This window comes from Lissotriton vulgaris, unplaced genomic scaffold (assembly GCF_964263255.1).
Source record: "Lissotriton vulgaris unplaced genomic scaffold, aLisVul1.2 SCAFFOLD_3542, whole genome shotgun sequence".
Lineage (NCBI taxonomy): Eukaryota > Metazoa > Chordata > Amphibia > Caudata > Salamandridae > Lissotriton > Lissotriton vulgaris.
Window position 1 is genome coordinate 58,632 of NW_028246449.1, and position 72,089 is coordinate 130,720.

The 72,089-nt window shown below is 42.6% G+C and overlaps 1 pseudogene; it reads right to left on the reverse strand.

Annotated features, from left to right (window-relative positions):
• Positions 1 to 17,042: 17,042 nt before the first annotated feature.
• LOC147665957 (uncharacterized) lies at positions 17,043 to 42,119 on the reverse strand (annotated as a pseudogene).
• Between the last annotated feature and the right edge of the window lie 29,970 nt (positions 42,120 to 72,089).

Here is a 72,089-nt window from a genome sequence, read left to right on the forward strand (position 1 = left end):
ACACTGCACAATGATAAGTCTAGTTGTGGCCAATTGCGAGAGACACTACGCATAATGTATAGTAGGATACAAGCAACAGTGAAGGGAAAAAACTATCATGAGCGACACAATGATGATTGACTGCCTGACAACAGGATAGCTGATGAAGCATCACAGCTCATTTACACACCCTGCCACCCAAACCCAGACCTGCACATGTTGAATTTGCTTACTCCTTGTGCCACATGGGAAAAGTCCTTGCTGAACTGAATTGTGATGCCATCCTGGGACCTGAACCAAGTGTAACATCACCTCACACTGGCATCACAGCTGTTGACACCCCAAGCCTCATTGTGTGACTGAGCATCAATAGTATTTACAAACCACATTCTACTTATTTGGCAATTATGCACACACGCACTGCCCAGTGTGAGTATGCATAAGCCCAAAATATTGCACATGTACTTTGTGCACCTGTAGCCAACACATGACTATTTGAAAGACTACCATGGACAAAGGCCACTGAGGCTGACTCGTGCAGAAGACACATGTTTAGACTCAAGATCAGTGCCTAAATAGGAAGAACGGCAGACACAGTGCACATGTGGTGCCACATGTAAGGTTTCAACAGGTGCCACAGACCCCCCCCCAACATGATGATGTGCAAAGGAAGATGCATACAGAGACATTGCACCATAGGAGTACATGTGAAAAACAAACATCATCCAAAGCGCAGGTCAAATGTGGAGTAGGGCAAGGCATGTAAAGAAGCAGCTGCAGAAACTGGGACATTCTGATGCCAATGCATGGAGTGCCTGTCTGACCACAACACTCAAACTATGGGAGTGTAACCATGCCTTGGAGCACTGCAGGGAGCATGTGACACACATCACAACAAACAGACATGAACCTACCCACTACTTGCTGCTGTCCCTCCTGCAACTGCCTATGGAGGTCTGGGAACACCACTTCCAGGACCCGGAGCATGTTGGGGGTGAGGTGGCGGGTGCCGCCATGCCGCCGTGGAGCTTCCAGCTTTAGCTGTACTCTGGCGATGCGGCGGGTCCAGCACCGGATGTCCTGCCACCTCTTCCTGATGTTCCGGAGCCTCCTGCGAGGCCCCCCCTCACTCCTGACAGCCCTGGCGATGTCCAGCCAGATTTCACCATTCTCATAGGCAGATACCTGTCACAAATGTAAAGTAAAAGAGCATCAGTACACCTGGTCCATGTTCCAAACACACACATATGTTCACAAAAAACTTGATGATAACAGGGCATCGTAAGCTAAACACATTAGCATTTTTGGCCATGAGTATGTGGCCTGTGAACAAACACCACCTCATGGCATGCCATTGAAAGACTACAGATTACATGACGGGTGCTAAACACTCTTCGAGCATGGCACTCACTGAGCAATGTATGCTACATCTGGGTGCACTGCAGCACGTGACACGCTGTCACACACCCCACTGCAACAAAGAACCCTCTAGAAACAACACTGTACACCCTTGCACTCACTCCCAACAACATTGCATCTGGACACTATACATACACAGTGGCTATAATGTCACACACACAACAGGTGCACACTCCAAGGTATTGCACACATCACTCACCTGATCCTCTGGTCTCCCATACAGCTTGCTGTAGTTAGGCAGGAGGGCATCCAGCAGGGCCTTGTTCTCACCATCAGTGAATGCAGGTGCCCTTTCCATGCTTAGCCAATCAGGGTCCAGAGGATTCAGAGACAGCAGCTGTGGTTACCACACCAATGTTGTGCAGGCAAGTGCCCTCCCACAGCCACATGCTGCCTTATATCTGTGCTGCAGAGGGGCTGTGAGTCCAAGGAGTAGTGTTTGATAGGCCACCATAGTTAGCATCCTACGTTCCATCCAACCACATCACACACAAGGACATTACACACATATGCATGGTTTGAAAACTGAGCCTGAGCTGAACAACAACTTTTGCAACATTGTATACTTTTGCCCAACTGATTTTTCTAGAACACCTGTAGGAGGCTCAAAAAAATCTGTATCCATGACAACCTGGTTGCATTTTGATCAGTCCACTGTTCCCCTAGATGTACCCTATGTATTTAATCAAATACCCACACAAGTACGGTGACATTGCCGTTGCTAATCCAACACATTCAATGGTGTAATGAGGCGTACACGCGCACGTACTATTGGGGTTCGCTTTGCTCGCGTATGGCTGAAATGCAATAGGGAAACGAGGCGTACACATGAACGTACCATTGGGGTACGCTTTGCTCGCATATGGCTGAAATGCAATAGGGAAACGAGGCGTACACACGAACGTGCCATTGGGGTACGCTTTGCTCGCGTATGGCTGAAATGCAATAGGGAAACGAGGCGTACACACGCACGTACCATTGAGGTACGCTTTGCTCGCGTATGGCTGAAATCAATAGGGAAACGAGGCGTACACATGCACGTACCATTGGGGTACGCTTTGCTCACGTATGGCTGAAATCAATAAGGAAACGAGGCGTACACACGCACGTACTATTGGGGTACGCTTTGCTCGCGTATGGCTGAAATGCAATAGGGAAACGAGGCGTTCACACGCACGTACCATTGGGGTACACTTTGCTCGCGTATGGCTGAAATCAATAGGTAAACGAGGCGTACACACGCACGTACCATTGGGGTACGCTTTGCTCGCGTATGGCTGAAATGCAATAGGGAAACGAGGCGTAGGTACAGTGCGTCAGACATGCTCCAGTGAACGATTGTGTAGGCTGCGTTCCTGACCTCCTTCATGTCACCAGTGGGAGAGTGACTCCAGGAAATCACATAGCAGGGATGTAGTATACCCTCATGTTGACGATGTGGATGCATACATCAGCATGGCATCCTCACATCAGCATGCCCCAGGTGTGGCAGACATAGAAGAAGCACAGGGCCTGTGACCTAGTGCCTCAGTTGATGTGTGAAGAGCTGGCAAGACTTGTCATTACAAATGAAAAGTAACAACCTAGGCAACTTAATGATTAGAATACCTTAATGGTAAGAAATTATGGAAAATCGACTACAGCTAACTAAAAAACGTAATTTTATTAAACAATTCATATAGTTAAAAAATACATTTATATAGCATCAAATCACAATTAAAAATTCACAGTATATATTTAACATCAACATTATTATATGCAAATTGACAAACAATAAAAAAGATAGGTGGCATAAAAATTCAGTCTCTACGCGCGTTTCGGCGGCCAGCGCCTTCTTCCTGGAGCAGCCACACAATATCTATAAAGTGAAGATGCATATAGAACATAATATTATATCGTTTCAACGTTACATTTTTATACATTCCAAAGACAAGTTCTATCATTAAAAAAGGTTTTAGCAGCTGTAGTTTGATAAAAACATTCTAGTTTACATTTACATTCTCGTTGTCATTTCCTTGCGGTATTCTGTTCATCACTATACGGAGAAGGGGTTCAGGTGATATAGAGGCAATTATGATAGTAGTTCTTTTTTTGAGACTTAGAAAGCAATTATTCACAGAGTTGTTATATTTCATTTATATAGGCGTTCAGAAACTCTGTATGGTAAAACAAACTTGATGATGATCAACAGATTTGCTGTCTGGTATGGATATAGAAGATAATGCCTTGTTTACTCTTGCATATGTATGTATAGGCAGTATTATTTTATGGATCTATTTTTCAGTATCATTTTCCTTTTTTAGAAGGGGGTTTACTGTAAAGGATATTTTTATAGTGTTGGTCGTAGGATACTTACTAGTAGGAAATTTCTAAGAAGCTGTTCAAGATAAATTTTCTGTCTTAAGTTTGATAAAACTAAAGAGGGGAGAATGAAACAATATCATATAAGCAATTAGTTTACGAAAATTATTAATTCCAGTTATTTGTGACAAGCAGGCGTTGTGCGCTTTTTATTACCTGATTGATTTGGTATTAAAACATTTAGCGCCCGCCAGCCGGAACCCTTTGTACAAGTTGATGCTGGATAGTTTTTCTTCCCTGGAGTTTTCTAGTTCTCTGATATTTTAGGAGTATAAAAAGAGAAATGACTGGATATTTATTTCACATTTTTTTTGGAGGGGATTGCAAGTAGTTGGTCAATTACGATTATTCAAAGTATATCGACAAATGGCAGTTATCTTACCTAATAAAATATATATCGATCTTTTCATAGTGTCTTGAAATCAAGTATCTGTTTTGAAAGTTGATCTATTTACGAAGTGTTGATTTCAACAGCCACTTTGTTAGCCTAGAGAAAATATACGTGCAAAATTAAAACTAAGTTGTATATTCCCTGATTCTTGATGTTCGAGTCTTTCAATCTTTTGTTAGTCATCTTACCTAAACAATTAGACACTTGTTCTTTTCAGGTCTCCAAGATGTAGTATGGTTCTTGATCCTTATATGTATGGAATTAGGGTTAAAAGATCTCCCTGCCTGTGAATTTAAGAATAAGGGGACATTGTAACCAAAAGGGGGATATTGATTCTTATTCTGTCTTATTGAGAATAATCTAGTTGCTGACTCTAGTCTAGAGTCTCACCTGAGGGTGGTCGGCAGGGCTCCCTATGTCCGGTGGCGGGTCGATACGTCTCTCACGGCGGCAAGCGCGGGAAAAGTGATGAGCAATTGCCTATGTCGCAGCGCTAGTTTATATATTAACGTTAATAGCTATAAATCGTTGGCACCTGTTGAGTATTTTTGTTTTCGTCATTTCATGTGCGGAGTAGCGAAGTTCCGACTTCGGACGCCACGGATTGGTGGTGTGACGTCTGCGGAGTTTCGTGGGGGCTTCCCTGATTGGCTGCGCTTGTGATAGGCTCTGGGGATTGATGGTTTTAGCATATGTGGAGTTTCACATTGGCTAAGGCATTGGGAGTAGCGAAGTTCCGACTTAGGACGCCACGGAATGGTGGTGTGACGTCTGCGGAGTTTTGTAGGGGCTTCCCTGATTGGCTGCACATGTGGTAGGCTCTGAGGATTGGTGGTTTTAGTATATATGGAGTTTGACATTAGCTAAGGCATTGGGAGGTCAAAGACGGAGTTCTAGTTTAAACGCCAGTGATTGGCGGTGTGACGTATGCGGAGTTTTGTGAGCGCTTCTCTAATTAAATGTGTCAATGGCCGGTTCTAGGGGTTAGAGGTTTTAGGCATATACGGGGTTAAGCATCGACTTCAATGATTGGAGGTCTAAGCCTCAAACAGTTTAGTGTGGATCCCACGGTTAAGGTTCTAGTTTTCGTAAATATTGCATTTGCAAGAGAGGAAAGACTTTCCACTAGTGGTTTCGAAGAAAACCAGGGAAAGGACGATTGTTGATACTTATTAAAATATGGATGTAAACAATAATTAAGATTTGAAAGAAAAAGTTCCTTTTAAATATTGGTCTTTTATTTCTACACATAGTTTATTAGTGTGTAAGTTTATAGACGGGGGCCTAGGACAGTTAGATCATATAGAAGGATCTACAGACGGTGTCGAATACATTATAATAGGTCTGAAAATTATTTTATATTGTTTGTAAGGTTTTCAGGTCATTAGAGTGTATTTTGTAGTCTATATTATTCTTGATCCTGGACATCATATGTATTTCAACGGTCTAAATTTCCAGTACACTGTATATATCTGAATAATGTGGGCATATGTGTATGTTTATAATAGTGGGGGTTCTTAGCAAATTGCGTGTTCCCACGGAATTTCGCTATTTAGGCCTTGGCGGAATGTGTTAAAAACAAAAATCCAGAAGACTTCTCTTTTCTTCCGAATAGCCATGCCTCCTTTGGAGTCAGGGACGTGGATTTTCTCTAAGATTCTCCATTTAAAATCGTCAACACTGTGTCCTTTATCTAGAAAGTGTTTTACCATTGGGCATGTAGTTTTCTTGGTTCTTATGGCTGAGCGATGCTCGTTTAGGCGTGTGTGAATCATTCTTGAGGTCTCACCTATGTATCCTTGAGGGCACGGGCATTGTATAAAATATATCACCTTGTTTGTTTTGCAATTCCACATTTCCCTCGCTTTAGTTTTGTGGCCATTATGTTCAAATTCTTCGCCTGACAGAATGTTTTCGCATGAGTTACATGATGAACAGGGGAAGGTACCTTTTAGAGGGTTATTAGTCAAGATTGATCTTTGACTTAGGACTTCTTCGTTGGTGCTCTTTTGAAAGCGAGAATGAACAATAAATTCTTTTATATTTTTGTTTCTTTTATGTGCAAATAAAGGCTTCATCAATTTTTGGTCATTTGTACAGCTGCTATTCAATACATGCCAGTTGGAATTTATGACTTGTTTTACCTTTTCGTTTAAAGTTGAATGTCGTGGTATACAGACTAGTTGATCATTGGGTTTGGTGGTTTTTGTTTTTAAGAGGCAATCTCGATCATAGTATCGAGCTCGTTTGTAAGAATCTCTTACTAAACGATGGGGGTAGCCTCTGTCAATGAATTTAGTTCTCATTATTGCAGCCTGCTTGTCAAAATCATTTAAGTTTGTGCAGTTGCGTCTGACACGTAGGAACTGTGAGAAAGGGATGCTATTTTTTTGGGTACGTGGGTGGAAACTCCGGTAGTGGAGTAAGGTGTTCCTTGCAGTAGGTTTTATGTGGAGATCCACTTCTAGATTTCCTGCATTATTAACAATCTCGATATCCAAAAATTCTACTTTCTCATTACTAATATGAGAGGTAAAGTGTAAGTTGGGATTTGCTCCATTTATCCATTGGATGAATTCATTTAGAGTTTCCCTCCCATCGGTCCAGATAAAAAAGATATCATCAATATATCTGGACCAATGGGAGACAGACTCATAAAAAGGGGCAGCTTCATTATGGACAAATTCTTTTTCAAATGCTGCCATGAAGATGTTGGCTATAGACGGTGCTACTGAAGCCCCCATACTGACACCTTTAATCTGGCGATATAGGTGGGTGCCAAATTCAAAGACATTTTCCCTCAGTACAATTTCCAGACAGGCAAGTAGGAATTCTTTGGGACATGGAATCTGGTGTAGATCAATGAACCAACTAGTGGTTTTCATTGCGTCGGGCAGAGGAATATTACTGTATAAAGACTCGACGTCCATTGTGACCAGTAGTTCGTTGTTGGAATTGAAGGGAATTCCTTCGATCTTTTGTATCATGTGGCCTGTGTCACGAATATAGGATTCTATTTTAGGGACGAATGGGCGTAAGTAATTATCTACGTATTTAGAAAGTGGTTCAGTTGCTGTCCCTATTGTAGAGACTATGGGTCTATAAGGGGGGTTACTGGCATGTTTATGGATCTTGGGTAGACCATAAATACAGGCAGTTTTTCCTTGGTGATGGTTCAGAAAGTCAGATTCTTTGGCATTAATAAGGCCATCTTCTTGGGCAGATTTTGTTAGGGGCCTAATTCTCTTAGATAAATTTATCAAAGAGTGGGATCTCAAAGGGACTTAAAATGTCGGGTCATTTAACATTTTGAGCATATTTATTTCGTAGTCTGATGTATCCACGATCACTATACCTCCACCTTTATCACACCCTTTAAAGGTGAGGTCTTTGTTTTTAGAGAGGGATATTAGGGCCTGATGTTCTTCCTTTTCTAAGTTGTAAATAGGTTTAGGAATGAATCTTAGGGCTTGATCTAACTTTTTGAGCACTACTAGTTCGAAAGTTGCTACTTCAGGTCCTAATTGTTCGAGACCTGGGCAGAAAGTTGATGGAAGACAGAGGGGTTTTATAGCGGGAAGTTCCTCATCTATGGTGATGTTTGGAGCAAAAAATGTTTTTAGGCGAATTTTACGGAAAAAAGAGATAATGTCACAGTGAAGCTCAAATAAATTGACTGTGGAGTGAGGGACATAGGATAATCCTTTAGATAGCAGGTTCGTGCTGTATTTATCTAGCTCTAGTTTGGTTAAATTGAAAATTGGAATTATATGCCCTGCTTCCAATATTGTCTGCTTCTGGTTTCCCGCACAAATTGTGGTTCTTCCTGCTGGTGATGGTGCTGAGGTTGATAGTTCCCTCTCGGTTGACCCTGGAAGTGGACTCTGGGGCGTCCACGTCCTCCCCCGCGATTCCCTAAAAAAGGCTGTCTACGATTTCCTCTGTTAGGTGTCTGATTATAGAGTAAATCAGAATCATAGTAACTTTCGTTATTTTCATTTTCAGAATCGGAGGTTTCTGAAAAGGTGTTTACACGTTGATTCTGTTGTTGGTGTTCCCTATTTTCAGTAGTATAGTGATTCTGTTGGTAGAAATCTGGTCTTAGATACGGATATGTATTTTCAATGGTGGCAAATCTTTTATCTTTCAATAACTTGTCATTTTTTCTTTTTTCTAGATAGCTGGTAAATGATTCTATATCTTTGTTGCATTCCTCAATTTTCTTTATGGCTTAATCTATGTTGCCCATTTTTTTGATCTTATTTTCCAATTCTTCTACTTCAGACCTTACTTCTGCGGCTAATTCTTTTGCGGTCTCAACGATGAGCATCATAAGGTCCCTTGATCATCTACTGGCAATTCTGCTCCATTTGTCCAGAAAAGCTTTGTAGTGAACAAAGAGGCCAGGGATGTTTCTCACTCGGAGACCCATGGGGATAATGCCCAGCCTTAAATAAGCTAACATGAATTCCCCATGTGCTTCAATTCTTTTTAATTTCTTTTTTAATTCTAATAATTTTTTAGTATCATCGTTATGTAAGTTCGAATTTGAGGTAGAGGCACCAAAAGTAGATGATGTTCCTACAAGTGTTTCGAATTCTTCGTCTGTGAAGCCAAAGGTTTTTTGGAGTGCCATTTTAGCACTGGGTTATAATATAGAATATATGTATAGTTATTGATGACAACAAATTTGCAAGGAAATGACAAGAGAGGGGTTGATATAACAAGCTCTATCTGAGGAACAGCCCTGCACAGACAAGCTGTGGGAAGATATATGTGTATTTAGCAAGGACCCCCTGAATAAATGAATTTAGCAATTCCTAGGTCAGGGAAAATAGTACAAATGAAAAGTAACAACCTAGGCAACTTAAAGATTAGAATACCTTAATGGTAAGAAATTATGGAAAATCGACTACAGCTAACTAAAAAACGTAATTTTATTAAACAATTCATATAGTTAAAAAATACATTTATATAGCATCAAATCACAATTAAAAATTCACAGTATATATTTAACATCAACATTATTATATGCAAATTGACAAACAATAAAAAAGATAGGTGGCATAAAAATTCAGTCTCTACGCGCGTTTCGGCGGCCAGCGCCTTCTTCCTGGAGCAGCCACACAATATCTATAAAGTGAAGATGCATATAGAACATAATATTATATCGTTTCAACGTTACATTTTTATACATTCCAAAGACAAGTTCTATCATTAAAAAAGGTTTTAGCAGCTGTAGTTTGATAAAAACATTCTAGTTTACATTTACATTCTCGTTGTCATTTCCTTGCGGTAATCTGTTCATCACTATACGGAGAAGGGGTTCAGGTGATATAGAGGCAATTATGATAGTAGTTCTCCTTTAGCACATGTGCATCACATGCATACAACACTTAGCACCGGCGTAACGTCTACAACATTTTGTGATGCACATCAACACTGGACTGGCACACCATTCAGTACAGGGAACTGGCACATGATGACAGCAACATGCCCACTGTGACAGAGGTGTAATAGACGCACAGCATGACCCTGAGTCACCACGTCATGTGTGTGCCATATGTGACATTGTGCCTGCTGTTTGCATATGAAATGTTAAGGACAGTATCATATTACTCACCTTAGAATATCCCCACGTGTCATCCTGGACATGGCAATTCCCGCTCAGTAGTACACTTGTTTGTCGGTAGGCATGTCCTGCTGCTCACCGTGTGTTGTTGGCGTTGTGTGTGCCGTGATGACGTTGTATGGGTACTCATACGTCACCTCTGCATGCTCACGTCAGGTCCTCTGTATTGACAACACCTGCGCTGGTCCCGTATAAGTGTAACCTAACTCTTTTTTGCAACAAGATCATAGTACGATCACTTCTGACCATTTAACTTGGATTGTCTGACTCAGGACGGTGCCAATAGGGATGTCCGTTTCTAAGCCTGTGAGGATTGCAACCCTCTCATGTTGGTGACTGGCCCTCACCGTCGGTGTCTCCACAGTTTTCATGTCAAGCAAGACAAGTAGAGCTGCTCCGACTGCCGGGACCAGACATATGAATCCAGGTGTGATTGGTCACACAAGCCACTCAGACTCCAGCAGTTGTCCCTGCACCACAATAGCTCATGGTCTGGACGTAGGACGAGTGCCTCGGTGTGGGTGTTGAGACATCATAGCCCCTGGATTTGAGATCAGTCCTCCAGGGCCAAGTCGTCAGGTAACCCAAATATGTGAAAGACATGTCATCACACTTCCAAATCACCACAATGCACGTGCAATGCTGCATGGGATTCAGGTGACACCGCCCACGCGGCTCTGTCAGATTTACAGCCGTCGTAGCCTGCACCACGACCTGTGGTCCTCATGTCCATGATGTCCCTCGCACCACCAAAGGCCTACGCGGCGGATTCTGGCCCAGCGGACCCGTCTGGGGGCACTAGCGCTTCTGGTGATTTGCCCCTGACGCCATCACTCGCTTTGTCCCTGACGCAGGCGGCGCATTCGTGCCGAACCCACTGGGACAGAAAGGATCTGAATGTTGATCCTGGTCCTCGCTGGTTCACCTCACAACCTCACTGGCAACTGTCCCCCAGGTGCCAGCCTTGTCACCGTTCTCGGGTGGCGGTGTCCCCGATACCACACACTGTACGGCACCGGTGTGGGAACTGTGCTGCAGTATACCGCCATCAATGCTGCAGGGGGGGGTGAAACTCCTACGAGCCGGGCACAGCTCATGACAACCCTGATTATCAGGGAATGGGTGTCAATGAGTATTGGGAGGTTCATGAAGACCCACTGACACATGAGTGTCGGTCCCAAGATGACAGGACAGGTGGACTGGGGCATGCAAGTGGTCTGGACACCTAGCCAGACACTGGTGATGTCTCTACTCCAAACGTGTTAATGGATGAGCCGCCAACGTACAGTGTAATGTTTATGTGGGCAGCCAGAGCCTTGCCCATTCATTTCCCCGTTGCCGCCGTGAGGACCAACCTCCTCACTGAGGTCCTTAAAGTGCAATCACGCTCCGCTGAGCCTCTGCAGGCCTATCCTGAGGAATGTACTGTATCTATGTTGGTCTACATGTACAGGCACGCTGCATGTTTGGCTGTAGATAGGCACGTTGTCAGACGACCACACCCCTCCCCGGACTGACCATGTTCCCTGTCCTCCAACCCCACCCCAGAGAGCATAGGCATCCAGCCCGCCTAATCACAGACCACATTCCCCGTAGCTCCGCTTTAGAGGGTATCCAAGAGGTCTGAGCAGTATGGACAGATGTCATCATCCTCCCTGAGTCTAGGACTGACGTCTTCCAACATCACATGCCTCTTTTTCTGCTTCCCACACTGTCTGTGGGACATGGTTGTGTAACTGCTGGCAGAGTGTGCGTTGTAGGTACGGGCAATACTTGGCCAAGCACTTGTAGGATGGCAGTCAGTGACACCGTATTTCATCCAGTGAGGGCTAAATATCCCCGACTCACATCGATGGCATCCAGGGAGGCAAATTTGTCTGAAGATTGGTATGTATTCAAAGTAAGGGATATGCTACTTACTACTGTTCTATTATGATATTTTGTTACAAAAGGTAAGTAACCAGTTCATACATTTCAGTACATCTGCTGTAGGAGCATCCATATTGTGTCCTTGCCGTGATTACAGGGTTTCTAATGTACGCACACCATGCCACTTGTGTTAATGAACCGCTCATATGTGTGATTGCATCACAGACCATTTGTGACTAATCAAACATTAATGCAGTATGATGATGTTCATGTAATAGAGAGGGAAATATCACACCGCAACATGACTATGTCAGAACTGTGCAAATGATGCCACATGTGGTGTGTGTGTATTGCTGTAAGCTGTCTGGATGTGCAGACAACCTCCTACTGACATTCACATGACATGTGTCACTGACATGATACATTGTCATGCTCACTAAGACCTTTCCATCAGATATTTTGTATGCATGTCATATCCATTCCACAGACCACAGGTCTTTCACTGTTCACGGAGGAGTGGCTGGGAGTTGGAACATGTTACATCAGTGTGTCTCCCACGCCACACTCACACTTGTCTACATTTGTTGAAGCAGTGTTGCTTGTGCCATGTACATTGTTATTGTCTTAGTCAGACAGTTGAACACATTTTCAAATATTTGTGTATTGCAGGGCACCCCCTCAGGAACGGCCGTTACCTGACTTGGAAGCCATGAGGGATCGCAATTGCATCCGTCGTTATCGCTTCAGCAGACAGATGATCAAGGACCTGACGGACAGACTGGAGGCTCACATGCAACCACGACACAGGTATCCAACTGCGCTGACACCCAAGGTAAAGGTGATGGCAGCCCTCCATTTCTTTGCCACAGGTATGTTCCAATTGACCATAGCTGATCTGGGAGGGATGTCTCAGACCATGTTCAGCCGTGTATTGACAGATGTTTTGGCTGCGATGTTGCTCCACCTTGATGAATACATCACATTCCCGACTCCAGAAAAGTTGACAGATGTCAAGGGGGAATTCTATGCCCTGGGACGCATGCCACATGTAATTGGTGCAATTGATGGTACACATGCTACTCTGGTGCCACCACAGGCGCAGGAGCAAGCGTATCGCAACAGGAAACACTACCACTCAATAAATGCCCTGGTGGTGTGTCTTGCCAACATGATTATCTCACATGTCTCTGCACGTTTTCCAGGATCGTACCACGATGCTTTCATCATGAGGCGTAGCAGGGTACCACAGATGATGCTGCAGCTGCACAACCACCGGGCATGTCTTGTTGGTGAGTATACTCTGTCAGCTATGTATGTCAGTATGTCACAACTTCTTCATCTGAATCATATTACACACTCATTTCCATGATGTCGATTTGCAGGAGACGCTGGATATCCAAACATGCCGTGGCTCATGACTCCACTACGCAATCCCAGGACAGCTGCAGACCAGCGGTACAACAATGCTCATGGGAAGACCAGGCGGGTGATTGAGCGGACATTTGGACTCCTGAAGAGCCGGTTCAGGTGCCTGGACAAGACAGGCGGAGCCCTCCAATACAGCCCACGCAAGGTGTGTGACATCTTCACTGTGTGCTTCATGCTTCACAACATGGCAGTGGAGAAGGCCGTGCCGCTCTACCTTGACCCTGATGAGCTGGAACATCCACCCGTTGAGGATGAAGGCCTTGGCCAGGATACCAGTGATGAGGAAGAAGAAGATTATATCCGGAGTCACCTCATCCGCAACTTCTTCTCATAATGGTGAGTCATAGCTGCTTTTATGTAATACATGTACTACAGAGTTGCATGGGTAGCATGATGTGTATGCAGCAGACTGTATGCAATGTCACTTGGATCTCTCTTGTGCTGTGTCACACAGGTGCAGATGTAATGCAACACACATACGTGCTATGTGTGTACTTGGAATGTACAGGTGTACTACAACATCTGGATATTCAACAGGACATTGTCAAAATAACATTGTACAGACCTTGACCCCTTGTGTGCCACTCTCATCTACAGCTCACCCTGCCTGTTGTCCGTTTGGATCATCGTGGTCACCCTGCTATTGCTCAATATGATTGCAACGCCAGCCTAATCAATGGAGCATGCATGGACATGTGGAGAAGTCAATTTGGGTAAGGACTCATACGAGGCTGTTTAGCGTTGGTATGTGTTGAAACGTGTGGTACATGTTTATGTGCATGTAGTGCGACCATGAATACATGCTACAACATTATGTTACTTATTACATGTATGCCCACTCCCATGACAGGATAGTCACCCCATCTGACAGTCATCTGTTGTAGTTGTGTACTCTGGTGGATGCATCAATGTGTTTAGACATTGACACTGCAACATTGCATATACCATGGTTTGACATTGTGTCAGAGGTCTCAAACACGGACTTTGTGGGGGATTGCAGCATCACTGTGCATTTGAATGTGACTGGATCCTCACCTCCACCTTGTGGGACAGTCCAGTTAGGTTGCCATTCTACCATGTCGTGCAGGTGTGGCCCACTGTATGTTCCACATGTTCAGATCACTGTCCTGTGAATCTGTGGACATGGATGCATTGCCCCTTGTTGCAGTATATCATGTCACTGTCATGTCGTTACCTCCGTGCAGGTTGCAAATACAGCTCCGCCAGCCTTCACAGTGAGTAGCACTTCTGTTTTGAATCACATGATGCCATGTATGTTTTGCTTGAGACATGACAATGTTGGGATGATGCATACGTTATTTATTGTGTTGCACCAGTGGAGTGCGGTAATTCACATGATTCTTTTGTCCCGTGCAGCATTTATGTGCAATGGTAGGGTATCATTTTGTGGTTTAGTTCAACTTCACTTGCAGTTGATATTTCTTCTACCTGCATCTCATGTGTAGCATAGTAATGCTATGTTGATAGATCAAAAGACTGGCTACAGAGTGCCTTCATTGCATGTAGGTAATTGGCTTCCTCTTCATATGTGATTCTTACAGATGTTGTGGGTGAAGTAAATTTTGCCTACATGGCCCTTATGGGTACACATGATCAAAAAGAGATATTACAGTTTGCGTAAGTAGCATTGCCAACTGTCTTCAATTGTTTGTAAGGTCCACCTCATCTGAGCCAGTGAATGAGTTCTTTACAACATAGATCTCATTGCATGGTAGCTCACTTGTGAGCGTTTCACAATACTCTAATGGATAACAGACTGTCCTAGGTTTTATGTGTCCGTGTCATAGCATCAGATCTGATGTGATAGCATGATGACTAATCTAATGTTGTCTCCAGTCATTTGACTTCACAGGTGTGACTGGTACAGTGTATCAAATGAGGTTTTTGTATTAGCAGTGACATGAGAATTTACTCCTAATGGTTATTTGCCTCTGTTTCAGGTCTCCCTCCCAGCAGTTCCCATCCTCTCCTTCCGTCGCCTGATCACCCTTTTGTGTCTGTCATTTGTACTCAGACCAAGGGGCTATTTGGAGGTGGAACCCTTTGAGCATCACACCACTCTGATGAAGAAAGGTACGGCCAGTCCTTGACAGGCTTGTACCTAATATTACTGCTGCATTACAGGTGACATCATTAATAGTGTCATTTTGAGTCCTTGCCAATGCACATGTATGTTTGACAGTGCTCCATGGGCTCACAATGTAAGAAATCATGTTGTGCATGACGTGTGATTTTTTTTGAAGATTCTGCCGCTTTCGTGTCAACGGACATGTCCTTATAATGTGCATGTTTACTATTTGGCATGTAGTAAGCTTATGCTTGTTATGTGTTGACGTGTACAGCGGGCACATGCATGGTGTTTGGGAAGGCTGGAATACTATATTTTGTGTAAGGTCGATGGCTTTGTAGCAGCTGTTTAGCTTTCGACACACTAGCTGTAGTCTACACCTGCTGACGCTGTGTGTCCTGTGCCCCACTTGTCTGTAAGGGCCCTGATACAGTGACAGTGATCTTTGGTCATTACTGTGCCATTTTATTTGCAGTGACCCTGAGTGAGCCAGACACTCCTGCCTTCACATTCACATTTAACTTTGTGGCTTCCAAATGCCCTTGCGGTATGTGCCTGTTTTGCAAGTTGTCACACCCCTCCTGCCGTCATGTCTTCACTCATTGCTGCTGCTGCATGCACAGGCACGAAGCAGCGCACACGATCCAGGTACACAGACACCTACAGGATGACCCTCCTTCTATCCATTTGTAGAGCATGCTCCTGCCACCCTACACACAGACAACACCAGACAATCACACTCCTGGTATCACAATGCTTCTAACTCAGCCACTGCAGCTTATGTGTCTGTGTGTGCAGCACATACTGGAACAACTATGCAGATTCACATGACCTTGGATCTACGTACCACCAGGTCATGTGCCGTGTACAGCACACACACCTTCCATAGGCACAATATTGTACAGTGTTACCTTGTCAACACCACAGCTGGAAAAATCATCTTGCTAACAGTCACGTGGCAGTACATAACCTGGTCACACCACTTCGACATAGCCGTCAAAGTCAGTCAAGTTGGCACAGGGGACACACACCATGACAACGTCTCTTGGGTGTGGAGTGATTTACCCAGTCTGGTGTAGGTATGTGCCAGACGTGGGTAGTTGTTCTGTATGCGTTGCTCCCATAACAGGAGTCTAGTACTTGTAGCGACATATGGGTAGGTCACCTAGTCAGGTGTGCTTGTGTAGAGGGCTACAGCCCATTGCCCACAGTCTGTCCTGCCACCCTTGTCCTGTGCGCCATTCATGACATCCACAGTACTGCATCATGTTGATGATAGTTCACATACCTGCAGACACAGTTGTAGGTACTCCCTACGTAGACAACTAGTTGTATCACAATTATCTGTACACCTCAATGTGACTCTCCTGGCCCTGGCTGTGATAGCAGTTTTGGCATCCAAACCCCCCTCAAGAATTTACTATCCCACACAGGTGTGTCTTTCCATCGATGTCTCTAGTTGTTAGTCATTTCTGACCGATGTGTGTCCTCACACAGATTCTGATCCTAGTGTGTGGGTGGCTGCTGTTTGTTGGATACTCTTGCATTGTATACATTTGCACACACATACCAATTTATGCTGTGGTTCTAAGATAAATCAACAAATGCGTATGAGGTTCAGTATATTTATTTGGTGATCTTGTGCATGAAAAGTGAATAGGTGCTGTACAGAAAGGTGTGGAATCCAAAGTTCACTGCTGGAGATGAGATGCCTTACAGTTTCAGTCAACAGAGTCCAGGCCACAGTGCTTGGCATCATTGGGCAGACTGTGACCAGCAAGTCCATGTGGGAGAGTCTCATAGGGGATACTGTTGCACCCAGGGGCAATTTGCCAGGTCCAGTGTCCTGGGAGATGTGCATGGCCCACTGCCTCTCAACGTCTTAGCCGTGGACGACCCACCTTCCTTGGGGGACCCTCACGTGCAGGCACGGACGATGCATGGGAGGCTACGTCAGAGAGTTCTTCCTCCACCTCCTCCCCCCTCCCTGCGGCTGGTGTCGCACTTTGCCGTGATGTTGCTGGCCTTGTGACACAGGGAGGGCGCTGCATGTTGGCAGCTATCTAACGTAGCGATTGGCTCATTTCCCGAAGCACCTTCAAGAGCTGACACAGACTTTCCTCCACCCGTCCATAATGTTCTTGTTGCCTGGCTATTTGCTCTGCCTGCTGTTCTTTCACCTGGTTGAGGACCTCCGCAAGCTGGCCTACCTCCCTGGTGTCCCGCCGGTATGCCTACAGGATGTTAGTGAGTTCAGGCATACCGGGCCCTGCAGCTGACTGGCCAGATTCCCGCCTCCGCCTTGCACCACTCCCACCACCCTGACCCACACGAGCACTGCCTGCGCTTGTGGGCACAACCGGTCGACGGGCCCCCCGAGTGCTGGCAGAGTGGAGGTTGTCTGCCACCTCAGGGGCGCCCGACAAAGGTTGTCTCTCATTTTCAGACAGGCTCTCTGATGGATCATGTGCAGGGCTCTGACCTGTCTGCTGTGATGTGTTGGGAATGGTTCAGGTGGTTGGCAGAGATGTAGCTGGTACAGTTGCTCCAGGTGTTTGGGATCCAGAGGTGCCAGGTTGGTTGGGGTCATCCACAGTGCGTTGAGTGGCGTGGCTGTCGGTGGGGTCTGTGTCCGGCTGAGCCTGTGACTGGGATCCTTCTCCTCCCGGGGGTGGGGGGGGCTCCACACGTTGCCCTGTGTGTGGGAGAGAGAGACACTGTTAAGGCACTATCAAGTGACATCTTGTTTATTTATCCATTATCTGCATCACAGTTCCACAAGCTTTACATTGTTGTCATTGTTCAGTTGTGCATGTAGTGGTAGTAAATTGACATGTACTCATGGGTATTTTCATTCTTCCATTCTCTTGACAATGACTGACACAGCCATTGCTGTGTCTTGTCTTGCCGGCACAACACATGTTAAGCATTGCTCACGTTCACGCAACATCCAGGATACGGTGTAAATCCTAATGTCTGCGTCAAGCATGCACAGAGTTTAGATGCAGCATGTTGATGTAAGGGACAGGGAATCATTAATTTGCATAACATCAACTACTTTGGATGTCTTTTGCTGTTCCGTGATGGCCACACAATGCCAACACCCCTGGACCTGTACACACACTTATCGATCAGGGCTTTTGAACGTATCACTTCTCAAAGACGCATCACCTTGTCAATACCCATGTCCATGTTGTTACTTACGTGCATCCACAACAGTCATGAGATGGGGCACGTGCATTGTTTGAGAGGCACAATGGACTGGGGCTTCTGCAATGTGCATGTATTACTTGTATGCGTATTCATATGAGTGAGTGTTTAGTTGTGGTACATGACAATTGTGACATTGTTGCACTCCTATGCCTGTCCCCAGGGGATGAGTTTCTGTAAGGGGGGTGTATGACAGGCCATGTTAGTAGTTTGGTTGTCATTTGCAAGCGTCCATCGTTCATTATTTGGCTGCCCCCTGATGTGGCATGCTGGCATAATTGTGATTTTGTGTTCATGCACAGGATGTGTGACCTTGTCCTGCTGTTTGCAGTGATCACAGGAGGGACTTGTGGTGCCTACACCTGTGCCCATTGTGTAGTACAGAGCGTTCCCAAATGTGTGTCCTGACACAGTACATTCTCCACTGCAAATGGTGGGTGTGTTGCAGGCAATTAGTAGATGACTGCTATCCCTGGACATTCTGCTCTAAGGTGTTTTAAAGGCCTGTGCAGTGCTTGGGTGCAACTGTCTGTGTGCCCAGGGGGCTGAGGTGAGGTGACTGAGGCAGGTAGCCAGAGGGATGGAGGGAGACAGAGGGAGGGAGTGCAACAGGGGGAGGGGGCGACAGGGGGAGGGGGCAACAGAGGGAGAGGGCAACAGAGGGAGTGGGCAACAGTGGTAGTGGGAGGGAGAGGGAGACAGGGATGGAGCCAGGTTGTTAGTGCTTGCTCGCTCGCTACACTGCCTTACTGTGCCACAAAATGCTGGTTCTCTGGAAGGTGTGTCCACCACATGAAATTGTTTGGCAACTGTAGTATACTATCTTGTGTGATATTTCCCTATCCCTGTGCATTGGGCATGGTGCTTGGGTGTGTCCCTGGGACATATGGGATGAGAGTAGCCTCCTACCCTCCACCTTCGACCCTTTGTGCCTCCCCCTTGCATCAAACCCCATTTTGTTTTGTCATGCTGGGACTCATGGCCACCCACCCCATGCTGCTGGGCACTGTTGTAAGTCCACCCCTGTAACATCTTTTTATTATACACTCACCAGGCTCAACGGCTCCTCCTATTCCGTGTACTCCCACCGGTGACAGCAGGTCCATGACTTTCTGCTCCCAGGGATGGTATACAGGAGGTCTGCGGGGACCACCACCTCCAGTGTAGTGTGCATTGGCGTAGTCCTGGTCCATCTTCTTCTTGACCATCCTCCGCAGATCATACCACCTGTTCTGGCATTCCCCCCTGGTGCGCCTGATGGGTGCAACAGCATTGACCCGGTCTACGATCCTCTCCCACAGGCGAGTTTTTTCTGCCATGCTGGTCTGTCTGACCAATGTGCTAAACAGCTGTGGCTCGACTCTGATGATTTCATCTGTAAGGATCTTCATCTCCGGGTTAGTGAACTTTGGATTCTTGTGTGTGGTCATGGTGTGGGGTGTATGTGGTTGTGGGGGTGATGGTGTGTATGGATGAGGGTGTGTGGTTCTGATTGTAGATGTGATAGGGTGTATGTGTGAAGGTATGTTGCTGCAATTGTTGGTGTGCTCTCTGTTTCTTCGCAATAATGGGTATGTTGCTAAGGATGCTGGGTTGTATGTGTGAACCCTTTTATTGGTGAAAAAGTGGGTGTGGCTTATTTTGAATTGGTTGTGTGTGTCATATATGGGGTGGGTGTCATTGTTGACCTCTGTTTGCCTGTTTAGCTGTGACCAGTACATTATTACTCAATGGTGTGTACACAGGAGACATGTTTGGTGTTGTTGTGCTGGTTTGGGTGTTGGCGTTGTGTGTGTGCGGTACTTCTGGGTGCGATCGAGTTGTACGGGCCGTTGGCGGGTGGGGGGCTCGCGTACGCTTGTTGGGGGGGGTGTGCGTGCGGGACTTGTGCGTGCGATCGAGTTGTACGGGGTTGTACAGGCCGTTGGCGGGTGGGGGGCTCGTGTACGATTGTTGTGGGGGTGTGCGTGCGGTACTTGTGCATGCAATCGAGTTGTACGGGGTTGTACGGGCCGTTCGCTAGTGGGGGGCTCGCGTACGCTTGTTGTGGGGGTGTGCGTGCGGTACTTGTGCGTGCGATCGAGTTGTACGGGCCGTTGGTGGGTGGGGGGCTCGCGTACGCTTGTTGTGGGGGGGTGTGTGCGGTACTTGTGCGTGCGATCGAGTTATACGGGCCGTTGGCGGGTGGGGGGCTCGCGTACGATTGTTGTGGGGGTGTGCGTGCGGTACTTGTGCGTGCGATCGAGTTGTACGGGCCGTTGGCGGGTGGGGGGCTCGCGTTTGCTTGTTGTGGGGGTGTGCATGCGGTACTTGTGCGTGCGATCGAGTTGTACGGCCCGTTGGCGGGTGGGGGGCTCGCGTACGCTTGTTGGGGGGGGTGTGCGTGCGGTACTTGTACGTGCGATCGAGTTGTACGGGGTTGTACGGGCCGTTGGCGGGTGGGGGGCTCGCGTACGATTGTTGTGGGGGTGTGCGTGCGGTACTTGTGCGTGCGATCGAGTTGTACGGGGTTGTACGGGCCGTTGGCGGGTGGGGGGCTCGCGTACGCTTGTTGTGGGGGTGTGCGTGCGGTACTTGTGCGTGCGATCGAGTTGTACGGGCCGTTGGCGGGTGGGGGCTCGCGTACACTTGTTGTGGGGGTGTGCATGCGGTACTTGTGCATGCGATCGAGTTATACGGGCCGTTGGCGGGTGGGGGGCTCGCGTACGATTGTTGTGGGGGTGTGCGTGCGGTACTTGTGCATGCGATCGAGTTGTACGGGCCGTTGGCGGGTGGGGGGCTCGCGTACGCTTGTTGTGGGGGTGTGCGTGCGGTACTTGTGCGTGCGATCGAGTTGTACGGCCCGTTGGCGGGTTGGGGGCTTGCGTACGCTTGTTGGGGGGGGTGTGCGTGCGGTACTTGTGCGTGCGATCGAGTTGTACGGGGTTGTATGGGCCATTGGCGGGTGGGGGGCTCGCGTACGCTTGTTGTGTGGGTGTGCGTGCGGTACTTGTGCGTGCGATCGAGTTGTACGGGCCGTTGGCGGGTGGGGGGCTCGCGTACGATTGTTGTGGGGGTGTGCGTGCGGTACTTTTGCGTGCAATTGAGTTGTACGGGCCGTTGGCGGGTGGGGGGCTCGCGTACGCTTGTTGTGGGGGTGTGCGTGCGATACTTGTGCGTGCGATCGAGTTGTACGGCCCGTTGGCGGGTGGGGGGCTCGCGTACGCCTGGTGGGGGGGTGTGCATGCGGTACTTGTTCAATGCGATCGAGTTGTATGGGGTTGTACGGGCCGTTGGCGGGTGGGGGGCTCGCGTACGCTTGTTGTGGGGGTGGGTGTGCGGTACTTGTGCGTACGATCGAGTTGTACGGGCCGTTGGCGGGTGGGGGGCTCGCGTACGCTTGTTGTGGGGGTGTGCGTGCGGTACTTGTGCTTGCGATCGAGTTGTGCGGGCCGTTGGCGGGTGAGAGGCTCGCATACGCTTGTTGGGGGGGTGTGCGTATGGTACTTGTGCGTGCGATCGAGTTGTACGGCCCGTTGGCGGGTGGGGGGCTCGCGTACGCTTGTTGTGGGGGTGTGCGTGCGGTACTTGTGCGATCGAGTTGTACGGCCCGTTGGCGGGTGGGGGGCTCGCGTACGCTTGTTGTGGGGGTGTGCGTGCGGTACTTGTGCGTGCGATCGAGTTGTACGGCCCGTTGGCGGGTGGGGGGCTCGCGTACGCTTGTTGTGGGGGTGTGCGTGCGGTCCTTGTGCGTGCGATCGAGTTGTACGGGGTTGTACGGGCCGTTGGCGGGTAGGGGGCTCGTGTACGCTTGTTGTGGGGGTGTGCGTGCGGTACTTGTGCGTGCGATCGAGTTGTACGGGCCGTTGGCAGGTGGGGGGCTCGCGTACGCTTGTTGTGGGGGTGTGCGTGCGGTACTTGTGCGTGCGATCGAGTTGTACGGGCCGTTGGCGGGTGGGGGGCTCGCGTACGCTTGTTGTGGGGGTGTGCGTGCGGTACTTGTGCGTGCGATCGAGTTGTACGGCCCGTTGGCGGGTGGGGGGCTCGCGTACGCTTGTTGGGGGGGGTGTGCGTGCGGTACTTGTGCATGCGATCGAGTTGTACGGGGTTGTACAGGCCGTTGGCGGGTGGGGGGCTCGCGTAGGCTTGGGTGAGGGGTACAAGTGTGGTATGTATTGATTGCTTGCTGTGAGGCATGGGATCCCGTACTAATCCATCTTCATGCGCGACTACTTTGGCCCGTACAAATCGCGTTTTGGGTTCCCGAACTGGATCGTACTTGTGTAGTTGTGCGGCAGGTTTACAAATCGTACGGTTTGATTTCCGACGCTAAGTCGTACGGGACTTCGACTGTTGTTCGTACGGATGGCTGATATTCGTACGGGAATAGGCGCTAATGGATCGTACTACGCAGGTCGGGCGGTATTTTTCTATTTGTACGGATTCGGCTACGAATACTAATGGTACGGTGGATTTTTTTACCGGATCGGAATCGGCCCCCAAGTATGTTCAAAGTTCAAAGTTCAAAAAAGTACTTTATTCGGTTAAAAGGCAATAACCATAAAAGCAACAGCATGAATTTTACAATTTACACAGGGAAATTTAAAAAGTGACAAATCTATTATATTTCATCAACACCAATTGTTTTCCGTAATTTAAAACATGTTTAAAAAAGTATGTTTTAATGTTTCTCTTTTTATTTTGAAAGCCGTGAATCTAAGGAAAAGTGTCATGTATTAGATTTCTTGGATGTATTTTAATGGCTGTATGGCACTAAATTAAGTGTGTATTATGTGGATTATGTGAAATGATTTTAATGTTGTTTTAATTCATGTATTTTATGTACTTTTATGGCTGTTTTTTTAACTTGCTGTATAAAGAATTTGAATCGAATCGTTACTTAATTCAATAACAGTGAAAGCTGATTTTTTTCCAGCCTAGAAACAGAATTTGATAATGAATGGAAAACAGTATATCTTCAGTTCATTACTTCTCATTACTTCTTTTCTTTGAATGAGCCATTTACCTGACCGGTCCTGTGATGAAATGTGATTTTATTGTTTTGTTGTTTAGGGATGATTACAGAGTATCTTTATTTCTCTGTTTGAAGATACACCCTCAACCCTACCAGATGTGGGTGATCTTCTACCAGGGAAAGCCCTAATCTATTAGGCGGGAGCACTCTGCAAATATAATGGTCATGTCAGACCCCACACCGTATTCCACCAAAAAATTAGGTTGGTCACATATCAGCACAACTGGCCTCAACTACATGCATGATCTTTACCCTTCTAAAAATAGAGTACTGAGATAACGTTACATAAAAAGAGATGGTGATAAAATCCACATTCAGAAGAAGGGCTAGAACAGTAAGAGCTTCACCATGTCCTTCATGGACTGCTTATGTGGCAATACCGCATCTAGAATTTTTTATACCGTAGTTGCTTTAACTTGCAAGTGGGGTGTTAACTCTCTATTATATAACCCTCATGAAATTGTGAATTACCACGGAACTTGGAGTCTTCACAAAGATCTTCACATGTAATTCCAACATTTAGTGCAGTTTTTTCCAAAACCTATTCCGCCACTTTTTTTATCTGGTGAAATGTAACAAGACCTAGGTTCTGTAATACCACTTATCGCAGAATACTGGTTCAAGGTGGAAAATCAGTGTGAAAACTGACTTCACACTCAATGGGTAGCTGTTAAAGTCTTCGTAAATTTATTAAATCAACAAGCGTACAATCCATCATGTTAGTTATTTATTTATTTTGTTAGTTTAGTTATGCTGTTTTATATAGCGTGGACATGTTAGAGCACTTAAGGACAGGTCTTCCCCCTCTAAAGATGCACATTCTATCTTGCTTGCTTGTGTGGTGTTTAGCATTCAGTATTTTAAGAATACCACAATTTCTCCTTGATAAATTTAATAAAACAGGGGACAAACCTATGTTAGGGTACCCGACTTGTACAATATAAGCAATGGCTATGAGATTAGCACACTCATTTTCCCACCAAAATCAGTAATTATGAGATATTTGCAATGACGGCATGACAACAAAGCAGTTGGGAGCTCGAGGGAGCTCTGAACCAGTATTGCAGATTCTGAGTTTCTTCCTTCTTTACCCAAATTAAGCCAGAGATCATCTATCCAACCCTGGGGGTCCCTCATGGAGAGAGACCTGGCTATGGGTCTCGAGGGACAGAGTTGAGGGGGATACACTGCGGAATTAAATTCAGGCTGCAGGAATTTCTGCTGATTTTCCATGGATCTACCTACCTTCCAAATGGAATCACAGTCTATGAGTAGATCACGTAATGTGCACTTAGCCAGTCAGTATTACTGTGCCAAATGGATTCACTGTTTTAGCGTCAATCGTGGTCACTTAAAGTGTTACCACTGTCCTCTTATTAACACATATTACAGTAGTGTTTGTTTCTATGTTAATGTTTGCGGTACACAGTCAAAATATCGAGTTGATAATGTCGACTAGCCAAAATATCGAGTTAGTAAAATCGAAGGTAAGTAATATCGATAACAGAAATATTGATATATAAAATATCGATTTATGTGTGTATAAATAATATCGAGGACATTAAAATCGACATAGAAAATATCGAAGTCAAAAATATCGATTAGAAAAAATATCGACATTTTATATAGTGTTATTTTTAATGTATGTAAAGTATTTATAGTGTAAAATGTTAGGTATATCAATTTTTAGTAGTAATTATTAGTGAAATAAAGTATGTAAAATTTTTAGGAGCGGGATGTAGGGTTTATAGGGGATAAGGGTGGGTAGTGTTTTAAAATGTATATTATAAAAAATAATAATAGTAGTAATAATAAATATAATTGCAAAAATAATTAAAATATAGAGAAGAAGGTGTAAATATTAATTAATGTATTATAAAATTGTTATTTAATGTTTAGTAGTGGGTTATAGGGTTTATAGGGGTTAAGGGTGGGTAGTGTTTTAAAAAGTATATACAATTTTTTTTTACAAAAATTCGAATTTTTTATGAATTTTAAAAGAAAATTTCGAATTTGAATAAAATTAGAAAATTTTAGCAAATTTTTTATTTGTAAATTAAAAATTCAAATTTATGTTTGGTAGTGTGTTATAGGGTTTATAGTGGATAAGGGTGGTTATTGTATTAAAAAGTATGTTGGAAAAAATATTATTTTTAAAATATAAATTTCAAATTAGAAATTAAATTTGTAATTTTGAAAATATTTCGATTTTTTTTAATTTAAAAAATTTACATTTTTAACATATTTTTGATGTTTTGTAGTGGGTTATAGGGTTTATAGGGGTTATGGGTGGGTAGTGTAATAATAATTATTTATAAAAAAAAATTTTTAAAGTGAAATTGAATTAAAATTTTAAATTATTTTAAACATTCATAATACATTTTACCATTTTATTTAAAATTTACATTTTAATGAAAATGTACATTACATGTTTGGTAGTGGTTTATAGGGTTTGTATACATAAATTTGTTTTTAATTTGAAAAAATGAAATAGAAACTAATAAAAATGTGTTTCAAATTTATAATTTTAAAAATAATATTTTAAAACATTTTTTAAACTATAAATTGTTAAATATTGTTTGGTACTGTGTTCTAGTGTTTATAGGGGATAAGGGTGTGTAGTGTTTTGACAAGTTTATATGAAATATTAAACTTGTATGTATTTTTTAAGAAAATAAGTAAAACAATTTGTAAAAAGTATATTTTTCTAAATATTAGTGATACATTTACTTTTATATTTAATGTTTAATATTTGATTTTATGGTTCTGTGTACAGCACTTATTCTAATTAATAGTAGTTTGGAGTTAGAATAGTTAATTAAATAGGTTCAGTGTCCAGCACCTACCCTAATTAAATGATGATTGGAGTTGGAATAGTAAATTAAATAGGTTCAGTGTCCAGCACCTACCCTAATTAACACCTTGGCTGCTGTGCATTTTCCCCTCCTGTGCTGACATCCCTTGAATACTACTCTTCAGGACGAGCTCAGCTCGTCATCAGCACAGCTCAACTGTGCCTCATGACGAGCTGAGCTCGTCATGATCATGGAAGGGGTTAAATGTAGATTGGAGTAGGAATAGTACTTTAAATAGGTTCAGTGTCCAGCACCTACCTTAATTAAATGTTGATTGGAGTTGGACTAGTTAATTAAATAGGTTCAGTGTCCAGCACCTACCCTAATTAAATGTTGATTGGAGTTGGAATAGTACATTGAATAGGTTCAGTGTCCAGCACCTACCTTAATTAAATGTTGATAGGAATTGGAATAGTAAATTAAATAGGTTCAGTGTCCAGCACCTACCCTAATTAAATGTAGATTGGAGTTGGAATAGTAAATTAAATAGGTTCAGTGTCCAACACCTACCATAATTAAATGTTGATTGGAGTTGGAATAGTTAATTAAATAGGTTCAGTGTCCAGCACCTACCCTAATTAAATGATGATTGGATTTGGAATAGTACATTTAATTGGTTCAGTGTCCAGCACCTACCCTAATTAAATGTAGATTGGAGTTGGAATAGTAAATTAAATAGGTTCAGTGTCCGACACCTACCCTAATTAAATGTAGATTGGAGTTTGAATAGTAAATTAAATAGGTTCAGTGTCCAGCACCTACCCTAATTAAATGTTGATTGGAGTTGGAATAGTACATTAAATAGGTTCATTGTCCAGCACCTACCATAATTAAATGATGATTGGACTTTGAATAGTTAATTAAATATGTTCAGTGTCCAGCACCTACCCTAATTAAATGATGATTGGAGTTGGAATAGTAAATTTAATTGGTTCAGTGTCCAGCACCTACTCTAATTAAATGTAGATTGGAGTTGTAATAGTAAATTAAATAGGTTCAGTGTCCAACACCTACCCTAATTAAATGTAGATTGGAGTTGGAATGGTAACTTAAATAGGTTCAGTGTCCAGCACCTACCCTAATTAAATGTTGATTGGAGTTAGAATAGTAAATTAAAGAGGTTCAGTGTCCAGCACCTACCCTAATTAAATGTAGATTGGAGTTGGAATAGTAAATTAAACAGGTTCAGTGTCCAACACCTACCATAATTAAATGTTGATTGGAGTTGGAATCGTTAATTAAATAGGTTCAGTGTCCAGCACCTACCCTAATTAAATGATGATTGGAGTTGGAATAGTAAATTTAATTGGTTCAGTGTCCAGCACCTACCCTAATTAAATGTAGATTGGAGTTGGAATAGTAAATTAAATATGTTCAGTGTCCAACACCTACCCTAATTAAATGTAGATTGGAGTTGGAATAGTAAATTAAATAGGTTCAGTGTCCAGCACCTACCCTAATTAAATGTTGATTGGAGTTGGAATGGTACATTAAATAGGTTCAGTGTCCAGCACCTACCCTAATTAAATGTAGATTGGAGTTGGAATAGTTAATTAAATAGGTTCAGTGTCCAACACCTACCATAATTAAATGTTGATTGGAGTTGGAATAGTTAATTAAATAGGTTCAGTGTCCAGCACCTACCCTAATTAAATGATGATTGGAGTTGGAATAGTAAATTTAATTGGTTCAGTGTCCAGCACCTACCCTAATTAAATGTAGATTGGAGTTGGAATAGTACATTAAATAGGTTCAGTGTCCAACACCTACCCTAATTAAATGTAGATTGGAGTTGGAATAGTAAACTAAATAGGTTCAGTGTCCAGCACCTACCCTAATTAAATGTTGATTGGAGTTGGAATAGTACATTAAATAGGTTCAGTGTCCAGCACCTACCTTAATTAAATGTTGATTGAAGTTGGAATAGTTAATTAAATAGGTTCAGTGCCCAGCACCTACCATAATTAAATGTAGATTGGAGTTGGAATAGTAAATTAAATAGGTTCAGTGTCCAGTACCTACCATAATTAAATGTTGATTGGAGTTTGAATAGTTAATTAAATATGTTCAGTGTCCAGAACCTACCCTAATTAAATGATGATTGGAGTTGGAATAGTAAATTAAATAGGTTCAGTGTCCAAACGCCTACCCTAATTAAATGTAGATTGGAGTTGGAATAGTAAATTAAATAGGTTCAGTGTCCAGTACCTACCCTAATTAAATGTTGATTGGAGTTGGAATAGTAAATTAAATAGGTTCAGTGTCCAACATCTACCCTAATTAAATGTAGATTGGAGTTGGAATAGTAAATTAAATAGGTTCAGTGTCCAACACCTACCCTAATTAAATGTAGATTGGAGTGGATTAGTAAATTAAATAGGTTCAGTGTCCAACACCTACCCTAATTAAATGTAGATTGGAGTTGGAAAAGTAAATTAAATAGGTTCAGTGTCCAGCACCTACCCTAATTAAATGTGGATTGGAGTTGGAATAGTAAATTAAATAGGTTCAGTGTCCAGCACCTACCCTAATTAAATGTAGATTGGAGTTGGAATAGTACATTAAATAGGTTCAGTGTCCAACACCTACCATAATTAAATGTTGATTTGAGTTGGAATAGTTAATTAAATAGGTTCAGTGTCCAGCACCTACCCTAATTAAATGATGATTGGAGTTGGAATAGTACATTAAATAGGTTTAGTGTCCAACACCTACCCTAATTAAATGTTGATTGGAGTTGGAATAGTAAATTAAATAGGTTCAGTGTCCAGCACCTACTCTAATTAAATGTAGATTGGAGTTGGAATAGTAAATTAAATAGGTTCAGTGTCCAGAACCTACTCAAAATAATAGTAGTTTGGAGTTAGAATAGTAAATTAAATAGGTTCACTGTGTAGCACTTACCCTAAACAAATGTTCATTGGAGTAGGAATAGTAAATTACATAGGTTCAGTATCCAGCATCTACCCTAATTAAATGTTGTATATCTCTATATATTGTAAATTATAATAAAAAGATATTTGTAATAGTTTTATTAATGAATTTTCAATAGCTACAAGATAAAAATAACACAGTTGTTTTTCAAACAAATCTTTATTTTTTTAACATCCTAAATTAAGTACATTATATATGTATTACAAATCAATGTATAGTGTAATGAATAAAAATTATAAGTACAATGTAATTAGAAAAATCACATTTTGAGTAGTTGTTTAGGAAAGTACATTTTAGGCACATAGAAAAAAATGTAGTTCAAGATTATGCAATGAGTAATACTATACATATATTAAAAAAATTGTGACATATTTTTAAATAATTATACATTGGTAATGAAATAAATCTTTTTCATTTGTAAATATAATCCAGTGCTGTAGAAATGATGTTATAAAAGAATTCACATTTTTATAAAGATATTTTGATATTAATAATATTCAAGTTTTAAATACTTTATTCGACAACATTGTCATAAAAGCATATATCCCTAAGCTAAACAGAATAAATACTATACTAGAATTTTAAAAATAGGATAAAATACATATTAAATATCATACATTTTATACTTTGTTGACGAATAACTCAATTTGTAAAATTTGTACATTATAAGATCAAGTCACAGCACAAGGTCTTAGCAAGTTAAATTTGTCATTATAGATGATTAATTACAGTTTTAAAGTGCGCGTTCGTATTATCCAGGCCCACCCCATATATTTGGCTACGGCAATTGCAAGATTGGGGGCACAATTTGATTTTAAAATCCTTAACGCCTCTAGATATTTCCTTGTCCCCATATTCCTGCAAGCCGGTTTTAACCATCTGCTTCTTGGGGCAGCATATAATGGGCAAACAAACAGAAAATGTGGGATATCCTCTACATGTGTTTTACAGTAAAAGCAAGTATTTACATTACCAGAGGACCATTTAACCGTGAAGGCATTGAGGGGTAAAGAGCCAATTCTAAACTGAAAATACAATTTCCTGTCTAGGGGTTTAGCAATCAAATCCCAGTACTGTTCAAATTTTGGAGTAGTTTTAAAATCCAGAAACTGGGATGTCAACACGGATGGTTGGTTGGAAATCAATGCAGTATTATTTATCATGCCCCAATACATTTTTTTCAATGAAGTCTTGGATGGAAAGGCATGAGGGTCTACTGCAGTCCACAAATGCTCAAGGTGCAGTTTTTGCAGCAATTTCCTTACTTCTTTGAGCCAGGGTATTTTATGAAACCTGTCGGAGTTAACAACATCCATTAGGGCAGCTGCGTAGTGACTCAATTCAGGGGTAGTTTTTACACGCCTCCAATATAGGAGGGGACGCAGTCTGACCGTGTCCTCGATCTTTTTCCTCCCGAGATCATATTGAAGTGGGGTCAGGGGAGTACTCTGGGGGACACCAATTATTCATCGAAGAAATTTATTTTCTGCAACTACTAATGAGCTCAAGTTGGTGAAACCCCATAATTCTGATCCATAAAGACAGGCGCCCAACACTTTCATGCTGTAAATCTCCATTATTGGCTGGATAGGTCTTGTAAATGAAGATTTGTGTTTTTGGGCTATTGCCCCTGCCAGCTGATTAAACTTTAGCACCACAGAGTCCATGTGGGATTTCCAGTTCATGTTGGCATTTAAGGAGATGCCTAGATAGGTAAAAGCATTCACTTCCTCTAGTGAAGACCCATTATAATTCATTTTCCCCTTGAATTTCTTGGCAGGATTCAGGTTCATAAACTTTGTTTTTGTTGTGTTTATTTCCAAGCCCCGAATCCGACAGAAGTCACCAAAAGCGTTTATTGTCTTTTGTAATCCGCTAGGGGTCCGCGAGACCAGCAAGGTGTCATCTGCAAACATTAGTACTGGAACTCGCTCCCCATTTAGTATTGGGGCATCTGTTGGGAATTGCTTCAAAAAGTCAACTATGCCGTTGATATAGAGGGAGAATAGGGTGGGGGCCAAAACGCAACCCTGCCTTACCCCTCTATCCACGGCGAAGGATTCCGTGACATCTCCCTGAGCACCCCATCTAATCCGGGCATAGTTGTTCTCGTGCATCCTCACAAGTAAAGTCAGCAATTCAGGGCTTATTCCTAAATCCCGCAAGACAACCCATAGCTTTTGTCGGGGTACTAAATCAAACGCAGACTTCAGGTCAACGAAAACAGCAAATAGAGGACCATTTGACAGGGTTACATTTTTCCAGTACATAGTTAAAAAATGGAATACCTGGTTGACAGAGCTAGTTAATGGGCGGAAACCAGCTTGGTACGGGGAGAGGATATCCTTATCGTCTATCCAGGCTTGTATTTTATTTTGTACCATCCTGCCCATCAGTTTTTGTGCAGAGTCGATAAGGCTAATGGGCCTGTAGTTATTTGGTAAAGCCTTGTCCCCTTTTTTAAAAACAGGTATTATTTCCGCTCCTTTCCATGTTGCTGGGATCGTTACTCCTTGTGCGATGGCATTACCAAGCCATACGAAATATTTGCACCAGTTGGCCCTGTCCGATAAAAACACATCCGCCGGTATTCCATCAATTCCTGGTGCCCTGCCTCTGGTTACTCCATCCATTGCCACATTTACGTCTTTCAATGAGAATAGTTCATGGGTATAAAATACCCTTGCTGGAGGGAATTCAGTTTGGGGAGGCAAATTATCTGCATATTGTGGTTTGAAAAAGTCCACCCAAGCCTCCTTTGCTACATGATTTTTCGGGCAGTCTGCTATTCCCCCGGAGCCCCACTTTAAAATGGCCCAGAACTCTTTCTGATGTTTATCAGCACATGCTTTCTTCAGGTCTAGCCATATATTCTCGTCCCACAATTTTTTTGCCCTAATTTGTGTTTTTCTGTATTCATCCCTGGCCTTTAGAACTCCTATTTGAGACCTCAGTGCTACACTGAGATTTTTTCGCGCTATTCTACAGGAACGGTCATACCACCCTCTTTTTGTTGGAGGTCTAGTGCCCTTCCTTTGCTTGGTTTTTTTGAAGAATAATTTCTGTATATTAGCAAAAAACTTTGGCTGTGACTCTTCGATCAATTGGTTAAAATTTGTTTCATTAGTAAGAATCTGGAGTCTGGTTACCTCATCAGTAACTATCCCCTCTAGGGCCTGCATATCCCCAGGTTTGTCTACCAAGGTTGCCCATTTAATGTGACGAAGATTGTTAGATGTAACAACGTCTCATGTCGTGAGATCCCTATCCTGATTGATTGAGTTTACACTTTGTTCCAGATTAAAGAGCAAGCACAATGGATTGTGGTCGCTCTCCAATCTCGGAATCACTTGCATATCTACCACTTTATGCCAGTCTCTGACGTCTATGAGGATATAATCTATCCTGCTACTAGACCTGGAGTTGTCACAGGTGTGCTTTCCCCGTGGATCAGAGGGGGTGCGGCTGTTTAATGCCCTCAATCCCCTAGACAGGCATAGACTCAGCCTGTATTGCTACTTCTGTCCACTTTTTTACCAGCGGGAGGTCTAATTGGGGAATTCCCCATTTGGTGTCTTCCTCTTGGGTCAGATCATTATCCTCGCATCCCAGGGGTTCAAATGTTGTGTTCAGGTCTCCCCCCACCAGGATAGTGTACTGCGTAGGTAGAAACTCTAGGTCATTATCTAATGCACCTAACACATCAGAGGTTATGCCCCCTTGGGTTCCCCTGGCATATATGTTATGTAAGGCCAGATTATGGCCATCAGCCCAGGTGAGCACTAGGGAGAGTAGGTCACAGTTAATAATATGACTCTGTTTGATGGTGCATTGCAAAGATTGGCGTATCCATATGATTAGACCCCCAGAAGGCCGCCCCTTAGTATTCTTTTTCGCAGGTACATAGAAATTTAAGAAGCCCTGGCGAAAAACTGGTGCCACTGACCATGTTTCCTGCAGCATGATAACATCATGGCGGTCAATGAACTCGCACCATTCGGGAGTCTCTAGTTTATGGTGGATACCCGCTATATTCCATGAGATGAGTTTAAGACTACCTTTCAATTCAGTATTCCCCTCTTGTAAATGTATGCTCTGATTAGGGGGGAGCAAAAGGGATGGAGAAGTAGTTTCCTCGTTGTTGCTAATGGGATAGGTAATTGGTGCAGTGTACACTACTATGCTAGGGGTATAATCTCTATGTTTCTAGGTTCCTTTGAGTACTATTAATTCCAAAGTTGGCCTCTACAACCTTAACTTTTCCTAAGCTCCTCAAATCTTCCAGTCAATCACATTCGCTTAGACCCGAAAGGGCCGAGAATCTATTTTCAGTCGAAATGCCCCAATTATTTCTATTTCCAGGGATTTTGGCTTTTCTTAGCACAGGGTTCCACTTGGTTTTCAGCATTGTTGGATTTAAGGTGTTACCTTTTTTTGTATAAAAGAAATCCAACGTTAGTGGCACTATTTCAGTAGATCTACGCTGAGGGGGGTATATATTAGCTAGGATATTTGGCAAAACTTCTGGGTCTGAGAAATGTAGCACCACACAATTCCCCTTAAATTTTTTGGTGCCACCCCCGATCCATTCAACTCTTCTAGCTTTAATTATTTCCTGTGCCAACTGGTCCCTGCCACCCGGATTAAAAGCCATGTTCTTTGATAACCAATGGAATGATTTGTTTATCAAAGAAGGAATGTTCTCTACTTGCCCTGGTTCCAGTTGAGGTACATTTGCTAGGACCAGTATTAGTGGAGAAGCCTCCACAATTAATTCAACAGGCCCCTTCTCTAAATTGTCATCTACTTTTCTACCTCTAAAACTCGGCCCTGCAGAGTCCCCTTTATTAATATCAGGATCCGGGTCTCTCAAGTCCCCCCCCCCCCTAGAGCAGGTCTCCTCGTGGTGTTCATGGGAGTGTTTGCAAATAAATCTGACCCAGGAGCAGTTTGGGTAGTTTTTGGATCGACTAGGTGTTTTTGGCAGAGGGGTTTTCGTTTTTTCTTCTAATGATTTTTGCAAGAGTGCTCCCAGCCTGTTCACCTCTTCTGTGAGCTGGTCGATTTTGCTTAGGAGCGGTTTGGTTATAGTTTTAATCTTGTTATCTACGGCATTAAGCAACTTCTTGAATTGATCTTCATCCAAGTAGACCTTCCCTCCTGTATTACCCCTTGTATCATCTCCACTATTTCCCTGTGGGGAAGCGTCGGGCGCTTTTTACTTGATCGGAGGCCACCCCGTTTAGATATATTCTTTTCCCCCCCTTTGTTACTCTCGGAGCTGGGACCGGTGCAGGGGCCTCCTCTTCTGGAGTGATAATATCAATATCTTGCATGCTCTCAGGAGCTGGTTCAGAGATGGCTACTAGAAGCTGGGTCAGTGGATTATTATCTGGGGTCTGGAACACCTCATTACTGATATCAAGAACGGGAGTAGGTAAAGCCGTGTTGCCGATAAGCAAGTCTGGTGAGTAACTCAACCCCAGGGATGATCTCCTGTCATGGTTAATTTTGGCAACTTTCTGAACCATATAATTGTCTATGGTGTTAATGGGGACTGTTGATGATTTAGTTTTAGACATTTTCCAAGCAACTTTTCCAAGTAGCAACTATGCAGGTCCGTGGGGTGTCAGTTCAATTAGGTATCCCAGGCTCATACAGAAGTTTTTGGGAGAATATGACTTACTTGGTTATTTTTGCGCAGCGCTCTGGGCCCTGCTCCTGCCTCTTCCTGCCGATGAGGGCCGTAGAGGGCCCGCCCTTTGCCCGGGCTTCGCCCCGGGCGTCCCGCGACGCTGAGGTGTCTCCTGCTTTATGGGGCCGGCGGCGCTCTCCCACCGCGTCAATTACGCGCCGCCGCGAGGCCGGCCGGGTGTTGTGGTTCCCGGAGCGGCGGCGCGATGCTTGGAGGCAGAATGACTCTCGGCGGTGGCGGCTTGGCGTCCTGAATGCCCCTGGCAGTGTCGGCGTGGCAAGGTAAGTTTTTTCGTCTCCCCCGCTCTGCCGGGGTGTCTCCTGCTTTATGGGGCCGGCGGCGCTCTCCCACCGCGTCAATTACGCGCCGCCGCGAGGCCTGCCGGGTGTTGTGGTTCCCGGAGCGGCGGCGCGATGCTTGGAGGCAGAATGACTCTCGGCAGTGGCGGCTTGGCGTCCTAAATGCTCATGGCAGTGTCGGCGTGGCAAGGTAAGTTTTTTTGTCTCCCCCGCTCTGCCGGGGTGTCTCCTGCTTTATGGGGCCGGCAGCGCTCTCCCACCGCGTCAATTACGCGCCGCCGCAAGGCCTGCCGGGTGTTGTGGTTCCCGGAGCGGCGGCGCGATGCTTGGAGGCAGAATGACTCTCGGCGGTGGCGGCTTGGCGTCCTGAATGCCCCTGGCAGTGTCGGCGTGGCAAGGTACGTTTTTTCGTCTTTCGTCTGCTTCAATAATATTGTACATCATACCATTAACATCATTATCAGAATATTTGTAAATTATACCATTTTTTGTATGTTGTAAAATTATTAATATTAAAAAATATTTTTTAATAATAATAATTTTTACATGTTAGTTATATTGTTAAAAAATTAATACAGAAAAAATTGATATTACATTTGACATTTTTATCAGATTATTTTTTCATAAATATTACATTAAATATTAAAACGTATTAATATTTAATGTAATAGATATTAAAAGTATGAATATAATACATTTGTAAGTTTTAAAAATACATATATATTTGAACATGTTGGTAAGTATATTTGAACATTTTTTCATTATTTTTCACAGTAAAATAAATGTTTTAGGCATTTATTGCACTATTTCTTACATTACTGTATTATTTGGGTCTTTTATTTTGTAACCACTCATTGTCTTTTTGGGTGATTTTGGGAGAGTGAAGGTCGCGGTTGGAAGCAGCTTCACGTCTGAGCAGGTAAGAGTGTATATAGATATATTTTAACTATTTTATCTAACTTTTGAAGGTATTTAGATAGTATGGAGTTGAGTCGATACGTTTTTCGGTTATCATGGCTTTTTGTTGTTTGAAGTAGTTGGAGTTAGTGAGTTTGTGCTAGGATTTGGCTATTTTTGAAAAAAGCAAGTATGTAATGTTTATATTTAATACTGTATTTCTAAGTGTTATGTGGGTGGGATTGTTTCATTTTTTCTTCTAGGTATTTGGATACAGCTATTTCCGTTTCCGAGCTGTGACGTTTTTTTTTATCAAAGGAAGTGTGTTTCAGTTGTTTGAACTGAGATGTATAGCATACTTCCTTTATTTTTCGGGTTTCCTGGAGCGTTTATTACATTTTTATATTATTTTCGGGTTTTTTAATGGATTTGGAACAATCGATTTATTTGGATGCTGGATGGATTTTGCACAGTTGTATTTTTACATTTTATTGGGTATTTTTATTTCTATTTTTGAGAATTTCTCACTACATGGATTGTAATGGATTATTGGATTTGCTTATGATGTTGCTGTGAAAGGTAAGTGAATTATTATTAATATTTTTTTGGGGTGGGAAAAGTGTTGTTATGAAATGTATTTAATATACTTAAAATTATTTTGTCTATATATAATTAAGAAAATAAATATATTAGACAAAATAATGAAAAAATTATTATATTATTATATGTGTGGTTTGATATTTCAGGATATTTGAGGATTTTGACCCTTTGATTTAGTTAGTATTGTTAGTTTAATGTTTTGGCTATCATTTTTAAGTATTCTAGTCCTCTTGTTGTAGGGTAAAGTTGTACTTGCTGTTGTAAATATTGATACATTTGAGCAGTTTGTCTTGAGAGTTTGGGTTTTAGTTGTAAGACAGATTGCTCCATTCATAATTCTTGAAAACTTTGCTCTTTTTGGATTGCTGTGAGGAGTTTGTGTAGTGTGGGAGTTGTTCGTCCAGTAGAAGATAGGAAGGCATTATGCCAACCTTCAACTGCGTTGTTTGTTTTGGCTCCTTGGTTTAGGGTTGGTAGATATACATTCCACCAGGGAATTAAGAATTTAGGTTGGCGTCTGTGGCCTGACCTGTGTAGTCTCCCTACCCAGTTGTCCTCAAAGTAATCCAAAAGTGGAGCAAGTTTTTGTTCGTTTTGTGTGTAGAAAGGACTTTCAATTAACAGATTATAATGTTCAGCCACGTCAGTTATTGGCACATATGCCAGAGCTATTAGGTGTTTTATTTGGTATGCAAAGGTAATATTGGTTGCATACTCAACACTAAGTGTAGATTTTTGTAAATGTCTCCATAGACATTGGTTAAAATGAAAGTAACATCCTTGTATGGATGTGTGTGGATATGTTTTAAGAATGGAATTAATCATAGCTTGTTCGAAATCTATTATTATTTTTATTGGAAAGTAGTCTGATGTTTGTTCTTTGATTTTGTGCAATATTTCTGTGTAAGTTGCTGTTTGTTTGTTTGGTAACAAACAGTAGATGAATGGGATACAGGTATTATGATATTGCCCATGTATTTTATACAATTGATAGAATGGTTTAGGGCATATGGTAAAAGTGCCATCCATCATCCATGTTTGACTTTCTTTTAATATTTTAAGGTTGTTATTTGTAGCATTAATACAATAAGGGGGCGTGCGAGGGAAATATTTATTGACCTAGCATTGTTATAGTCCCTACAAACACTGAAAAAACCAAGTATAACAACGGGTCAGAAGAAACATAATGTAGCTATCTAGGCAACTGTGTGTTATTGACAGGACACAATCCCCGAATCCAAGGTATTCATGGTGAAAAAATGTGTTCCCATCAGATACCCATGCTGTACCACCCTACATCATTTGGGATCCTTCACCCGAAGGAAGTGGAAACAAGTCCACTATGGATTAGGTAGATTGTGTCCTAATCATATATGAAGGAAATGGTGATGTATAGATGAAAATTATGTGTTGGTATCAGGGGGCAAAAATAATTAGCAGTGCAAAAAGTGCTCTCTGTAGCGAGTGATAGAGTGAAGTTAATATTGGGTTGTGGGAGTGGAAAGAAGAATTTTATTAGGATCCTACCCACACCCAAGGTTAAAAACCAGTGCAAAGTAGTGTTAACACTACTTTGCACAGGATGGGTATCTGATGGGAACACATTTTTTCACCATGAATACCTTGGATTCGGGGATTGTGTCCTGTCAATAACACACAGTTGCCTAGATAGCTACATTATGTTTCTTCTGACCCGTTGTTATACTTGGTTTTTTCAGTGTTATTTGTAGCAAACATGATTATCCTTTTATCTTTGCTATGATTATCATAGAAGATAAAAGGTTCGTCATTATGTGTGATGGTAAGTTCAGGTGGAATAATGACTTCCTCAAAAGTTTTAGGTATTGGTATTGTGGGTCTACTGGATTTTTTGGTCCTAGCTATGGTTCTTTTTGTATTGAAGCAATTGATGGTAACTGACCTCTTGCTTCTCTGGGTACTCTAGGTAGTAATAAGAATTACGCTAGTTGGTAGGTCAGATGTGCTACTTAATTCTTTTATATTTTCTAGAGTGGATCTAACCTCGATTTCTGAGATGTTAGGTGGATGGTTATGTTCAGTAGTATTAATGACACTTGTTTCTCTGGTTGTAGCACGCCCATAGTATTTGATAGAGTAATACTTAGTACATTTCCAGTTAACTTTAAGGTCTTTTTGTTTCTCCTGAGTATAAGTATAACCCATATAGCATAGTAAAAATTTTCCTTTCTGAGATGTAATAAATCTTGCACCTTCTGTCATTCTTGTTTTCTTTTATCTAGAAAAGTTATATTCAAAATATTAGGAAATTTTGTAACGTTATTCCCATTTTAAATAAAACATGTACCATTTGTAGCTTCTTACTTACCAACAGTAAAGTAGTAGCTTTAGAAAGTAGATGTATTTTCAGTCAGATGGTGTTCTAGTTTTTATAGGTCTGTAGAAAGAAAGTAAACTATGTTATAGGATTTGTATATTTGTGTATTTTGGTTAGACATTTGCTAGTGCGTAACCTTTCATAATGAGAAAGTTACTTTTTACGGATTACAAAAGAGAACATTTTAAGAAAATACTAACAGAAGTAGTAGCAAAGTCAAGTATTAACATTGTCCATGTTTTAGAGCTTACAATGAGTATATCTGTTTGCATTGTGTACTTACCAAGTGTTTATGGTTAGTTGCTGAATGTCTGTTCTTGGATTAGAATTAGCTGCTTTTTGTAGTTCTGTTATCTGTTTGGAGAAAAAGTATAGTATTTTTACAAATGTTATTTATGTAAAGAAAAATAAGTGACATTTTAATCCTTTTTTATAGTTATTTTGAAGATTTTCTTGAAGACAATGTTCAACTCTTTTGTATAGTAGAGTCTGTAGTAGGAAAAAGGAGATAGAGAACGAAAAATGTAGTTGTAAAATGTAGCATATGAGTAATAGGTTACAATAGATCATAATTATGTAGCAGAGCTATATGAATACTTACTTGTAGTATTTAGTAGTATTTTCATGCACAGAAGAATATTGAGGGTGCTCCAAAAACTGGCAGTATGTCGTCACGCTGAATATTGCCTGCAGGTTTTAGGGATAATTGTGAATGGTTTATATAGGGTATGCTTAATTAGTGTTTCTTTCTGATTGGTCACATATGTTGAGAAGAGTTACCATTGGTTAGTTTGAATTTTGTTTTAGTAAACGAATTAACTTATATGTTAGTTAAAGGTTTATATAGAGGAATAGTGAAATAGTAAGTATTTTAATAAAAATGTATTTAATTATTGTTGGTAGTTAAAATAGATTAATAATAGGGAAAAACATTGTATGTATAAAAGGAGTGTTTATATAAATATAGTAATAACATAGTAAAAAATAATTTAAAGTAATGTGATATATAAGTTACTAAACGTTTTTTAAATATTTTAAATATATTTATATGTGTGTATTAGTAAGTTTGTTGATGTGTAGTGGTTATATAATAAATATATACTTATTTAGAGTTATCAATATTTTGAGAGAGTCGAAATAAGTGCAGTCGATATTAGTGTAATTGATATTTTTGTAGTATACTATATTTAATAATAAATGGCGATATTATGTTATTCGATAATTTTGTTATCGATAATAGTGTAGTCAATATTTTTGTGCATCGATAATGTGGGATCGATATTTTAGTAAATATATAAATATGTATATGGAGTCGATGTTATTGATATCGATGTTTGAGACTCAATGTTAGTGTAGGTCGATTTTTGTAAATTCGATATTTTGTCAGTGATTCAATGTTTGCGCCACTTGATTCAATCGTATTTTTCTGGTTACACCTTCTCATCTATGGGCCTAATTACGATTACGGTGGTCACTGTAGTCATGAAGGCACTCTAACCATCTCCACACTGTGGGACCACTCGCAGTAATATAAGTGTGGTGGTCGAACCGCCACTAAACCGCTCCTACCGCTGCAGATCAATCCAGCGGTCTGGCAGCGTTTGAGGTTAAAAAATGCTGGTGGTGCCGCAGCGGGACCACCAAACATATTTTTAGTTGCCTCATTGCCTTTTCATGGTGGTCGCACCGTGCCTCTGTGCATAGTGCCCCTGTGTAGTGTTGCACCCCTAGTTTCTGCACGGGAAGGAATGCACAACAAGGTGCATTCATTCCCGTGCAGGAACGTGCACTGGCGGTCAGAATGCAGTGCCGTTTTTAGGCTCACAATAAGCCTTCAAACAGCACTGCCATGGGACTGCCACGCGGCCCGCCCGCCAGACCACAAGATTACTTGTAATCTGGTGGGGGGGGCGTGGTGAGTTTCATCGGTCCTCGAGTAGAGTGGTGGCATGCCACCTGCTCCAGGACTGCCAAAACTCATAATAAGGCCCTTAGCCTTTATTGTACTCTGTGGTGCATGTCATTTTACATTAATTGAATCTTTTTTAATGCAGACAGGTGGCTAAAGGTTCCATGCCCACTGTGCTTTTCGGGCAGGTGGTGCAGTCCAGGGACTGCAGAGAGCCTGTTGCTTTAAGGCACTGATACTGAAAGTACAGCCCGGGGGCCGCATGCAGCCTCCTGACCTTTACATGGGGCCCCTGGTCAAAAGCAGCTCTGGGCTGCTGTTTACTCATCCCTGCCCTAACAATAAAAAGATGCTAAATAAACAGCCAAACAATTATTTAAATGTTAATTTGTGTTAAAGAAAAGAAGTAACTAGGGAGTCCTGCACTGCACAACTTTAAGAACATCTTCATTTTCAAAGACATCTTGCAGTACAAGTGTAAAAATATGATAGCCTCCTCAAAATTCAAAAAGTGTATTTAATTAACCTGGAGACCCTTTTCACCTTAGTTTATCAGATGATATCAGTGCATTGAGAAGTATTATTTTAAAAGTGATAGTTTTCAAATGTGAATTTATAAACATTAATTCTTCCCTCTATCCTGACTATAATGCCATGGTGAACTGTAGAGGCAAATCAGTTGGTATGTGCACTTTTTGGGTGACCTGGTTTCCAATTATAAATGAACAACATTCTAGTTTATTATATCAAACACAAGAGAAGGCTTTGTACAGTGCACATCCTTAAGTCATTTACTTTCCGGTCCTCTTATTTGTGATAATGAAGAAAATGGTGGGAAAGTGAAATAAAACTATTGCCTAGCGTCACACAACTTAATAAAATGGGGAAGCCGGGATAAATCCCAGGTGTTCTGGTTTCACATTAAGCAATTATGCTTTGCTTTCCCTACACCTCCCTTAACGCCAACTCCCCCTGCCCTACCGCCACCACGCTGGCAGCAATGCAGCCCTCGGTCACATCACAAGATCAAACTTATTGGCCCCTTGGAAAATGTTTGTGTGTACCCATGGTTTAAGGGGTCGAGGGGTTGCAGTCTAGGCAATTAAAAGTTAGGGCAACAATGCGGAAGTTCTCTTAAAGGTTGTAGGCCTCATTTTAGTTACCTGCAGCCTCACAGAGCATTTCCCAGGTGGGGCTGTCACATAGGGCAGTGAGTAGCGCTGAAAGAGTGGGGGGTGAGGGTGTTCTGTATAAGCACGGGTGGAGGTGAGCAGGGCGTCCATATGAGGACCTGTGGCTTCAAGGAAGGAGAGTAGCGGCTGGGGGGGGGGTGGCATTCCGTATAACCGCTGGTGGAGGTGAACTGGGCATCCATGTGAGGATCTGCTGCTTCAAGGAAGGTGAGAGCATGGGCTGGTGTGGGCACGTTGCCTCAAATGTTATTGGTGTGCACAGGTTTCCCCACCACAGGAGGCAGCTCAGCATCCAGGAAGTGTCTTGGGGGTCTCAACAGGCTAGATAAAAAGAGGGGTATTGCTGTGCATGGGGTAGGTCAGCGGGTACCGCTCAATTTGAGCAATAGTGTTGGGCTGTGCGACCAGAAGACAGCAAGAGACATCAGTGCAGAGACGTTGGCTCAGCACTGAAAATCAGGAAGGACTGAGCGAGTTAGAAATAACAGGGCTTGAGCCGGCTCTCGAACCACAAAAAGGAGCAAGGAAAGTAGCAGTATTGCTGGGAAAAGCCCAAGACAGCAGGTGGACAGGGAAAGTAAGCAGACAGTTTGGGAGGAAGATAGCCTTAGGTTTGAAATGGGGCAAGGAAGATGTCCGGAGGAAGAATTAAAGATTGGAAAGGAGAAGGGCGCACACATGGGAGAAGGGATAGGTTTATGGACATAGGCAGTGGGGCAGGGAGTGGAAATGGTAGCAGAAGGAGATGGGAGGGAAAAGAATGGAGCTGCCCAAGGGAGATGGGTATGGGAGAAGGGGCGAGTGAGGGTCGGAAAGTTGAAGCCGGTTTGTGCAACTGTAACAAGACAGGTATAGAGGGTAATGATGTGGCAGGACATGAGCAGAAGACGATCACCATAGAGTGAGCAGAAGAGTTCAATGAGGTTCAGATTCCCTTGCTGAAAGACAAATTACAGTTCAGTGTAGTTGACCCGGAGTCTTCAAGGACCATCTAGGAGCAACTCATGGAAGTCAAGTGCAGCCACCCGGTCAAATAATCAGCACTTAGGATGGATACGTTGGATTTCAATGAATCGGAGGAGTAGGTTGAAGATGATAAGACTATGTGGGCATGTGAAGGGCACAATGATTTTAATGGCAGGGAGTGGCATTGATGGTCTGAGAGATGAATGGGACAGGGTAGTCTCCAGCATAACAAGGAGAGAGTTCTTGGTGTCTGACAGGATGCTCAAGAAAGGGGTACCTCTTAAAGAGGAGTTCAGAATCAGAGGGGAGGTGGATGCTGCCAGCAAGACAGCAAGCTTCAACAGGGGCCCTGATCATACAGGTCATATAGGTTGGGAAGTCTGATGGAAAATTGGTGGCTCTCTGGGTGTAGTTGGACATTTGGGGTATTAAACATCCAAAATGAGAATGTGTCAAAGGAACTATGTGGTAATCGAAGGTAAAGGGAGGGAGCCGAAGTTAAGATGGAGGAGGGGGAAGAGAAGCCTACAGGGGATAAGCAGAAGAGAGCAAAAGCAGAAAGCCTAGTAATGAAGGGTAGACGAAAGAGAGTAAAGATATAAAGCACAAAAAACTGCCCTGCCTGCTCACTTGACAGAATCTAGGAAGGAAAAAATCTAAAGCTGGAGTAAAAAAGTCATTAAAAGTACTGCATTGGGAGGTGGGAGGGAAATAGGGATCTCAAGAAAAGGGAGTATGGGCTGTCCAAAAGACCCAGGGTCCTGGTAATAATGGAGAATTGGAAGGCTGCCTTTTTAACATACCCCATCATCTCCTTTAAAAGGTTTCCAGTGTGCTCAGTGGCTTTGTTCATGTATAATGATGTAAAAAGCAAGGCACAAGTAGGATTAGGAAGGTTGTCTTTGGTAAGGTATGATGAGTAGTTCAGGGCTCAGGAGTGCTGGACACAGACTTATGGTGGCAGTGGATGGCTTCTACTATTCTGGCTCCTATCACATTCACAGCAGGAGGGTTTATTTTATTTTATAATCCTTTTTGGAGCCACTCAAGAAGTGGTGGGCACAATAAGAAGGGGGCAGGCGTTTCATAGGGTTGAGTGTTGGACATGTAATAAAGGATTCTGAAATTGACAATATTCCAGCTTCTGGCAATTTTTTCAAAAATGTGGTGGGAAACACCTCCTTACGCACTGCATACAGCTGATTTGAGGGGCATAAGCTGGAAAAGTCAGAGCTGGACAGCTGCAGTGGGAAAGGAGGGGTTGCCCAACTCACTTAGGAAAGGGCTGATACTCATATTAAGGTGGTGAGGTTGGAGTATTGGCTGAGGTTATATGACAAAATAAGGATGCAGCACTGTTTTTGGAGCTTTCTAAGTTTGTTTTTAATATAAGAGATGAAGGACCAAGGGAACAGAGGTGGTCTGAGAATTTGTGCTCATCAAATCAACACAAGGAGGTAGTGGAGATGAAGCTGATGAAGGAGGTAGCTTAAGGTATAATGGTGGGGTATGTAAATGAGTGGCCATTGGAGAGACTGATCATCTCCATGATTGCAGTGGTTCCTAAGAAAGAAGTGGGCAAGTTGATTGGACATTTTTCCAGTAGAGAAGGCTATTAAGTCAATGTCTTTATAGCCGAGGAAGTGGTGTCTGTTAAGTATGTGGTAGTGGATGATGCAGAGCTCCTGGTAAGAGCAATGGGAGTTGGGGTGTAGACAAAGAAGAGTAACATCAAGTCGACCTTTTGTTTGTTGCCATTGCATCCAGAGGATTTTGAAATGTTGAGCATACAGTTCCAGGTCTGAGTATTTATTGAGGCATTGTCTATGGGCTGTTCCATTTCTTTTGGACTGTTTGTGAAGTTCAGTTCCTTTTTGGAGGGGTTGGTTTTTTTTTGGGTGAGAAGTGTCAACCGTGATCCCATATTAGGATGATTTCTTTTTTGTGGGGGCTGAGGAGACATCCACTTGTCAGGAGAAAATTGAAGTGTTTTGCGAGTTGATGGCAGATGATGGGAGTTTTATGAGTGCTTATGAAAACAGTTGGGTCAGGATGGTTTTGACACTCCTAGGTATTGCGATTGATTCAGTGAATAGGAGATGAGGTCGCAGGAGGACAAGAAGGAGAAAATGTTGTAGCTGCTTGAAGAGATATTAGAGTAGAGAAAAGTACAGGTATGGGATGTTCAGGTTTTGTTGGGTCACTTGTATGTTGCAAGCAGAGTGGTTTATGCATGGAGGACCTTTTGTAGGAGCCTGGAGCTGATGTTTGCAGGAACTACACTACCTCATCACCGAATGCATCTATCAGCTGGAGCTAAAGTAGATCTGAGGATGTAGAAGTAATTTGTGACCAGATTCAATCATTGACATGTGGGAGTTCGGAGACGGTCTGTGAAGATATTTTCGCACTCAGCAAGCAGTTGTGGTTTCGGCCTTTTTTGGCAGGTGAAGTGAAGCGCTGAATAGTTCTTTCTACTGGTGGTTGTATTGGTTTGTGGAGGAGATACTTTAGGAACAAAAAAGTCATTTTGAATGTGGATAACATGGCTGTGGTTAACATTGTCAACAGACAATCAGACTGGAATGTAAGAGTGTTGAGACTGATAGGAGTGTTTCTGTAGGGTTGCTTGCGCTACATTATAGTTGTTAGAGGCAGGCGTGCCCCGGGCATGGCCAATGATATTGTGGATGCATTGTTTCTTCACAGTGGAAGAGATTCAGTCGACTTGCTCTAGGAGCAGATCAGCAAAAGACAACAATGGCAGAGGACCTGTGGAGACTAGGTGATTGAGAATGTTTCACATGATAGTACGTTCCTTGGCTCCATTAACCAAGAGAACACAAGCTCAAGCTTGGTCAGAGTTTGTGACTTCGGGAGCACGAAGAAGATTGTTCGACCAGGATCGTGGACGGGGACATTGCAACTATGTAAATTTCATTATGATACAAATAAGATAGCAGGCAAATTGGTAGGGTGGCCTTTTAAGGGAAATTTCATTGAGGTTCAGAACTAGCAGCTGAGTAGATGGGTCACAGGATTTTGGAGGGCTGGGCTAGAGAAATGACAGCAAGTCAAAAAATAGGGCAGCCAATAATGCTTGCACCACTGCGGAGACTAGTAACAGAAGTACAAGGGGTTTGCACAAATGGTGAGGAAGCACTCCTTTTTTCATTAGTGAGAGTGTGGCTATGTTTGGGATGTTCAGAGTGCCCAAGTTGTTAGGGGTGGAAATGAAAAATGGGTATGAGGAGACAAGATGCGGGGGACATGTAGGAATCTCTTTGAACACATCTAAAACTAATCAGAAAGGAATGGGATGAAGGTACTGTTGAAGGAATACCCAGTACGAGGAGTATGTCCAGTATTGTGGTGGGGGCTCTAAGTAAAGGAAGGTTTGGAGTGGGTGAATGGGTGTTTCTGCTTGATGATCAGTCGAAGGTGCCTAGTTCTCAGTTGTTATTTGTGTGGTGTAAAGTATTGAGAATGCTGCATTTGCCTTCGCAGGAGTTTGGAACACATTCTTTTAGGAGTAAAGCACCCACTGAGGCGGGCAGTCAGGGGTGTTTAGGCCGGGCTGATATGCACGCATTGAGATCAGAGTGTTTTAGAAGATATGTTTGGCCAGAGTTGTTGGTGATGTCGTACACAGTGTTTAATGATTTTGTATGTCCCTGGATCTGTTAAAGGTTGTGTTCCTGGCCCAGCAAGAGGCAATATTGCTGTTTGGTTCTGCGGCCATTCATTTATTAAGTGGATAGTATGGCATGCAGTGGAGAGGACATTCGCAGTTCCAGATTACCAAATAGGCAAAGACGGCACCGGCCTTCAGGGGCACTGCGACAACGGATCAAAAAACAACTTAAAGTACATAAACCAGAGACATCAGATTCACATAACAGTTTGTCTCTTAAAAGCTCATCTTCTGGCAGCTGACAGTTTGTAAAAAAATCTGGTGCATTGAGAATTAAGAGATAATATGCGAGAAGGGCCCTGAAATTTCGACTGCCTCTAGCCTCCACAGGGTTTATTCTGGCACTAGACATTCGGCAAACTGATTAGCTTTGGTAATACAAAGGTTCACATAAAGTGGTGGGGAAAAGGGGGATGCAGTGGGGGAACTGTAGCCAAAGTTGCATCAGGTCTCAAGGGCAGTGGTTGTCCTGATGTTTTGCTGATTCGCTTAGGAGAGAACGACCTAGTTGAGTTGAAAAGCCTAACTTTTGATTGATTGGTTGATTGAACTCTGTTTAAAACTGTGAATAGAGACTTGAAAGAATTAAAAGGACTATGGAAAGGGATGGTGTTAATCTGGACAGAATTAATTCCTGAGAGAGTGGAGAGGGACCAGAAACCTGGCAGCGATTAATAGAGCGAGAAGAAAGCTCAACAGGGAAATGCAGATTTTTGTAGAGCGAAAAGAGTTTTCCAGGATGTAATGATGGGTATGCAGTCTAGTCTTTGTGGGTGGAGTTAGGGGAGTTACAGGAAGAGGAGGAGCGGGGGACAGGAAAGAGTTAGTTAGAGTAGGGACGTGGTCAGGAGCAGCAGCAGAATAAATGATCTCCTAAAAGTATATTGTGTGTCTGTCATTATTCGTAGCACAACGCTACAGCTGGCGACGAGGATGGGATGGTGCAGTTTGTCACCCCTGGACCCCTGAAGACGAGTGACCACGTCTAGCACACGAGGAGACGCCGTCGCGACATGTGTGCCCTACAGAGACCGCCGCCGAGAGTCAAACGGTCAGCGGTAAATGCCCGCCGCTCCGCGACCAGCTAGTCGCGTGGAGCCCAGTCGGTAAGCGCTATCGAGCGCTGGAAATGTCCCGCTGTGGAAACGCTGTCGAGCGTTTATGATCGGGTGCCCACCCCGAGTGCAGGAGGACAAGTGCGGTGAAAAAACGAAGATCGGGAGCCCACCCCGATCTTACCTGTCGTCCTGGTGCCCTGGGAGCGAGTGAAGGTGCTGCCTGTCGTGGGAGCCGGCTGCCGGTGAGTGCCGGTTGATTAGAAACTAACCAAGACTGAATGAACCCAAAATCTCGTGGGAAACGAGATTTCCATCGTGGCGGCCATTTTGAGGTCAGGCGCTGAGCTCCAGTCCGTATCAAAAGCATGGGGCGGCCATTTTGAACTCAGGCAAGTTGACATTGGTCAGCAAGTACAGGCAAATACAACAATAAAGGAAACAAACACGAGCCGATGCAAGAAGCATAATAAGAAAGACAAACAAGCACATGCAAACACAAGAGGTGAACTAAGAAAACAAGCACGAGCAAAGACAAAGGAACAGAGAACTAAATAAAAATGACGACGTCACCACAACGAAATGTCGCAGGTCCATCGGCGACCACGCCAAATGCAGCAGGCGTCTCGTATTTGCGTGCCCCAGAACCTCTGGCCCTGGTAGCTGGAGGTGGCATGGGCCTCAGGTGGCAAGAGTGGTTTGAGGAATTTGAAGATTTTATGAAGGGATCCAAAGTCACTGATGAAGATGAAAAATTAATTGCGCTGCGCAATTTGGTTGGAAAAGAAGTTGGTAAATTAATCAAGGAACTGCCGACCGCGGAAACAGGATCATATGCCAAGGTGCGAGATGCCTTAAATAAAAAATTCCTACACAAGAGAAACATAGATTATGAAAGGTACACATTCAACTTAGCTTGTCAAGAAAAGGAAGAACTAATGAGTACAATTATAACAAGACTTCGAAGACTGTCTTGTTATTGTGAATTTGATAATTTTTCTATGGAGGATGCTATTAGATTGCGAATCATTGAAGGATGTCAATCAGAGACCCTCAGAAGGTGGCTCTTACGGAAGAGTCACAACGTAGACGAAATTGAAGAGATGACCCGGGTATATGATCAAGCAGAGGAGCATGCCAAGAAAATGGAGGTAGGACGTGTTGAGAGGCGGGAACAAACCTATCGCCTTCAAAGCAGTACCACTCGCAAATACTCGCGAGATCGACGGTGGACACCCAGACCTTCTTCCCGCCAACGCTACACTGGACGCAGACACCATGAGTCTGGCCGGGGAGACAAGAAACGAGACCGGCCCCTGAGGTGCTACCGGTGCAGATATGATTTTCCACACACAGATGCGTGTCCGGCGCTCGGGCAGCAGTGCCGTAAGTGCGGAAGAGAAAATTACTTTGAAATTGTGTGTGGGGAGTATCGTAGGGACAGAACGAAAGAGTCCGCAAGATTCTCTAGCCCGGTCACGAAGCGGCATCATACCAAGGCTGTTCAAGATCGACCGGAGTCATCCTCCGCTTCCTCACACTCAAGCAGAGAGTCTCGCAAGTCGCAATGGATGAGAAGATCTCTGTCCAGAGAATCCAGATCAGCATCTTCTGCATTGCTGTACACTGATGAATATGAATATGCCAGTATGGTCGCGGATCCAGACCAAATGAAGAAGAACCCCAGACTGGACATATGTGTGTGAACCCATGCAACCAAGTTTGTACTGGATAGTGGGGCATCCTTGAACTATATCCCAGTAACGGAGTACAACAAAATGCGGCCGCCACCCACCCTGAGCCCGGCACACATCAGAGTGTACACGTGGATGTCGAAGAAACCTCTCCCGTGCCTGGGAACATATGCAACCACACTCCAGCACAAAACCACGTCTGTGCCGGCTCACATACATGTCATCGATGGCCCGGAAGCTGACTGCCTCCTCAGTCTACCCACTGCTGAGCGTCTTCGGCTGGTTGAAATTCTATATCGGGTGAGTGATGATCCCGATATTATACACAAGTTCCCTAAATTATTTTCCGGACTTGGAAAAATGATTAGATGTCAGATTCGGTTACATATCAATGAACAAGTACGACCTGTAGCACAACACCACAGGCGAGTACCCTTCCATTTTCAACAAGCTGTGGAAGATGAAATTCAAGAACTATTACGAACAGACATTATTGAGTGGACAGAGGGCCCTACCCCGTGGGTCTCACCAGTAGTGATCGGGCCAAAGAAGGGCACTCCAGGCAAGGTGCGCCTGTGTGTGGACATGAGGCTTCCAAACACAGCGATCGAAAGAGAGCGTCATCCAGGTCCCCACTTAAGTGACATGATTTTATCTCTCAATGGCGCACGGGTCTTTTCCAAGCTAGACCTGAATAAAGGATACCACCAGCTGGAACTGCATGAGAAGTCGCGCTATATAACAACTTTCACCACTCATCTGGGGCTATTCCGATACAAGCGTCTTAGCTTTGGAATTTCGTCTGCAGCGGAGATTTTCCAAGAAGCCATCCGCCAGACCATACATCACATACCAAATGCACTGAATTAAAGTGATGACATTTTAGTGTACAGTGCGAATGTCCAAGAACATGACAAAGCGTTAGTTGATTTTTTAAAAATATAGGGCATATTAGCAAGAAGCTCGTTAAAATGATTGCTGTTTTAACGGCAGGAAACTGCTGCTAAAACGGCGATAATGGGCTTTCTAATATGTGTTATAGAATTCCAATAGAAGCCCGGGTTCGATGTGCAGGACATCTAACCTGGGCTTCTGTTGGAATTCTATAACGCATATTAGCAACCCCATTATCGCCGTTTTAGCGGCAGTTTCCTGCCGCTAAAACGGCGATAATTTTAACGAGATTCTTGCTAATATGCCCTATATTTTTAAAAAATCAACTAAACAGACCAAAAAAAGGCCTAAAAACAGCAGAAAATCCGGCCTACACACTGACCTTTAAGACCAGCCCACCGAGCACTGCTGATTGCTTTACAGACCAGTCCGACCTTGGACAGGGTGGGATTTACTGTTAACGCCCATTACTACTTTAAAACCGCGAACAAAAAAGATGTACCTGAGTCAACCCCAGTGCTGGTTGAGGAAAAACTGTAGGGCCTTGTCCTCAAGTCAGAACTTGTTCTATAAAGACTGACACTGACTTGATTTTCTCTTGAAGAAAATGTTGACATACTTTTCACATTGGTCATGTAGCCTTATAATCCAACGGACTCAAAAACCCTTTAGTTAGATTTATTTGTATTGGTATTTATGAAATACATCCACAGCCCTTCCCTGTTTGTAAGCTCAAACCAAAAGGTGTAAATTCAACAAACTTAATTTTATGTTGACATGCTTTTTCTAAACTGTGCTACTTACATCCATCAGTGCTGCTTCCAAGCATGTGACTTTCATCATTTGGACTGTAAATTCTTAACAGCACGGTGACCACAAATTATGTGCCAAAACTATTTGTGGAAAAGTTTGCTTTTTTTTAATGTTTTAGCGCTTTATATCATTGACACTATTCTACTTGGCTCTTGGTGGGTCAGGGAATTGCTTCCATTCCCTAGCACTCAATGCCACAAGCATACAACCGCATGATTTTAACCCTTTAAACTGAAAAGGGATCAGAGTAACCAGAATGCATTTGTTTTTTTCTACCTTTCACAGAAAGTGTCTTTTTATGTGACTGCAGGGAAGAGAATGGGGAACTCTGGGGCATTACTAAGGTGAAACCCACCCATGGGGATGGTCCCCTGCACCCACAAGTTCTTTTGGTTTCATTTACGAAAATCAGGTACATAATTGGATTTGAGGTCCTGTCAGATTTCGATAAAATCGAATTTGTGAACCTTCCAGAGGACATTATCATGAAATAACTGCTTATCACCAGGTTGTACCCTAAGCACAATGCCGTAACAAATGAAAGGAATTATTGCAAAGTAAAAAGGAGAAGGCTTTAGAACATTGCCTGTGGGCTAGTAGAGTAAAATAACCGTAATGCTGTTGCTTGTTATAATTGGTAAGCAATGTCTGGTGATAAAAGTGGCATAACATCACAATGAGAGCTGTGAGAAAAGCAGTAGCAGTAAAGATGTCAGTCGGATTCTGATTGGCACTTGGAACATAATTATAACACAGTAGAAAGAGTTGATAAAAATAGAACTTTATTGCCAGTCACTGCCCTCTTCCTGAGTTGATTCAGCAGCACAACCTAGATACTTGTTTCGATTCTGATAAAGTATCAACATAGGCTTAGTGACACAGTGAGGTAGCAGTATGTGCTATATTAGCCTGCCAAGTGAATTAGAGGTCCATTGCCAAAGGGAAGGGCTCCTAACAAGGGAGAAGAGAAATAGCCTTCATGATATAACCTGCTCATCAATAATATTAGAACATTTTTATGGGGAACATTTTTACTATTCTCCTGCTTGTGCCGGGACTACAATTATGAATACACAGTATTATAAAGTTGCACCTTTTGTTACATTTCAAAAGGTCAAACCTCACGGAAGTTATCAGGAGTATAAGCCCCGGCTTCATCGGGACATTCAGATTTTTCTGTGGTAAGCACCAAAACCCATAGGTTTTCCCCAAAAATATTAGTATAGGCAATAATTATCACACTTATTAAATTCCAAACACCTCAGTGTCAAATTGTAACAAGTGCAATAATTATCACACCCAACTTTGGCCACTTATATTTTGGCCCTTAGTGTCGCCATGAGAAGCTTGAGGAGATTAAGACTGCTGGAATGAAGGCTGGTGGCCTGATGAAGGACTTGACAAGAGGTTCTCATAGACAGTGAAGGCCAGTGTGCCACGGCACCATTCGCTGCTTGCCCTTTTTGCTGACGAGTGGGTCTCAGAGAGTGTGATGACCTTCATGCCCCTGTACCATTTTCAGGGACTCTACACATACACAGAACTATGCGCAGGATTATGGGACCTTGGTGTATAGGGACTGGGTCTTTCTAAAACATTAGTGCCCACAAGCCCAGGACCAACTAGCTAGACAGTCTCGCTTGCTCTCCTACTCACTCACAGAGAAACAAATGATTAGACACCCCAAAACACAACACTCCCAGATCTCTCAGAAATCACTGTAGCAAGACTCACCCTTTCACTCGTATTGTTGTACTTGTCCACAATAAGTTCTGACAGGGACACAAAATAGTTTCAAATATTTATTTAAACTAACGTGCTGTAACAACCAGTATACGAGCTACAACTAGCAGAAAAATGCATAGTACAAATACAGTCTGCATAGCAGCTAGTCCATACATCATGAAGGAAGATATCATCATAGAAAAACAATGAAAAAAAGACTACAGTCCCTATCCTCGCTCCCCTTGCTAACAAGTGGTATTAATATATAATAGATCTCTAGGCTTTGTCAGCAGAACCCATATCTTAGCCTATAGATGGTAGATCTACATTATAGGTGCTGTATAGCTCTTCTCCCTGGAAAGGTCCATCTCTAAGTGTGTGCTACCTATTCGTGTAGTCCAATAAAACCCAAGTACATTTGTCCAAACAACAGCTGCATCGGAATGTTTTGTCTAAGCTAAGGTCTGGCAAGAACAAAATAACAAGGGGCATTGTTGTTCGACCTTGCACACAATGTTCGGTCATTCATTCATTCATTAGAAACTTTATTTGGTTATTATCATAAGAACAACCATAAAAGTACAATAAAATATAATCGATAAAAACTACAGTCAAAGATTAAAAAGTAAGACATCAGCCAATCGTTACTTAGAAAGAGATTTTCATATAAAAAATTGATTTCCGCAATCTAAAAATATTTCTAAAAAATTCAGATATTGATGCAACTATTAATATAGTGTCTAATTTCTGTAGTGCTAAAAAAGCTGGGCGGAACTGATTTACTTCCATTTCCTTCAATAAAGGACCAATCAGCCTCTTCCGTGGTAATACATAAAATTTACAAAAAAATAAAATATGAATGTCTGATTGTTCTGATGAGTCATCACAAGGGCATTTAATCATATATCTTGACCAGGTATTCATCTCAGGGAAACTGAAAAATCTAAAAAGAATGTTTAACCTGAAACGGGTTAATAAGAACCTTTCGCGATCACTCATGCGTAAAGTTATGTATGGTTGTAATTTGCTAGAGGTCATTATTAGTTGGTGAGCTATTACTGTCTTTTTTTTCAATTCCTCAGCAGTTCTTATCTCCTCCAGGTACTTCATACATTGATTTTTCAGCTCTTTCCTGGGGATATGACACATTGAGAGTGGATCATCGTAATATTTTTGACAGCCCAATTTAAAAAAAAAGTTTTTTACAAATGTCAGCCATTCTATCTTGCTTGCATGCTCTAGACTTATCGCATCCTTTAGAATAGTGCAGTTCAGAGCACACTCCTCAATGGTCCACACCCTCTGCCACAGAAGTATAGGTTGGACCTTGATGGTGTCTTCTATATACTTCCGTATGACAAATGTAAGTTGAAACACTCTCGGGTACTGCTAGGAGATATCTCAGGAACATGTTTTCCACTAACTGGATGCATTTTACGTTAGCGTAACCCCATATACCCGCGCCGTACACAGCAATTGCTATACAGGTGGCGTTATAGATTTTTAAAAGTTCCCTAATTGGCTTTTTCCCCATTTTTTTGTGAAGTTTTTTAAGGCCATTATGGCTTTACAGAACATGAGTCTTCTTGCTCTCACTGCACTTGTCCACAGTCCATTTTCGTGGAACAGCATGCCTAAGTAGGGAAAGGTGGGGGTGAAATCCAGGGGACTAGAATTGATGTACATAGTTTTTTTTCGTTTGTTAGCCCCTCGACCACAGTTCATACAGAACGTTTTTGTGCAATTAATTTTCAAAACCAGATTGGACATATATGTGTTAAAAAAGGTTATCATCCTTTGCAGTGCAAGGGCCGTCCGTTCCATTATGACCGCATCGTCAGCATACAGGAGTGCTGGGATTGATCTTTTAGCTACCATAGGCATATCCCTGCACTCCTGAAGCAAGATTTTTTCTAGGTTATTAATATAAACTAAGAATAAAAATGGAGCAAGGACGCACCCCTGGCGCACCCTCTCCCTATACCAAACGATCTTGTGCATTCTCCGTTTCTACCGTAACGCACTGATGCCGTAGCACCTAAAAAGAGGTCCTTAAGGAAATGAATTACTTTTTCCTCCACCCCCATATTTTCTAATATCAGCCACAATTTACAAAGTGTAACACAGTCAAATGCTGACGTGAGGTCAACAAAAGTGAAAAAAATGCGTTCACTCCTAGCTCTGGTATATTTTTCTTGTAAAATAAATAAATTAAGGCCCTGGTCTACGGTTCCTACGCCCTTCCTGAACCAATATTGAAGGTCGCTAATAATAGAATTTTCGTCCGCCCAACTTTGTAACCTACTTAAAATCACTCAACCAAAGATTTTTATGGATGAATCAAGTAGTGAGATTGGTCGATAGCATGCACAACATTGCCTATCTCCCTTTTTAAAAATGGGAACAATAATAGATGTAAACCATGATGGATTTAAGCCTTTCTCGGTGGTTGCATTAAATAACTGTGCTAACATAGGCCCCCACAAATCCATGTCATTTTTAAACAGGTCAGCTGGTACACCATCTGGCCCCGCAGCTTTCCCACTCTGGCTTGCTTTTAGGCTTAGGTTCACCTCTTCCACTGTGATATCCAAATTGGAAGTCAAGGTCTTACTCTGTTCCCTTTGTGCTACTTTCATTATAGGTTGTGTTTGCTGAGCTCCAGATGGTATACTGTACAATTGGGTATAGTGATTTACCCATTCCTCCTCTGAGATCGCTATTTCAATTCGTGCCTTGTTGTTATCAACAAAAAAAGGGGCATTGACCGCTTTCCAAAAAGCGGCTGTGTCCTTGCTCTGAGAGGCCTCACATAGCGACTCCCAGGCATCCCTTTTAAGGTCAGATTTCCTTTTCTTTAGCGTCTCGTTATAAACTATCCGAAGCTCCCGAACCAGTAAATGGTCCCGGGGCACAACGTTTAATGCATGCTTAAGTCTACAGTGGGCCTTTGTGCAAGCAGAATCGAACCAACTCACAGATTTTTCTTTATGGTTTTTCAATTCCACCCATAGACTATCCTTGATATATGATAAAATAATTAAAAAATGTTTAATAATACTCTGGCTATCTGAGTTTTAATCTGGACAAGTCATAATATTAATCAAACATTTAGAAATCAATTTGTGAATGAAATCTTCCGGAACCACCTTGCTCCATTTAAGGGAGTCTCCGTTTTGTCTACCCATGATTACGTCAGGGTTGATCAGCCTCCTGGTGTTACCTCCCATAAAGTCAAAATATGTGTTCAAAATCTCCATAGTTAGAGGGTAGTGATCACTAAGTGCAATCAGAATGTTTCGTCTAAGCTAAGGTCTGGCCAGAACAAAATAACAAGGGGCATTGTTGATCGACCTTGCACACAATGTTCAGTCAAAATCCCAGGAACATGCAGAGTGTGAACACAGTGATGCATTCTCAAGTGAAAGTAGTCATTAAAATATTGCAAAAATAAAGACGTGTAATAACGTGCGCAGAAGCAGCAGGCATGCTGCAACGTGCTCATGATAAGTTAGGGAAAAACGACAATGTCCTTATGGGCCACAAGACATACCTACTGCTGAACCTGTTTTCTACCCTGATGAGCAATGTTGACAAAGCTCCAACACCTGTGCGCCTTTGTATCCACTGCTACGCCTAGGTATTCAGAGACAATGAAGACCAAGAGAGTTAAAGGGTCCTCTTAGTAAATTAGTGAGCTTGGAATAATGTCTGGCTTCTGTGGTTGCAAAGACAACGGGAATACTTGTCACAAGGATTGTTTAGTTCCCCTTGGGTTTCACTTGCCCTTGAGAATTGGCCTGGCTTTATGTGTGCAGGTGTGTTAAATATTGCAGCGATTTGTTAGCATGAGCTGAAAGCCATTTTGCATTTCTGGCAGCCATCTTGTTTGCCATGTGCTGCCACATGCTCGCCATGTGCTCTGTCCTCCCTCAGTGTTGACTGCTCTTGTAATCTGCCTAGAAACGAACTATATTTAGCATCTTCCACCTTCGCACATGCTCAGAAGGGCCTAGCTAGTAGAATGCACCTACTTCTCTAGTATAACTTTCAGGCTATTTTTGCTGCTGTATGGAGAAGTAACTCTCCTCTCACTTTGTTGAGCAAGCAGATCTTGCATGCCCATCTTGGGCATTTTGCATGCTTACTTACATGAGCCAGGACTGCCCCTTGGTCTTATGCTGACTATGTAACCCTAAGCATATATAAGGCCCCTGTTTTCTGTATTCCTTAGACTGCCTCATTCAGTTGCTAAGGCTTGTGAGTGACGCAGTCACCCTCATCTGAGGTGAATAAATGTATTCTTTTTATATTTCAGCTTCTGTGCCAATTTCTTCTTTGTTGGTTTAAAAGGACCAAGTATCAGTGGGACCCCTGAGAAGGTTTCTATTTTCTACAAATTGCGCCCAACGTGGGGCTCATCAGAGAAGTGGCTATCTAAGGAGTGATCTTGTCAGGAGACAGAAATCTACTGTGGAGGACAGGACAGGACTCTACTAAGGAGGTACTCTATGCACGGAGATTCTGGGGATTCTCTGTCTCTGTCTCTGCAGCCCAGTATATTTCTGGTCTTTCTGATTTTGATCCTCCACATGATGTGACTCCTGACTGAGAACCTTTTTGGCATGAGTATTCTAAAAAACGACCGTTAGGTCATTCAGAACTTGGAAGTTAGAATTTGGACAACCATTTGTTTGGTAAGAGTCGTTCTGCGGCACTTGCTGTTGGTTTTGATGCCTTGGATTGGTAAGGTAGTTTAGTAACACTTACTGTGGCTTAGATTTGCGTTGTCCAACTTTTGGTTAGTATGTATGTAATATGTAAATTGCAATTTATGTAGGCAGGTAATGATGAGATTTTTCTCTATTTGACTTTGTGTAAACGGCGCAATGTACGAAGAGTACCTTAAGCGCTACTTTGGTTATAATATTTGCATATTTTGCAATATTTTTGGCATGCCTGTTTCAAGCACACATCAAAGAATGTGTTGCTTTTTGGAGGTACCATAGTGAGATGTGAAGTGAATTAGCCGGCTCCCTTGAGGGAATACCTAAATAGGTTTAGGTATAAAAATATATTTCTTCCTTGGTGATTCTGCATCTCCATGGAATTCAAAGATGGACATAATACAAACAAGGATCCTTTTCTATGCACTTTTATAAATGGAGATATGAGGAGCGTTTTTTGGTGTTCTGCCAGACAAAGCTAGTGAATTGAGTGTATTTTGGCTTTTTGAAAATAAAATAGTTTGTTGGGCTGTTTTTTTTGCAGTCTTTTGGAATACTATTGAGAAGCGCTTCTTGTAAATATGACTTAAAACTAGTATTTACAAATGGTTTGGTTTGAGAACAGTCTGTGGGCTGTCTTTTGTTTCTGTCTTAAGTGTTGATCTATGGGTTAAATGTGTGTTTAAATGTCTATGTGGTTTGTGGTTTTCACATTAGTGATACTTCTGTAAGTAAATAGCGATTGCACTCTTTGTGTAAGGATTGCTAGCCTTAAGCGCGGTGTAGTGTATGACCCCTTCTGTGTATGTCTGGAATGAGCTCGATGTGTGTGTTTATGTTTTCTTGCTGTCATCAGTCTGTTATGCAAAATGTCATTTAATTAATATTAAATAAAAATTAAATAAAAATCCAGAAATAAACCATATGATATGCTAAATAACTGCATGTTACTATTAAATTGATAAGAGTAAGCAACTATGCACATGTACAAACTGCTAATGCTTAAAAGATAAAATTAGATTTCACATTGAATAGGAATAAAATAGGCCTAAAAATTGTGTGTTTTTGCAATAAATAAATAATTATAAAATGTTACAACATTTTCCTTAGATCCATTGTGTTAGATATAAACAGGCAAACACATCATCTAAGTAAATTGGATGTTGCTGAACTACACACACAATTTAGAACTAGAAATGCCTCAGTTTTAAATAGACAGTCACCGTGCTTCCATTTCAACACTAAAAAAAGCTTTACAACATCTGTGTTTTAACTGCTGAGCAGCAGCTGTTGTTTTGATTGTAGGCCAGAGAGACATGAATGTTGACTCAGCTAGGATTTTGTCAGTTAAACACGGGGTAAAACCCTGCATTTCTGACTGCTGTTTTAAAAAGTTACAAAAATCAGGTTGATTATTTTGGATAACAGGAAAACATTTAAAGTAAGGATTTCCTTTTCTAAAGCTTTTTTACATACGCATATCCATGGTTCTGACTTTAAATAATGACTGTCCTTTTAAAAAAAAGTGGCGCAAAATGTTTCATGTTTCAAGTTACGCTTCTGTGCTCAGGCTTATGAATGAATGTGTCTAAATATGATAGGCAAGAGATGCAGCTTGCTTTTCCTATGTGGAATTATCAAAATGATTGGTTTATTAAAAATATATACATATATATATATTATGAAAAAAATATTAAAAAAATAAGTGCTTTTAAATTTGTTTTTTAATATTTATAAAGCTTAATACTTATACTGTGACCTCCTAGCATTAAAATTAAATTTAAGTTGTGTTGTACCGCATAATGAGGATATTTGCATATGAAATTTCACTCTGCGCAGGCGTAAAAAACTCATTTTTATAAGGGTATAAATTATATTTCTTATGCCCAAATCTCTGGGATTTGTAGAGAACATTCTGAGGATGACTACTATGCAACAAAATTATAGGATATTCATTTTTAAGTGCCCCAAATATCAAAGTCGAAATTGGGCAAAATTCACTAATTTCAAAACAAAATTCTGCATTCAGAGCAGCTTTTTAAAGTGCCTTAGGCTTCAGTAAATGCATACATTTAGGTTTAATACAAATAGCTGACTTCTATATTGTTAGACAAGTATATTGCACACTGCTTACAATTGAAAATATATATAAAAAACCAGCAGAAGTTATTAAACTGACAAACAGGGGAATGGGTCAGCTTTCTGTTTTCAGGGTGACTTTGAATAGGAAAAGCTGCATGGAAAATTTGCACACAGAATAGGACAGCTGGGAAGAGTTAAAAGTCAGTTCTATATTTATTAGCCTGGCAGGGTTACCAGAGCAAGGTCTGCTTTGACATTTTGACATCTGAAACTTTTTGAAAGACAAGATGGCAGCGCAGGGAAAGAAGGAGGAGTTGTGCCTATTTATTGTTGGCAAAAGCAAGTTTTTATGCACTCATATGAATATACCACAATACAATTGTATATGTGAGCTTGGCCACATATACAACACTAATGCTTTTAGCTTGGTGCTTACAAGGGCTGAGCCAATGAGATTTAGTTTGAATTCATTCACCCTCATGTTTCACTTGTACATTTGCTAAAAGGATTGGGGTTTGGGTATTCATGTTTTTGTTAGTTGTCCTCAAAAGTACTATTTACCTCCTATAACTTTGTTTATGCCTAGTTGCTACAAATAGGGGTTGACAGTGTTGACATAAGTGAAACCTGTTTCAGGTTACCTACTGTCAAAATGGAGGAAGGAGATTAGCTCCTCTACAAATTAAGGCTAGGTAATATGTATGTTGCTCTTTCTTTTTCTCAATTTTATTTTAGCCTGTCTAAATTGTCTGTGAAATAGCAATGAGAAACTTAATTGGCTATTCAGTAATACTGTTTTAAACATTGTTAGAATTAATAAAATGAATACAAATATATTTTATGTTACTGCCCATCCTGTTTGAAGAAATTATGACAGGATAACTAGTCTAGATTGTTGATGTGGGTAGTTTTTGTTCTAAAATTCTTAGGAAATACCATTATTGTATGCTATTCCATGCTACATAGTTTTGCAAGGGCATTGCTAGTTTTTTAATAGCTAGTCCGTGTAAATAAACCTACAGTCCTTATTAGAGCTGATGTTGCATTGTTTGGATCATGAAAAGTAGAACGCAGGGAAGATGCCCATGTGATCCTTAGCAAAAAAATGTTTTGAAGGAAATGTTGTTTTATAGATAAGAACCCCTGTTAAATTAGCAGTTTTAGATTTTCCTGCTGCTCCTATAACATGAGAACATGGTCCTAAGCATACAATGTAGGTGCTTTCATTAAGAAGAAGCATTTTAGAAGTGTATGCAGTCCTGAGCAAAAGTGTAGAACATTTCCTTTTTTTTTTAGCGTTTTCAGGTTAGTACACAGGAATACACCAATGTAAGGATTTAGGGTATGTCTGTGTTGTTTTTCTTTTTCCTCACAATTTAGTAAATGAATACAGACTTCCTTGGCTGCTTGGGTTTCAGTGATGTATTACTCCTGTCAGTTCACCAAAGAATTCCTTTTATACTTGCCAATAGGTCCAGGCTGTTGTCTTTTTTTACTCTCCCATAGATAGATGAAAGTGGTTCTTGGGTGCCTTGCTAATATATGGGACGTCCCAAGACTGGGAAGTATTCTAACTATCCTCTCTGTTGATAGACTGTTTCTGTGCCATGTCTAAAGACTTTTTGTTCTGTACACCAATAGATATTTGCTGCTTTACAACTATTGCCATAGGGGCCCGGACCTCAGATTCAGCCTGGGGAGTCAGCGTCAGCACCAGTCCAGCTTGAAGCCAACGTGAAGGTAACCAGCACAGGCATTTCTGGCAACTAGGACTCAGTGAAGGCGGAAGCCCTGAAATGAATTGTGTACCCCTGCCACTGTCTTGGGCGAAAGAAGGGGTCACAAATCAGAAAGGAGAAATCATGGATCATGCCCAGCTGAGAGTCACAGACCGTCCAGAATGGCGAGGAGGATTTGCTTGAGGCGACCCCTTTTGAAAGATGGGTTGCTTCAGAGATCCTAGCATCAGGCCTCTGAATCCTGGTCCTAAAGTGAATGCAGGTTTGCTCCTTTGTTTGTTGGTCAAGATATACCTGGGTACACTGGATGCAATGTGTGGCCCCAACGAATGAGCAGTGCGCCAGCAGAGCAATACAGGAGTTAGGGAAGGACTTGAGTTTAGGGTACAAGTGCTGTGTCTCTTGTGCCTGTTAGATTGAAGTGAAGAAAACTGGTGCACTGCCTGAGAAACTGGTCAGGATCGCTAAGAGCATTTGCCTGGTAGGGGACTGCCCTATCCTGAAAGAAGAGACTTTTTTTCATTGAAACTGGGCTGTGATTCTTGAGTTGAGAGCTGTGCAGCTCCACAGTGGAAACAACAAGAGCCTGTCTGTGAGGCTCAAATGGACACAGGGAGAAAACTCCCCTCTGGCTTGGTTGTACAGCGGCTTCAATTTCCCCAAGGACTTCTTCTTTTTCTTGTTAATAATGTACCCCTCAACGCTTCACGCCTCATGCCGTCACAGCTCTACCTATCCAAGGGAGCCGGTATCTGCGGAATCCAACGCCTCGCCGGACCCGCTTCGCGGGTCCTGCAGCGCGGCTTAAAGCTGTGTCAGGATCACTGCTAAGGGGGCATTTATTCATCGACCAGCAGGGCTGCGAGCAACAGTGGGGACTCCGAGGACCAGGAGTCCCTGCGCGCCCCTGGACCAGCTGGGCTGCTCTCCCTGCCGGCCCCGCCCACCTGCTAGTCACAATAACAGTTATTTAAAGGGTGTGGCGATCCCGCTGCGCGGGAGCGCACGGGAGTGCGCCAGGAGAAGCCCGGGACAAGGGCGGGACCGTCTGTGGCCGTCCGGGGCCGAAGGAGGCCGGGCTGGGCCAACTCCCTTTCATCGTGATAGCGGTCCTACGGTACTGACATTACCTTTTGACTTTGACCACAGATTCATATGCCTAGTACCATACATGTTTCCTAATTGTTTATGCCTCGTATTACTCCTGCTCTAGTCGTGTTTGTCATTTATTTTATCCTTAGGCACCTTTTACCTTTTTACCTTGTTATCTTGAACTGTCTATATGCTCAAAATGTCATCACCTGAAGTGAATTCCCTGTCGGGTACGGCTGGGTCTCCCATTTTAGGCCCACTGGATAAATTTTTCTGCCAAAATAAAGAGTGAAGTCGATAGGGAGCTCACGCTCGTTGAGAAGCGAGCCGGGCGACGCCTTTCCATCGAGTTGCTAAAACAAAGACCACTTCCCGCCCAGAATGTAGACACAGGTATTCTGACAGATTTAACTAAATCCAAAGAACATGATAGTAAGCCTCTTAGTACAGAGGATATCCCACTCATATTCCAGACCAACTACCCTGCCCAAAACGACATCAGTCATCCCTGACCCTACCCCCTCTGAGTCTACTGATAATCAGATAATTGACCTAAGTACTCCCCTACCTAATGATTTAGCCCCTCTCCACGACATAACTGTACCTTCCCCTATATTTACACCCTTGGGGCCTGATCATCATTCCCTCAGCGTATCTGATAGAAAGTCTAAAAAATCTCCCACTAAGGAAATTAATAAGGGTCCCAACAGTGCCTCTGGTTCACCACCGAGGAAGAGAAGAAGGAAGGGAGCATTTAAAAAGGGGAATAGACCTTCTATCAATCCCATGTACACTCCGCATACGATTCCTCAAGAAGTAGGGAAAGCGGACTCAACAGGGCATTTGATTGCTAAATCGATATCTGTTCCAAGTTATGAAGGTCTATTAAATGATATCGACTGCCTTATCAAGGCACTGATACTTCCACTCACCGAAAGGGTCATAAGGTTAGGGGAAAAAATTGACCAGATCCTCCAAGGGCAAAAGGTAGTACCTTGTTACAAACCTGATGAACGAAGAAATGTAAACCAGTCAGTTAAACAACCATATATTGAACCATCTAAGCAACTAACTGGTACTCCTACATTAATTAAAAAGCCAGTTGCAGGGAGCTCCAATCCAGTGGCGGATACTAAATCCTCCAATAAATCCTCTTCAGCTATTGATATTACAAATGAAGAAATGCCCCATTCTAACACAGGGACACAAAAAAGATGCCCCACTATAAAAGATCCTTCAAGTAGGTCAACCCTTGCAACTAAAGTAAGAACAAGGAATGTCGCTGATTTGCCTCCGGAATCCTTAAATTATGTCATCGTTCTTACAGGAGTCCCGCCCATGCCAGATGGTAACCCAGAACACCATTCTAGCCTCAAAAACAAGGTCATCTACTGGCTGCGGAAAAATAGACCACTCCCAATACACCTAAATGGTGACATAGTCTCGGTTAGGTGATGTAAGTGGGTGGGATCTAGACCAAAGGATATTGAAGGGGATGTGATTATCGTCAATTTTAAAGACCACAGACTGGTCACATATATTAGTGATTGGTTCCCTGGGAAAGGTGAGGGGGGATTGCTACGCATAACCTGAGCTACTTTTATCCGGAAGCTCTCATGAAGCCCCCACTCTATAATAACCTACCAATGAGGAAGAGAAATCATCGCCCCTTAAATAACTGGAGACCTGAAGGTTTACATAGACCCGCTCTAACCTTGAACCCAGCTCAAAGATATCATAATGGAAATGACTCTCTCTTTTTTCAACCGATGCCTACCCCCTACCCTCCTGAGAGTTATAGACCTCACGCATCACACAGACCAGATTCTTTGACGAACCAGATGGCCTATGACTTTTACAATAGGAATAATGATCTTTGTTTCCCATTTTTGCACCCAAACCAACCTTTGCCTAATAACAACAATCCCTTTGCCGATAATCCCAGGGATAATTTCCAAACCTATAATCCCAAGGATACTTGGAACATACCACTGTCTAACTTATTCCATCCTTTCTCTGGATTGGATGAGAATGAATGACTTAATGTGACAGGTATAATGGAAAAGTCGCCTGATAGGTACTTGATGTGTGGGTGTACCATCGTTCAAACTGATTTACCTAGCATGCTAAAGGAGCAACGGGTCAACAAGAAAGTTGGGAAAAATTTATCAAGATCTACTTCGGACCCTAACTCTGTCCCTTATCATCCCCAACTACCCTCTAATGACTGTAGCTCTGTCACTCCCACGATTACAGTGGCCACACCAACTATACCTCCACCGCATCCCCCGAACCCCGTAGAGAATGTTGGAATTAAACAAGGGGACTCTAGTAAGGTATTTCACTCACTGCTCTCGTGGAATGTGGCGGGTCTCAGAAGCAAAGTTGCCAATAACCCTTGGTTAGATGTTATCCAAAAACACAGTATACTCTGCTTCCAGGAAACATGGCTTCTAGAAGAAGCACACCTGCTAGGCTATCAGACCTTTCATTCCCCGGCTATGCCATCAGCACAGGGACATAATAAGGGTGGCCTCTGCATTTATGTCTCAACCACTGCGGATGTAAAGGGACACAAATTTTTCTCTAGTCAATATTTCCAACTATTATCATTTAAATGGGGCCTCAATGAGAATATTGTATTAGTGAATTTTTATAATAATATGTCTAATAGTGTAATGGAGCCCATAATGGCAAATATGATGAGTTATATTACCCGATTTGCTGATGACCGTGTGGGGGCAAAAAAGATTGTCTGGGTGGGGGATTTTAATTGCACCATCTGCTCGCCTACTGAAACAGATTTGTGCGGTCTGTCAGATTATGGGGAGGAGGGTCCAATACATTTCTCTCACACCAAGATGGGGTCCTTTCTTAATGGTATTGTTTTTAATTTTGATTTTTCATTTGCCAACCAGATTTGTTCACCACCAGCCCCATTCGAGCCAACCTTTAATGGCAGAGGTTGTAATTCGATAATTGATTTTGCCTTAATCACCCCTGGCAACCCAGGGTTTATAACCTCCCGGGAAGTTGGAAAGGATCTATCGAGTGACCACTACCCACTGATAATCGGGGTAAATGTTACTGGGATCCATGGCAAAAAGGGGACTGTCCGCACTTACCCATATAAGATCAATTTAACCAGAACCAACGGATACGTTGTCAAATGGGAAAAAATTGTGCCCCGAGTGTTCCTACAGAATGTGCTTACCCAATGTGCTGCTGATATTGTTGTCTGTCTGGAGGAACATAGCGCTCCTAAGAACGTTATGTCCGCCTTTGCAAACATACAACGTCACATTAAAAAAAATATGCTGGTCCGAGTGCCTAAAGGAAATCCAACAAGTCCTGAAGGGTGGTTTAATGGAAAGTGCACTAAGGCGCTAAAAGATCTAAAAAGAGCCTTGTCCTTAAAACCTAGAAATCCACCCTTAATACGCGAGACTAGGAAACTATATAAATCAGCTATTAAAGAAAGAAAACTGGCCTTGAAAAAGGAAGCATGGGAATCACTGATTGTGGCTTCTAGACAGAAGAATAGTTCTTTCTTCTGGAGGGCGGTAAAAACCTTATACCAGCCAAGGGACAATGTTAATACCATGGATCTAGCCATAACAGGTAAGAGATGGTTAACCCATTTCAGACAATTGTATAACCACACAATGATTGGAGACACTATATCATCATTAGAGGTGTGTCCACTTACAGAAAACGGAGCACACAATAGTGGCCTTGAACACCCCTTAACCCACCCATTTCCCATAGACTTATTCTTTACTATAGAGGAAGTTCATGATGCCATAAGGGAAAGTGCATCAGGCAAAGCTGCAGGACCTGACTGTACCCCGGTAGATGTTTACAAAGCAGAACCGGACTTCTGGGCCCCCCTGCTTACAAATGTTTTAAACAAGGGAAACCAAAGCGGGTTCATTGAAACCTGGACGGATGCTATCGTGGTCCCTATATTTAAAAAGGGTAGCAGGGATGACCCTACCTGTTATAGGCCGATATCCTTATTGGATGGTCTAATGAAAGTGGCAGGAAGAATTATTTTAAAGAGAATACAACTCTGGGAGGAAGACCATAATGTTGTGTCCCATCTACAGTATGGGTTCAGAAAAGGAATAGGGACAATTGAACAGTGTCTAAATTTGTCCCTCCTTATTTCTAAGTATACTCAGGTCAAGAGCGGAGCCCTGTTTATAACTTTCATCGACCTAAGCTCCGCGTTTGACTGTGTTGATCATTCACTGTTGTGGGTAACACTGGGTGAACTGGGTATCGATAACCGCATTATCATTTTTATCAAAGAGCTCTATAAAGACGCAGGGGCAAGAGTGAGGTTTGGTAAACAGGAGGAATGTACTGAGAAATTCCCGATTACTAGAGGGGTGAGACAAGGCTGTATTCTGGCCCCGCGGCTTTTTACATATTACATAAATTCAATCGGACAGCACCTTTCAACCTTACCAAACGATTACCCAACCGTCAAAGGTTTACCTGTTCCAATTTTACTGTATGCCGACGATGCGGCCATTATGTCCCAGACCCAAGTCAGTTTACAAAGGGCGGTAACCAACTTTGCACGTTACATGAGGGACAGAGGCCTCAGAGTTAACATCTCGAAAACATTTACCATGCCATGTACCCGAAAGCTTAATAGAGCCCCCTGCACCATATTTCTAGACAAACAAAAAATTGCAATTACAGATAAATTTTGTTATCTAGGAGTTCTGTTTGACAGACGGTGCCGCTGGCAGGCAGCGATAGCAGCTAGAAAGCTGGCGTACAGCCGCACAATAGGCGCCTTGCGCGTTTTTTCTGATAGAATTGGCGGTAAGCCTATTAAGGAGCTGGTCCAGATCTATCGGGCTAAATGCGTTTCAACAGCTACCTATGGTGCGGGCCTATGGGGTATTGAGAAAGACCACTCCCTGCAGGGTTGTGAAAAACAATTTATTTGTTATCTATTGGGAGTGGCCAAAAGTACCTCCACGTACATGTCACACATCGAGGTAGGAGTCAAATATCTCAGTGACATCATTAAGATGTCCCCAATCTTGCTCTGGCATAAAGTGTGGGTTACACATGAAGCTAGGTTTAATAGAGATCTCATCGAAGACTGTTTGGCCTTAGATGGGGTAGCCAATGTTAGATGGTTATCGTATGTGAGATCTACATTTACTGATCTGGGTGACCCAGAGTACTTTGAGAACCCTGGAACCCTGGATGGCATTTCTAGATCAGTCTTAAAAAAAAATGATAACCACCCATCTAGAAACTGTTAGATGGACCCATGAAAAATCAAGGCACACAGTTTTAAATTACCAGGAAATTACACCTAATGAGGGTCTGCAAACTTACCTGGTTGTGGTACATAGCCCATATCTTCGAATGCTTTTGTCCCGTTTGCACCTGGGGATTTTCTTTCGCATGGTTACCCTACCTAACCTCAATGACTGGTCGTCTAACAAATTAATCTGCCTCTGTGATAACATCTCGGTGCAATCTAACATACATATAATGTTTTTTTGCAAACTTTACTCAAATCCCAGACAACAATTTCTGAAGCCGTTTCTAAAACGATGGGGTCTACGTAAATGCAGACCAGCTGACCTAAAAATGTTACAGTTAGAAGGTGACCATGTTATTTATGCCGTCTCATGTTTTTTAAAATCGGTAATAAGGTACAGAAAATCTTTGTGTTAAAACTTTTTCACCTCTTGGCACATCACTGTCTGTTAATATTGAATTTCTTGTAAACATGGTGTTTTATTCTGTTTTCCAAATGATCCTTTTCCAAATGTTAAAGTAAGCGCCTATTTGTATCAATCATGCACATGATACTTTTAATTGTTGTATATATAAATCTTTTTGTAGTGCTTTTATGATTTTATCTGAAAAATCGAATAAAGCTTACTTTACTTACTTACTTAATGTACCCCTTTTGTCGTCCCATTTTTGAGGAGGAACAGCCCTTTGCAGCTCTTCATCCTAATTCCTATGGCCCTGTGTGGTACTCCTGGTCCCAGATATGATTGATGTTCTAGCCCTCATAAAAGGAAAATGGACAAGTACCCCTGAAAATGTTTACTAGATGGTTTTAGGATTTGCGTTTGCTTAGGACTAAAAAGATGATAATTCTGTTTGTAATAGTGGTCATTACTGTTAATTATGACCTAATGCTTCGTTCCCTTTGTATTCGTGCTTATACTTTATATATACCTGCTTAATGATATGTTTAGAATGGAAAATGCCCACCTAGCAATGAATTAGGATATTGATACATTTATGAAAATTAATGTGCAAATATTATCTGTGTTCCTACTGGATCATAGGAATGTCTTTAGCTCATGCTAAAAGGACCATCTGTTAAATATTGCAGGGATTTGTTAGCACGAACTGAAAGCCATTTTGTATTTCTGGCAGCCATCTTGTTTGATGATGAAGCATGCCACCAACCAGGTTGGTCAGTGAGGGCTTCATGAACAAGCAAAAGGGTTTGTACCCTGTCCTACAGTCTTGAGTCTATGTAAATTCACAAATAGGCTAGTCCTTTTTGATCTCACATATAAAACCCTGGGGATACGGACTAGCTACCTAGTCCTCTCTCTCTCCTTTGTTAGTGATATATATAGGCAGCGCACAGCTGCGAGAGATAACGAGCACCTACAATGGCCAAAAACCATGGCCTCACTTTCAGTGAGGACGACATCAGTGAGATCCTTGCTGACCCATCTTTTCTGGCAGACTTTAACATCTCTAATACCATAGTTCAAACAACAGACTGGGACACACTAATCGAGAAAAAGCATAATCGAATAAGAACCATCTTACATGGCGTCCTATTGACCCAATATCTACACACTAATACAGAACCAAGGGGAATCCTTGTTACCAACGCCCCCAGAATATTCCTAGATGGCGTCACTTTTAGGAAAGACTGGGCCCAGATAGCCTGGCACGGCACCAGGGACTGGTTAGTGCTCATCATTAAAACAGCTAAACGTCTCTCTGACGCTATAATTATTGATATCCAAACCACAGAGAGCCACTTCAAAACCACACTGACATCATACAAAAAGAAACTTGACGATCAGAACAAACAGATGGCTGAATACAAAGAATATCTGACCCAAAGCAAAATTAACAAATTTCAAAAAGACCTTAAGAAATTCAGCTATTCCAAAACATACCCAAATGCGGAGGATGACTATGTACCCCCGAACAAAACAGATGGCACCTATGACAGCTCAGGAGACAACACATCCATATCAAGAGACTCGAGCGCAGGCTCCAACAAACAACGCGGTAGAGGACGCCGAGGCCAACGCTGGCCACAAAACTGGCAGGGACCACCACAAACTCACACCTTCGGCCCACCACCATTTGGATAAATGCAACACGCATACTATGGATACCCACCCCTATACCCACCTTGCCCAATGCCCTTCTACCAAGAGAACCAAAGACCCCCTTTTTTAGGACAGGGCCGCAGATCACGCAGCAAGAGACGGAACTACCAGCAAGTCCAATGCGAAGAAGAAGACCCAGTCAGCGCCAACACCCGCAACAAATCCCGGGAACAACCAGGAACGAGCAAGCAGTGATCCCTGATACACCCACATCCCCTGTGTTTAATCTATCGAGTACACCTGTGACAGAAAGCGAGACAACGTTCCTCAGTAAAGGCCTCTCGTTCGTCCCTACCACACGACTTGACAAATTTAAGCTCCATGTCGAACTAGCTGAGTTTTTCAGAAAGCTCAAACTTAAGGCCTTCTTTGAAAAAGTGATACCGGAAGAAACTACCACCAATACCAATCCCAATGAAACAGGCCTTAGGTTAAAATCCACCTCCGTGCCGCCTCCTACCAGTGTACCCACAGAAATCTCTACCTTCGAACAAGCAGTTTACACTGACATAGAAAAACTGAACCCCAAAGGAACCTTCAACAATCTATAGAAAAAAGAGAGTGACATCATACAACGCCTACAAAATAACCCCACCATTGTCATCAAACCAGCTGACAAGGGGGAGGGATCGTCCTTATGGATAAAACCGACTACGATCGAGAATGCTGCAGACTCCTCAGCGACACACGTAATTACAAACGCCTGGATAAACACCCCACCGTGGAACTGCAAATCACCATTCACACCCTGGTAAAGAGAGCCAGTGATGCTGAACAAATCTCAACCCAAGAGGCGGAATACCTGTGCACCAAAAAATGCAAAAGTACCTTACTTTTATACTGTACCCAAAGTACACAAGGGCACCATACCACCCCCAGGAAGACCTATAGTGTCAGCGATCAACTCGCTATTGGAACCACTTTCTAGGTACTGTGACCACTTCCTGAACCCACTGGTACAAGAAACCCCTACCTACATCAAAGATACCAAACACCTCCTGAACATCATTACTGAAATGAAATTCGATCAAACCACCCAACTCCTGGTGGGACTGGACATAGAAAGTCTTTACACCAGCCTCCCACAAGACGCCACCCTGCAAGTCCTACACGATGTACTGATGCAAAACCCCTGGATGTACCATACACCACAGCAATTCATCCTTGACTGCGCAGCTCTAGCACTCAAAGAAAACTACTTCGAGTATGAAGGCACTTACTACCTGCAAACTAACAGAACTTCTATGGGTAGTGTTTTTGCTCCTAGCGTGGCAGGACTGTACGTTCACCATTTTGAGCAGGAACACGTCATGCCACTGACCAACCCATAATCACAAAAGATAAAGACTTGGCACAGGAATATAGATGACATCTTCATGATTTGGGAGGGAACACATAATGTACTAAACATTTTTCTCACTTGGCTTAATGAGCGGGACCCTTACCTACGATTCACGTGCAACTCCAGTGCCACCAAGCTGGCCTTTCTGGATCTCAACATTCGAGCAGAACAAAGGACTCTGCGCACTACCACCTACTACAAACCAACAGCTAGGAACTCGCTGTTACAGTTTGACAGCTTCCACCCCAGACCCTTAAGAGAAAACCTACCCTTTGGGCAATTCCTGCGGACACGCAGAAACTGCAGCCACCTAGAGGACTACAAAAGACAATCCCACACCTTATCACACAAACTACAGGAACCTGGATACCCCAACGCCATTATTGCCAAAACCAGCAAAAGGGCCCGCAATATAAACAGAGAATCACTACTGGAAACAGTGACAAAAGCCCAGGAACCACCACCCATGACCTGTGTGACCACCTCTAATACAGCGTCAAATCAAGTTTCTAGTATCATCCGCAAACATTGGAAGATAATCAATTCAGCCACCAAAGAATGGGAGATCCCGCGCTTTGCATTTAAACGTGCTAACAACCTTAAAGACAAACTAGTGTCAACAAGACCACGTGCCAGTCCTAAATCTATGGACAATACAGTCCTCAACTGTTGGGGCCTCCCCAAAGTCACTGGCCATTATCCATGCAACAACTGCGCC